The sequence below is a fragment of the Contarinia nasturtii genome, unplaced genomic scaffold (genome assembly GCF_009176525.2).
Source record: "Contarinia nasturtii isolate CC-2019 unplaced genomic scaffold, AAFC_CNas_1.1 Cnas_scaffold_695, whole genome shotgun sequence".
Lineage (NCBI taxonomy): Eukaryota > Metazoa > Arthropoda > Insecta > Diptera > Cecidomyiidae > Contarinia > Contarinia nasturtii.
The window spans coordinates 3443665-3514680 of NW_022198046.1; the positions used below are offsets into that span (position 1 = coordinate 3443665).

The following is a 71016-nucleotide window of genomic DNA, read 5'->3' on the forward strand; positions in this document are numbered from 1 at the left end:
AGAAGAAAAATGAATAGAAACGTAGACACAACGCGACAACGATATCAACAATTTTAAATAGATTTTCAAATCGTGCACCTGAATTTTAATTATAATTTAAATTTGTTCATTTCAAATGCTTGGCTTGTAATCGCGCAAAATAGAAGAAATACCAAAGCCAAACAAATACAACGAGCAACACGGAACGATTCTTAAAATGCAGAAATACACATTTCATTGGCTACTTGCATTGTATCTCTCGATCAAAAACATTTGTTCGTCCGAACGAATTGCATTCAATATGCATTTAGTATCGACACACTGAGTGTGGAGCATATTTGCCGTTGTTGGTACGATTTTCTCCCTTTTAATGAATTAAATTACCGCGCATTATTTGATGTTTTCTTCTTTATCTCTCGCTCTCATTTCATCTGCCTTGTTTTGCATTGTATTCGCTGTAAATCGAATTCATTTCGAATACAAGCCACATATACAAAAGAATGTAAATGAAAGAAATTGAAAAAAGATGAAGAAGTGAAAAAAAACCTACAAACTTGATCGAAATTCCGAACGGAATGGATTGATCAAGACCAAGACCATATGCATTTCTGCATTTCACTGTATGTTTTCTAACAAGGCTTGTGTGTGCTTATGGGTATTTTTTTCGTTTGCGCGCAACAGTGTATTCGCTTGATTCTATTTACATTCCAAATACCGATATAAACGTGTGCCGATATGCATTCATACTCACCAAACAACCGACCAACCGTTTCAATTGCAAACGGTTGTTGTTTTCTTTTCGTCTTTTTTTGCTGTTTGCATTTCTTTTTTCTTTATTTACAACAAGCGGCACAAGCATTTCGCACATCCATATGAAAATTGCATGCAGAAAAAAAGACAAGAACCATATCAGCCATTTGCTTAAAAGACTCGATGTGTACTCTCGTTTTTTTTTTTTTTTTTTGTGGAACAACCAAAGTACTTACATGATCATGCATTCTATTTACATTTGCGGGACCTCGATAGACCGCACTTTTTTCCTCTCTTTTATGCATGTTTACATGTTCGCATTTTTGATGGGTTTTTCGAGATACTTCTGTCAATAGTCTCACATAGCTCGCTTTGTGATTTTTTGATGGTCAAATCACAACGAACAATGGTTTTCTAATCACTTTTTAGTAGAATTATTTCTATCGATTGGTTTTTTTTTCTGGGGGGAAATGAAAAACGATTTTTAATCAAAAGCATTCTCCTTTGTGAGAGAGAGATTGATAAGCTTTAGCCAAATCAATTTCGCGCATGGAAAACATTGAAGAGATCAATTGAAATCCATTTTGAAACTCCACAAAAATACAATTGGGGTTTTTTTGCTAGCCAAATTGTTTGTATTGAATAGCCAAACAGCGTTCCACTTCAAATGGATATTTTTATTAAATTACCTCAATCAATCAGAGCGCGTTCTGTTAAAGACTCAAACCATTGATTTTTCATGGAATTACGTTCATTTGGTAAATGAAAAAGCTACGAAAAACGTATCATTGACTGAAAATATATTATTACATTCTCAGTTGGAATTTTCGCTTTGACGTTTTAGTTTTAATTGATTGAATTTACGAATTGAAGCATGGGTTTTAATTGAAATAAGTGAACATATTTGATTTCGTTTGAAGAATTATGAAAAAAATGTGAAGCAAAATATTAAAATGTGTTTTTTAGTAAACGAAGGTTTTTAAACTTAATAAATGACCATGAGTGAATATCATTATAAAAAATAAACATTCAAGATATCTATTTTTACATTTGCTGCATATTGCATATCATGACAACTATCATAAGCTATCATATGCAATAAAAATGTTTTTTTTTTTTAATTAAAAACCGTTAGGTTGTTGAAACTTGTGGTTTCCCTTATGAAGCTCTGCCTCCCGGCCAAATTGAATTCAAAGTATTCCGAGCACAAAATCAGACATCATTATAGAATTCACTATAAAATTCATGCCTGCTTATTTTTGCATAATTCTACCGTTCATTCTCCATAGCCACTCATTTTGAATGAATTGGTCTGTTTGTTGTTATGTTTTTCCTGCTTTCACATATCCAAACTCCATTTCAATATTATCCATTCTGTGCTGCATTGTCAGCTGGAATAAAATCGTGCGTCAGTAAATGATAAGTGCGTGTGCTCATAAACATATCATAGAATTAATGAAGCAATTAATTTAACCCCAAACGACAAAAAGTTGCATGGGAAAGAGATTGGTTATCGTTGTGAAGAGCTGACGTTGTCATGTTTACGCGCGCCTCACCGTCAAACGCAGCAGTTATTGTTAATATTACCATATCTCCATATAGAGTAATATACAAATTACACTCCTTCAGCGTTCAGAAAATCTGGTTGTTGGCGTTTCAATTGTTGTCGTTGTACAGCACAGCATATATTATCATTTGCATGGTGCATGCGTCAATCGTGAGTCGGTCGTCTCATTCAGTCTGAGTTGATAATTTGTGTGTACAAATTCCGTCATAATGAATGTGAACAACGCACTTGTTTCTTTAGCCTTAGTGTACATTGAGTACTACAGTTGATTCCGTTTAAATTCTTCATATATATATTTTGGGCGTAATTCAGGGCTTATTTAAATTGGAGCAAGTATGATGTACTTTCAATTGCTCGTTATTTCCGAAATAAATATTTATTGTGGGTGCAGTGTATGTGAGAGAGGGATGTTTGATGTGTCTGTGTGGTGTTTATTTTGAAAGCAGTGGATGCCATTTTAATCATTCAAGCTTGATTTTTATGATGATGACTGACATTGACACACCAGCAAAAGAGACCAAAAAGGGTAATATGCACACGTCATTGTGTTCTGCAAGCGCTGACTCAATTTAACATAACATAAGCAGCGAAACAAATATTGATAAAAAACCAAAGTCTGTGGCAAGAATCAGCAAATAGAAAAATTTCAAAACGCGTGTGCCCTTGGAGTTTTGCCACATTTTAATTTTCCATTTTCAAAAGGTAATATAAAGTTTGAAAAGCATAATTTTTGCTAATGATACCGATGATTATATCCGAATTTGTTTTTCTAATCCTTTTTCGCCAACAACAAATTTCTTTAAATAAATTTTATGTGTCTCTTGAGATATTCGAAGAACATAATAATATTTAACTTAAACATTTTCCAAGCGTGTGTTCCGCATTAGAAACAAATTGAAAATATTTCAAAGAAAAACAACATTTGATAATAAGCTCATTTTGAATTCAAAGAAACATACGTTCATTAAAATTATTTATTTGTTTATTTCATGTTCAAATGCCACAGTGGAACAGCTACACAAATGATGTAATCGTCTTAGAAAATGAAAACGTATGCAGAAACGTACGAAGAAAAATGAATGCCAAACATATTGTTCACAGAATAATGATGTCGATATCGACGGATGGAAGATTAACACCATTGTTTTGCCATTAATGTTTCTTACGAAAAATGTTCGCATTGAGAACATTTCAAACGGATTTTAATTTTAGAAAAATTAAGAGGTTTTTTGGTTCAAATTATAACAATGCTAACCATTGCCATAGGAACCAATTTATTTTGTAGCTTTTATGTACGTTGTTTTTAAACAAGAAACTTATCAACAGATCTTCAAAAATAAATTCAAGAAACAGAAATTGAAAGGCTGGTGGTTTTATGCTCTTTTTGTCATTTTCCTCCTATAAAATTAGTATCTTTTATTTAGAAAAAAATGCGAAAAATTCATCAAAATATGACTTACATCTCACATCAGATGCGACCGCAATAATGTTAATAATGTAATTGAAAATCGGATGTAAAGTTTATCGATGAAAAGCAATAATAATTGGTGATCTGAAAACTTTCCATTTTCTTTTCATCGATAAGATCGACTTTCATTTTTCAATTTTTGTTCAGTTCGTGTGAGACAACGGAAATCCGCTTCGTGGAAAAAAGCGAAATCGTTTTTTTTTTTTTTTCATTCATTATCCGTTAAAAGTGTTGTTCGTGCAGCAAATTAACACCGATAATAATCGGGTGTTGGTTTTCCACTCAATGCGCAGTTGTCATTGCATGATAAATGAATGAAAACGGTTAATTTTTTATGTTGATGCCGTTATTATCTTTCACCACATTTGAATCTCTACTTCCTTTTCTTTCTTTTTCCAACCGCTCTCTCACTCTCCCATTCAGTTCACATTTTCAAAGCGATATCCTACATTGAACAGATTATAGAATCAATTTAATGGCTTATTGTTATTCATCGTGTGGCGGTCTTTGGAGTTTGAAAAGTGTCTCATTTGCAATCGCACCGCATGTTAAAAAAAACACAAGCTGAAAAACAAAACTCATAACGATAAAAGCGAGCGAGAAAAAAAATATGAAAAAGGCAATTGAAAGGCGGCAAGTGGTTTGGTGATGGGACCATATATACTATATTGACTGGGAAATCTGATTTGAGTGAGATAAAACCATGTTGGAGTTATAAAAGCCAATCCAATTATCAACGAGAAAACAGCATAGTCGGTCAAAATTCAGTCAGAGTTATTTATAAGATGTTCAGAATAGATATGCAAAAATTCAATTATGGTTCGTGTTTTAAGCGTTTTGTAAATGGTTGAAATGCGACAACAATAGGAATGAGAATATTCCGGCGAGCCATTCGAAAATACAATGAAAAATGTGTGGTGCGTTATTGCACGATTTTTTCATTTGGATGATGGTAAAAATGTCTGTTTGATTGAATCAATGTAGTGCAGCTCACTGGAGCACACACACACACTCTACCCGACAATAATTTCATTTTCGATTTTGATTTACAAAGGGAACAGACAGAATCGATGCGAATGTGCGTGCAGCCCCAATCTTGACTCTCATCCTTCATAATGATGAATAAAACAACAGTTCTTTTTTATCGAATACATTTTCTTCATCATTTTTTGAGCTCTCGACAGCACTGCCGGTTACCTCTCTCTCTCTTGACGGAAAACCATCACCGAAAAAACAGCTGTAAATAAAATAATTCAGTTTTTCTCAATTTCCAAGAAGGAAAAGTGAATTTGGCGTTTTTTTTCTTTTTCGTCTTTCTTTATACGTGTTTATTGTAAATCGAATTGTGCCGAGGTTGAATGCGATAATAATGATTCAAAATCGAGAGAGGGGAACAACGTCACTGTTGTTTTCTTCTCATTCATTGATATTCATGTATACATGAATGCAATTAGATAAAATGAAATCGCAATGATGATATCTGAGTGAAATCGTTGAATTTTGATTCGAAAACATTCTACTTCTTCCGTCAGTTGCAAACGCCAATTTCGAACGATTGAATGTTACGTATGCGCTTCTTTTGTTTGATTGAAGTATACTCAATTTGCATGCTTTGAGATTTATGACCATAAATTGAAATCGAATGGTTACAGGTTTACTTTCATGAAATCGGTGTGATCGATTAACTTTTATATTTTGTGTTCATCTCTCTATTCATCGTTCATTGACCCAATATTGGCTATGTTTCTTTCGGAAGAGGGAAAGTTCTTAGTAAGTAAGCTTAAAACCCGTCTGATAAATTGAAAACAAAAAAGTGCGGAATGCATTTGAAATGGAAAGTTAAACATAATCAATCAATCAACTCGAACTCAGGAGATATAGAGTCGACAAACGAGCGAATGCAAGAAGCGTAAACAAGAGTGTATACATACAAAAAGAGAGAGAGAGATGATACATTGGAGAAAAGGATAGAGCTATTCAAATTCGATGGTTTGCGATTCGCATTCAGTGCTCGGAGACTAGTTGGATGTACGTGACTTAATGCAATTTGTGTGCAAAACCGAATTATCATGTATGCCATTCATCATTGGAGTTTCATCGCTGTGTGTATTTTTTTCTCAATTTTTCTTCGGGCTGTTTTGCAATCCACCCCAAAAAGTGTACCACGTGAATATGTCTGCTTGCATTTAAATTAATCAAATTCTTCAACTGTGTTGCTCTTCATCTTCATCGTCATCATCGTCCTCTCTCGATGGTAAACGACATCATTGCACCATGATCACTGTCATTAGATTAATACATACAAACAAAGGGATCGTCGGAATGAAAATGGGGAGCGCTCATGGAAATCGAACACATTATCACATTTCAATTATATCAAACGTTTCAACACCTTTTGAAAAAAATACTCTAGCCCTCGAAGGGACTTGGCAAAGAATGTTTTCTTTTCGTCAAAAACGAAATGAATTCATTTCTTCAGTGCTAATATAACCACAATTCTTCTTATTGAGGCATAGAGATGTTTTTTTCTACCGTATCGGTCAGTTTCGATTTCAGCAATTGATTATGATTCAATGCGGCACAATGTAAAAGACCTCAAGACAATACGTAATTGAGAACACTTGTTCTGTTCAACCAACTGCCGCCAATACCGAATATACTATGAATCAAAAGGAATACGACCAAAAAAAAAACACAAAACCGAAGGATGGTCAATATTAACATTCAGAACACAATCTTTGACCCGAACCATTAGATAGAATAAAATGTACTTTCTCTTTTTTGGTTTCAGGCACCGGTTTCTCGGTCTTTGTTTGATTGTATCAGCGTAAAATCTTCAAGATATTCGAATCGAACAAAAAAGTGAAAGCACAAGTAACTTGGTTCATATAATAATCTGTATCAGCGATGACCGAAGACACTGCGTTGAATAGCATAACAACTTTATGAAGATATCAAACTAAAAAAGGATCTTATTAATCTTTAGTTAAATCCTCCACTTTTTCTTCATTCTCTTTTCCTCGATTCGGTCAATATTTCTCTGTAGTTTTATTTTCGAAATATGTTATTTTTCCTCTAGTTCGTCATATTGTGAATCGAATGCCTTGTACCCAGAGTAACTTTTCCAGTGTTTATTTTCGTTTCTTTGACGTTGGACCATTTCGAGTAGAATCAGTCGGATGTGAAATAAATAATAAAACTCATCTGTGTGTCGATGGTATATCGATGATTGGTGAAAGTGAAGAAAGAGAAAACAAAAGAAAAAAGGGAATTATAGTCAAACATCGTTTATGCATGCAGCCAGCAATTTCAAGTTTTTGTTTTGTCCTTTTTTTATCCAATAAAAATCACTGTCGGCAAATCGCATAAAAGCCTCGACACAGAGAAACAAAACAATCGCATTTATTGAACGATTTCGTGCCTTCAAAACCAATACCGCGACTGTGCACGCGTAGAATGCCAAACCAAAAAAGAATTGAGGAAATATACAAATATTGAAATAATATTCAAAAGGAAATTCTAAGCCTGATGGTTTTTATTTGCGAACTTTCAAGAATATATCAACTATGACACCATTCCTTGAACTATGCTATGAACCATTCTTGCTTGTATTATTCTATTCATATACAATTTTGAGTTAAAATTAATCAAATTATTTTCGTCGGCAATCTTGTAAGGCCTAATATCAGTAAAAGATACTCTTTTGGTATATGGTCATTTTCGAGGAGAGTAAGTATGTGATGAGACCTAAGAGATTGTTCGTCACACAATTCACAAGTTCTAAGAAAGTGTAATGTTTGATTGGGTCACGAGTGATTCAATTATTACCAGAATCATGAAGTTATTCAAACAAATCACATATGTTTATAGATTTGTAGAGAGATATGCTTAAGACGACAGTTGCTTTGATCCAACAAATCTATTCATTTGATGAAGACACTTGATAATCAGTTTGACATTAAAATTGCAGGAACCATATGCTTTGTTGATAAATTTATTTAGGAAACTTCAAATAGTGTAGTTAGAATGTAACTAACGAGAATAAAATTGAAAATTTCCACAATTCACAGAGTAAAAAGGAGAGTCGAAAATCAATTTAGAAATGCCAACTTCAACAAGAAAAAGAGCACATTCGGCATCGCCATCAAGTGAAGTGCCGCCAAAGCGTAGGGCCAAGTCGACTAAGCGAAAAGCATCCAAATCGGCAAAAGAGACCCAACCAAAAAGGAAAATGACTAGAAAGAAAGCAGCGGCCGGAAGGACAAGAGATGCAAAACGAAAAGTTGGAAAGAAAGCGGCAGCTAATAAATAAGCATTGAAGAATATTTTGTGAAAGGTTCGGTTCAGTTCAAAAGGAAGTTCCACGAAAAAATTAAAATTATCAGAAGATTTGAATAAAAATGCATATTAGTAATATTCCTAAATTGCGGTTTCTTCTTATTTTAATACATTGCACTGCGTGGGAAAATTTTCTTATTATTTTTTGTTAGGATGATCAAATGAAAACAGGTTTTTGTGCGGAAGAGTAAAACATGGAGTGAAATTACTGCTTTGAATAGAGTAACACTCTTATAAAAATATTGAACTAAAAGTGGATTTTCTTACTCTTAAGTTAATTTCTCCACTTTTTCTTCATTCTGTTCGATTCTTTCTTCCTACTTTTATCTTCAAAATAAGTTAAATAACCTCCAGTTCATCATATCATTGGACGCCTTACAGTAAATTCGCAAGTTTTTGTTTTCGTCTCTTTGCCGTTGGATCATCTCGAGCAGAACGAATCGGTTGAGAAATAAATAATAAAATTCATCTGTGTGTCGATGGTATGATTGGTGAAAGTGAAGCAAGAAAAAACAAAAGAAAGAAGCGAATTATAGTCAAAAATCGTTTATGCATGCAGCCAGCATTTTAAAGTTTTTGTTTTGCCTTATGCTTTTTTGTCCTTTTTTTATCCAATAAAAATCACTGTCGGCAAATCGCATAAAAGCCTCAACACAGAAAAATAAAACAATCGCATTTATTGAACGAGTTCGTGCCTTCATATCAGATGCCACGACTGTGCACACTTCAGCACATTATCATTTCTTGAATTGTAGAGAAATATAGATCTTTTCATGCAAGAGAACAAATCAGACACGTCGAAACAAAAAAAATTGAGAAAATATACATACATTTAAATAATATTCAAAAGAAAATTATAAGCCTGATGGTTTTTATTTGATTTTGTTGTTCTTTCGACTTTTTGGGTCAATTTGATTGTATGTATTGGCAGAAGGCTCGAAAAAAGAGATAAAAAATAACAAATCCAAACGAAAAATCACTATGAAACAAGATAAAGACATTCTTTTAGTGAGGATATATTCAGCATTTCAACCAATTTGATCCCTCCATTCACATTCAAATCATGCTGGTTTATTAACGATGAGCTCAAACTGAAGACTGAGAAAAGAAGAGAAAAAATATCAAAGTTCACCGAAAGGCATTGTTTAAATTCATTTTTATTAGCGATTATCGTTACTTTTATGGATTGGCATGGCTATTGACTACATCCGGTTTTCATAGGAAAAATTATAAACTAGGTTGAACTTATTAGGGGAGAACTTATCAAAAAAAACCAACTTGCCTTGAGAAAAATGAATACATTTCGTCTTGTTTCAAGTTTTTTCGTTCACAAATGCGGAAAGCGAGGTAAAAACTTCGCCCGCACATTTCTTCCCTAAAGAATGGTTCCGAAACAATTTTAGGAAAATTTACATTCACTTTTCCCAAGTTTCAACGTCTCAATGTTTCGTAACAATTGATTCTTTACTTCATTTTTCATTTAACTTTGTCAAAGGTGAATGCTTTAACAGGCCTTAATCAATGTTACTTTCGCTGTCCGAACTGTAAATCAAAGTAATTTCTCAACATTAAGCGTTCGTCACTTTTAATTCAGACAAAAAATGTATCCAATAAATTCTTGAGCTACTTTAAAATGGCATTCACTCAATTTCTCTGGCCGATATCGATAGCCCAAAGAGTGAATTCCAAGTATTATTTCGCAAGCATACGCATAGTAAGTAAACGATTGATTATGGTAATAAAAGTTCTAATGATCTCAAAGACTTTTACAAAAAACGACGAATTCTTAACGCATTCTTGCGAATACTTCGGAAACAATATTAATTATCGGTATTTACAATGAAATGTCTTCATTTTTGATGTGATGTGTAATCATTTTAAAATCATTGTCAGAGATTTCTTCGGAAGAATGTTCCGTGCATTCCATCTTAACAAGAGCAAAAATTTAATATACATATAGACAGACCGTCCGATAGATAAAAGACGTTGAATCAGCATTATTATTTACTGACGGAATAATAATCCGTTTCGGTAAGACAAATGCCGCTAATTTAGGCATCAAATATTATCGATGCAAAAGGTTCAGGTCGGGCGTACAAACAAAAGACGAAACGAATAAGATTTGAAGGGTGCAGACATGCAGGCGTTTAAAAAATATGATGCTAATAAAGTAAACAAATTTTTGCTTTAGACACAAACAATGCGAGGGGAGAGAGGAAAGAAGATGGGAGTAATTGGGGAATGGAAAAGACGCAATGCGTTGTGCATTATATTTTTCAATATTTTCACTCCATTTACCTTGTCACAAGTGATTTTATGTAACGATGACGACGACGCATTATGCGTTATGCTAACTTTTTCACTTTTGCTATTTTCATTTCTCTTTGTGCATGTTTCGAACCCTTATTATTTACGATTCATTCAGAATTTTAGTGACGGAAAAACTACGAGCGAAACGGTTTTTTTTGTTTTACTTTTGCCATCGAAAATATGACATCCGGCTTGAATGAAAGGAATTGAACCGATGGCAATTCATAAAAGTGAATAGATTAGCTACATGTTGTTGAAAGTAATCAGCTGATGATTTGGTTTTACGTCTTTCGCATGCATTGCGTAATAAAAGTCTTCCGATGACATTGTACGCTTAAAGTATTTGCCATAAAAACCAACTGTGTAACCCTATGCGATCGCACACATTTTTTGTAATTAAGTAAAAAGCATTTTGATATATTTTTTTTCTGCACACAACCGGCCATTTTTGCAATCATATTACGTCGCATCGACAAGTCCATAAGCTCGGAATCAATCATTGTCATTGGATGCAAAAAAAAACCATATTGCGAACTACTACACTCACTGTCGCTTTCGTTTGATTACACTTGTTCGCGTCAGCCGGCATTCAAGAGACTTGTCGATACGTACAGCAACGAGTGTACTTGCTGTTACATTCAATGTGAATTCATTAAGTAATTTACGATGCTTGTTTATGTCAGATCGTCATAAATCCCTTTATTGACAACCGATCAATAATTTCATTTTCGGTTTCTTTATGTATTTCAAAAATTCAATAACACTTTTCACTTTATCAAATGGGTGTGACATTTGTTCAAACAACTGAATTAACTTGGTTTTACACGAAACAGCACCTCGTTCATCAATACGTTCGCATTTTAAATTTATCGTTGCGGACATTTCGTTGCGGATTTTCTGAAGATCTAAACCATCAAAGATGAAATTTACTTCGAACCCGAAAAGAAAGGAATACACCGTTGCAGTTACTAAAATCAGAGAATGACTCGATAAAAGCGAACGAACGTATATATCCAATTTAGTTAACTCAATGACGAAAGTCAAAGTATTTTTCGGCATTTGGCTCGATACGGTGCGCATTGCAGCATTCGACATGACAACACACATAAAATTCTATTTGAATTGTAAATTAAAATGTATCACCGACGGAAATCTTTCCTCTCTACTTGCAACATTGATGAGATCGTACGCGCAAAGAATTCGATTATCTCATGCATAGATAGCAGTATGTTTGCTGAAGAGGTGTGCAAATGAACTTCGATAATATGCATTTGTATATCGCAATGTTTCACCTCATAACGAACGATGAGAATGAACTTCAGTCGCCCTATCACTTTTCAAAATCCATTCCGAATTTTTGCTCGCCTTTTTTTAAATTCTCGTCTACACACGTTCCGACGAGGAGCGCTTCTAATCAGTAAATTAAATCGGCATTAAATTGCTTATCCGGTGTGTTTTCATTCTCTTATTTGCTATGTCATTGCAATCGAAGACGAAGACGACGACAAAGACGACATTCGAACCTTCGAACCTCGATTGCAAAGTGAAAATTAAGTAGTCGAATTGAATTCTTACCTTCGTTTTAGATAAATTCCGATAACATTCGATTGAATCACACCATTTGTTTACTTGTTCCACACGGCCAAATCAAGAATTAAAAGGCATGCAACTGTTTTCCCTTTTAGCTTTGTGTGTGTCGACACATTCTGATATTAGATTTTTGCAGACAGATTACAGTCGCGTTAAACGTTTTTTATGGGTCTTGTTTCTTTCTTTCAATGACATTTAAGTGCACATGTACGATTTGGTGCGTTCTTCGTTTTTTTACTTTTCCGCACACACCTAGTGTGTAAGGTGCAGTATTGGAATCGGTCTAAAAATTAACACCCATCAAAAACATGTTTTCTGGGTGTTTTAGGAGCCAGGGAACACGAATCTAGCGTTTTTTCGATGTCCGAATGTATGTGCGTGGTACCCTGTACCCTGTACGCAAAAATTTGTTAACACGATAACTTTCAAACAAGAAAAGTAATTCAAAATCTGACTTTACAGGATGATTGGGGGTGCCGAGGAATCTAGGGGGAAACCGCGCTTTTGAATATTGCACATAAAGAAGAGATTTTAACTTTTTTAGCGCATTTGAATAGATATAAGTACAAAATGTCAATTTTTAACAAATATGTGAGATATTGTGAGATATTGTGATCTAATAATTGTTCTGGAAGTGGGCTTTGGTGGATCCTCAGGATTATTAGACCGCTCCCAGTTCTGGAAGTGGGTTTTGGTGGATCCTCAGGATGGACCAGACTATGGTTTGACAATGCCCTGGCCCATCCTGAAGGTCCACTTCCAGAACTGGGAGCATTCTCATGATCCTGAGGATCCACCAAAGCCCACTTCCAGAAATTAGGATATGATTGAATACTTACAGATATTGTCAGATATGGTCGGATATTAAAATTTTTATGAGATTTTAAGAATAAAGTTAAATTTTGGTACATAAATACGCGCGGAATCCCCCTAGCGAGGAATAGAAACCATTAGATTTTGAGCGACTTTGGTTGACAGAGTAAAGTGTCATGTCTGGTGTGATGCCCATGGCCATCCATGGGAAAAATTCATATTTTCTTCCAAAGGTGATATTTAATGTATACTTAAACACTCAAAAATGTGTATCGGGGGGTTTTTGGGTACGAGAAAACCAAATATGACGTTAGTTCTGCGATACAAATAACTTTCGACACACTTTTCATACAAAAATGTCAAAAAAATTGAATTTATGTGTGGAAGCCATGCCTGTATGATATCGTAATAAGCTTAAACTTTGCACAGGTTATTTTTATCACACAAAAATGCCATTCTGAGAGTTTGAAGACATTTCAATGCATATTAGGGGTACCTACCGAACAAAATTTTGAATTTTCACATGATTACGATATCATATAGGCATGGCTGCGATGGGCTGCGATACAAAAATTCACATTTCTAGAAGTATTTGTATGAAAAGTGCTTCGAAAATTATTTGTATCGTAAAACTAATGTCAGATTCAGTTTTCTCGTGAATTCTTTGAGTAAAAGATTTGTAATAAATGCATGTTATGGATCACAGTGCGGAAAAGTTCATCTTACGGATGTAAAACATTTTATTTCTTCGTAAAATAAGTGATTATCGGCGGACATAAATTTTGGAGCCAGACAACAGCGAATGGAGGGATATTCAAAAAGTATTTTATATGGTGGAATGTAAACATTTCTTCAAACTGATGTAAGAGGATAAGGAAGTTTTAAAACGACGCTTTTTTTCTTTTCAGATGACTTTATTTGAGTAAATTTACATTAACGTTTTCCACTACTGAACTATTTCGATTTGTTTAACTACATTGCACTGCGCAAATAAACTTGGTGTTTTTATCACGATGAATGAGAAATGCGTAGAACAATATAGCATTTTATTAATATTGAACAAAAAAGAAAAAAACGGTTAGCTTTCGTGCAAAATGATGTCATCGATTTTGACATCAATAAAATTATTGTTTTGCAATCGAAATGATACATGACGAAAAAATAGTACATTGAATATGCACGATGAACAGAATATTAAATGTAGATGATTCTGGAAACATTAAAATGAATGAGTAAGAAAAATATGTTTTTGATCTCAAGGAATTGAATATTCATTTTATACTCGATATATGCAAATCAAGACGAACAAGAGAATTCTCTTCTGTTATAATACGAATATAATATCATAATTTTTTATATTCTCCAAAATTCGAAGTTCAAATTGACTATGGATTAGATGAAAAATCCTCATTTTTCATACATGACCGTTTCAAAAACCACTATAAATATCGTGGGTTTTAAGACGATTGTTAAGTCTGAACTAAGTTCCAGAGCAAAAATGAAGTTCTTAATCCAAGCCTTTTTCGCAGTCGCGGTGTTCGTTAGTGGTGTAAGTATTCAGATAATGATTTGTTTAATAAAATTCACCAAAATAAATGTTCAATTTTTCTTTTTCGCATCAAGTACCATTGCAATATATGTGGACCGAGCAAAGAGACGTTGCTTGTCCCTGAAGTTACTTCCATTTTCAAGCCAGCAAAAGCCTATACAATCCATACAGATAACTTGGTCTACGTGTTCAATCAATTCAAATCATCGGTTGATGGTGTTAAAAAACAACTTCGGGGACTTCAGCGAGATGATAGTGCCGGCCAAATTTTGAAACTGCTATCGAGTAGCATGATTCAATTCGATATGTGGGTTGAAGATTTGGTTGAACTCGAACGTTCCAATAAAAACTATGTATCGGGAGTTACACAATCCTACAAAAAATTCATGAGCGACAATAAAGACAAAATCAAGCACTTCCAAACGATTCAAATGAGTGAATTGACCAAAAATATTAGAGAAGATGAGAACGCAGCAACCAAACAACGTGATGAAATGGATCTTGCCGGAAATGAATTGCGCGAAGGTAATGTGCTAGTACATAAGGTTCGGTAAACACCAAAATGTGTACTAACTTCGTTTATTTTTTTTTCTTCAGAAATGGCCAAACGCAAGATTCAAGTCGATCAAATTCAAGTCAATCTCCGGAATGGAAAAACTTCTGCACCTGCTTTGAGAGAGATTTTGAATGAAATCAAACCGAAATTCTCATCTTTGGCCGGCGCAATGCTTAGTATTGCACAAAAACTCAAAGAATTGGACACAAACAAAGATAAATTGCGATTTGCTGAAAAAGCTTTAAAATACAACTAAATTTATTCTGTATGATATGTTGAATGAATGACCTTTTCTTCCAAAATGGAAAAATTAAAAGGACAATGTATTCTACTTCGAATTGTTAGCACAGAATAACACTTGCATAACTTTATGTCTAAGAAATGTTCAATAAAATGACAATGAATAAATATTGGAGTGGCAAAAGCTGAATTTAGTATTTTTTTCAATTTCATTTTAAAAACCGATTGGAACGATTGCCCAAAATGGTGTATTAGCATTTGGGTTCCCTCCCCATAAAAATTTTTAAGTAGCTCAAAGGGTAAAAAATACACATTCATTTTTTCTCTTTAACTCCTACTAGGAGTCTCCTAGTAAAGCATAGGGCCTCATAGATAGGGATTCTTATCTTCCAGTTTTTGTTAATCAGTAACATAATACAAAAGTTGAGAAAATAAATTCTTTAGTTTAAAGTTTAAACATTTTATAATATATCAGAGATCGTTTCTCAAAGCATTAAATGTGAGGAGATGTAGAGCTCCTCGTGAATGAGAAACAAAATATTAAATGTTACAAGAAAATATCTAAAATCATAATATTATCAATTTTCATTATATTTTAAACTTTTAATATTTTGCTCCTTAGCGAAAAGGAGCTGTGATTCTCTGCTCTTAAAAATGATAGGCCGGAGGATCCTCTTCATATTTATTGATCTGAGAAACAGTTTCTGGAATATATGTACTCGGACCACGAATTCATTTAAATTTGCAAATGCATTTGCTAGATCATTACACAACATTGCGTTGATAATATTTAAAAGTGAATATTTTTTAAAGGTTACAGCGAATTTCGGCTCGAATCCGCACGTCGACCAATTTTTACGGTCGGGCAAGCCTCCGGATCTCAGGCCGAAAGATATAAAGCCAAAAGAAGAAGTAAAAATTTAAATTAACAATAAAATTTCATTCAATTCTATCTTTATTTTAAAATTCTTTATTCTTATTCAAGAAAATCTGAAGTTGAATAAAATTTTGTTATTTATTATAAATTTATATTTTTACTTTTTTCAACCAAATTCCGAGTCCAAATGATACCGGCTACTTCTTGTCGGGACTCGGTCGAACATCGGTCGGGCGTCAAGATCGGGAGTCCGTTGAAAACTTACCATATCAATAACACCGAGCGTAAAAATGTTTTGGTTCGAAGAATTACGCACATGTTAAGCAAATCCTTTTGAATATGTATGGACTTTGTGAACATCAAGGTTTAAGTTTGAACAAAACAAAAACATGTTTTTGTTTTTGAAGATCAAAAACTTATTTAATTCAATATTCTCTTTATATGTAAATCAACACGCGCGATGAACTTTGTTTACATCAAAATATAATAATGTAATAAAATTATTATACGATGTTATTATAGTCTATAATTGTTTTCAATTGATTATGAAATGTTTTACTTTATTTTCATGCATATTAATCATTTTGAATCGCTATAAGTATCGATTGATCTGTGGCGATAATAAGTCTGAACTTAGTTTCCAAGCAAAATGAAGTTTTTAATCCAAGTTTTTGTCGCAATTGCGTTTTTTATTAGTGGTGTAAGTTTCCAATTAAAAATCTTTTTAATTTGATTAACCAATATCAATATTTGAAATTACTACTTTGTTCTAGTATTATTTCCTAGTATCGATTTTTCTTTTTTGAACTCTTAACATTCGAATCATTGAATTTGTCGATTATTTAGCAACGATTAATAATAACCTCTATTTTTTGCAAATAGTACCACTGCAATCTATGCGGTCCTGATGGAGAAACACTGGTTGTTCCAAATGTCGATACCATTTTCAAGTCTCCTCAAACTTACACAATTCAACCGAATAATTTAGTTGTCGTTTTCAATCAATACAAATCGACATTTGATGGCGTAAAAAAAATATTGAACGCCATAAAACTAGATGACAATGCAAGGCGAATTCTTATGCTATTCAAGGCCAGCACAATTCAATTCGACATTTGGACAGAAGATATTTCCAAACTAGACGAGTCCAATAGAAATTATGTCTCGAAAATTTATCAAACGTATAAAAATTTCATGAGAGATTATAAGGAAAAAATCGAGCTTTTCGACCACAATCAAATGAGTGAATTGGGAAAAAATTTACGTGAAGATGAAATTGCCGCAACGAACCAACTGAATTATATAGACAAAGTCGCAAATAAAATACACGAAGAAATGGCAAAGCGTAAAACTCAAATGGAACAAATCGGAGTTCATATTAAACATGGAAAGCCTTCGGCGCCTGCTCTGCATCAAATTCTAAACGAAATAAAATCAAAATTCTCATTTGTCTCTGGCACTATGCTTGATATTGAACAAAACATCGCACAACTTCAAATTAAACGAAATAATTTGCGAAAAATCGAGAAAAATTTAAAATTAAACATTTCATTATATTACCTGTTGTCTGGCATTATGCGAAGAACTAAAGCTGAACTGGAACATCTCTAAAATTGATATCGAATCGAGGGGGAAATCACTCAAGAACCTACTTTTACAACTAAATTACAATTACATTTTTCCAAAAAAAAAATCTTGATTTGCAATTGCTTTTTTATGAAAAGTAATAATTTGGAGAAAAATTGACGAAATTATTTCCCATTTAAAAGTAATTTCAAACTTAAAACTAATTTTTGAAAAAAGTACTGGAAAAAGTATTTTTTTGGAGCGATTTTCTCCTCGTATCACGCAGATTGCTTTATAAAATGAATTACATTAACATAAAAGAAAAACGCTGGAACATTTCAATTTATTTTCACTTTTGACACAAATGTTCAATAAAAATAAATAAACAGCAAATATGGTAAAATAAAAAGTTTCGAAAACATAAACATGTGAAGTTTAATTTTTTTTTATTTCGAACTGAATATATTGAAAATAGTTACAATATAAATAGTTATTTGATATACTGTGTATTATTTCGGAATTCTACAAACTTTGGCTTTTGCGATATCAATCTTTTTTTTTCTCAACTCCAAACCACTTCTTTAAACACAAGGTTGATAGAAACCATTTCTTAACAACTTCGACGTTTAAAAATGGTGTTTCTAATTCTAGTTGTCATCAATTGTATTTGAGTAACTAAATAAATGTTTGCTAAATATCCCAGTATGCATGAACAGTAAGCTGGGTAATCAAATGTTGAAAACAATGCAAATGTTCATTATATAGTTTGAATTTCTTCTTGACAAATTTTCGTTTGAATGCCATGTCAGCGACCGGTTTCAATATTTTGTTTATATAAACGATGTTCATCTTCGAGGGCCAGATAAATGAAGTTTTCTCTAAACAATTACAATCCAAATTAATTACACCCATAAAGAAATATGTCGATGTCGACTGTTACAGTTCCATCCACAAATTTATATCTACAATTGAATTAATTAATAGTTTTTAACTTGACCAAATAATAATGTATATTTTTCTAACTGATAAATGTTCGAACTGATGTTTTTTGGAAAGTTCATTACTATGTATGTTCGTCCTTAATCAACTCTCAAATACAACTTAACTAAATTAACATACTGTCTCCATTCAGTTTATGGACTTTGGAACCATTAGAAAGATGTGAAAAATTAGCAGATTTGTCTCAAACCCACTCATACAAAGAATAAAAACGAGAAGCAAAACTAGCATATGCTATTAAATTGTATGATAAAGCAGGAAGTTGTTAATACATAATAAGTAAATAAATAGTTGTAGCTAAATAAAATTAATGCTTATTTCACAAAATGAAAATGTATCAAATAGCTATTTCGTCTCATTTCAAATGAAGAGTCAGCTCAATATAACGTCTGTGTTTTATTGGTGCCAATATTGAAAAAAACATGGAAAAAACCATTTCGAATGGAATGTAGAAGTGTTTACCAGGTGTATTAATTTCTTAATATAAGTGACGCTAATGCCAATTTTTTTTTATCGTCGTTACTAATATATAAGTGAGTAATTCCTTGTTAATGTTTCACAGTATATTTGAATTTCTTTGACAAAATGAAGCTTTTGCTCTGTGTTTTTCTTTTACCATTTGCCCTTGTTGTAAGTACAAAATTAAGATTTTTTTTTAATTTTGGATACATAAAATTTTTTTCACACAAAATAGAACAATTTGGCTCATGGATCTGAAAATGATAAAGAAGAAAATAAGTTCGTGGTGCGGTCACTGGTTGACGATATAAAGAAATTTGAAACTGACATAAAAAGTGTGGAGACTATATTGAATAGTCTTAGCGAAGGCGACAAACGAAAATGGCAAGGATTCATTAGTCTCAATTTGCTCCAGGAGAACTTGAAAGAGTTTCAAACAACAAGAACACAAATTGCACAATTGAATCGATCCTATAAAGCCTATTTCGACGCAATTGTTCAAATTTTTATCAAATTCAAAAATGACAACGCAAACGAGATAAAAAAGCGAAACAAAGCCGACGCACTCCAAAAGTTGCTTAATTGGAACATGAAACGTTTTCAAAGAGATATGACTACAAAAGCAATGATGAATGTTAAAGTTCACAAGGAATTGGAAAGCCGAAGAAACTATGCAGCAAAACTAGCGGAAAGCTTGAAGAGCAATTTTAGCATGAAGGCGATTGCAGGGTTGGGTAAAAATGATTTGGTCATTGAAAATGGGCTCGTTCCTCAGATCCGAAACATTTTAATAGGACTGAAAGAAAATGCGAAAAAAGCAGTTCAAGCGCAAAATGATTTTGCCGAACATTTGAAACGAATTTTAAATCAACCATAATGAAATAATTTATGTCAAATGTGAATCGGAATATTCAATAAATATAACGTGAATGAAGGTTTACTTTTTATTTTAATTTCCAAACTTGTATTTAAAATTCGGTATAGAGAAATGGAGTCATCTTTATTGTTTTTGCCAAAAATATTTCTTTTAAAAAAAACATCACGAGAAAGACGTCAATACACCGTTGCAGCATTGCAAATGCCCCAAAAAACCGAATGCTCGGAATCGGAATTGAATATATATTCAATTGCATGAACGTCAATATGATTACTTCCCAGAAAAAAATTTGTTTACTTCCAGTGTTATACGTCATATACTCAAATGCGTTTGGCTAGTATAAATATCAGTTGTTCAGAGACGATCTGTAGTTTGAATAAAGTTTTCACACAAAATGTTGTTCATAATAAAACCCTACTTCGTCGCTGCATATTTGATTGTTGCTGTAAGTATTTCACTTCAATGTACATTTTTCTTTAATGAAAATTTTGTTTCTTATTTTCAATCAAGCTTAATCAATTTTGTTCGAGTTCCGCTCCACTTATTCCTGATGTCAGTAAATTGTTTCATCCTCCTTCTTACTATGCGATACATACTGAAAGTATGGTTAATGACTTTCATTCATTTAAATCAGCAATTATTGGCGTGAATCAATCGCTGGCTAAAGTAATTGAGGACGAATATGCATTTGAAATTTCTTGCTTGCTCAAGAATACTTTAACTGAATTTGAGATTTGGGTAGACAACGTTGTGTTGCTTAACGAATCAAATCAAAATTATACGATTGAAATTGTAAAAGCCGATAAAAAATTTATGAATGATCATAATAAGGTGATAAAAAAATTTAACCGTGATCAAATCATCAAATTGGAAAAAATTCTTCAGGGACATGCACATGTCGCATTCAAACAACGCGAAGATTTGGAACATATTACCAAACTATTGTATGTTGAAATGGTTCATCGTAAAGTTTATGTACATCAAATAGAGGACTTTTTCAAAACCTTTTCGTTTCGATCGTTGTCGAAATCTAGTTCGAAATCGTCGTATTTTACGCAATCATCATCTTATTCTCGATCATCATCTTTTGCATCATCTTCTGCATTATCCAATTCGCGATCTTCGTCTGGTGCTCGAGTTCCATCTACCCCGCCATCTCCAACATCACCACCATCTCCATTGAAACAATTGTTAGAAAATGTAAAGCTAGCATTTTCACATGATACGGAGAGAATGAAAGAAATATCGCGTGATATAAATGAATGTGTTAAAGTGAAAGGTAAAAATTATGCTGAGGAATTGAATGTATTGCTACAGAAACATTGAAATTACAATAAGGACATGAGCTTGATATGGATAATTTTGTATTTTTGAACAATTGTTTTGAACATAGTTCAGTGTGTACTTAATATTATTTTGTCATTGTAATAATTTATTATTGACGTCAATATAGCCATATGTGCGTCAATTCGAAACAAACCCCGAGAATTTCGACAAGTGAATTATTTTACGATGTATGTTTAAATTATGTGAATAAATTATTACATTTTTTTTCATATATTGCAAATTTTATTTTTGTTTATAAAATCATTATATTTTCATAGTCATTGTAATGTTCTGTATCAATCGAATTCAAAATGGAACACTTTAAAGACATTCAACTAGAATGAATTCTTCACACAATTTTGGTAGATTTTATATAAAATCAACCAACAACGAATTAAATTTACCATTTTTGACATCTCTGAGGCATATTTTTCAAAAGTGACTATTTGTTGAATAAGTTTTACCAACTTTTCGAGACCACAAATGACGCCAGCTCATGATTTTGGTGAATGTAATGAAGCAATGAATAAATATTTTTTATTTAAAAAATGTCATTAGACAATTGTCTATTGCAATAGACTAGGAATAACTTCATTTATAATCAGCTAAGAATATTTGCTGGGAACGTCCGATTCCTCACTATGAAGAGCTCCCCACTTTGGTTCGTAACGAGCGATCAATGTCAGTGATGGAATTTTCTTCTTTAAAAAAATCTTAATAAGAGGGATTAAGCCAGATAACTATCGCGCATGCCTGATAATAATAATTCGATAAACATTATCCTTCACCCTTCATAAATCATTTACTAATAGATTAATTAAAATCTAGATTTCAATAAGAAACTATTTTCAATAGTAAAAAAACTGTGTCAACATTTAAAACCCAAGAGTTGAAATTACAAAAAATATTCGAAATAATATTATTTATTTTCTGTATTCATATACGCAATAAGATGTTTTCAATTTCAATTTACTTGCGAGCAACGGGATGGAAATTGAGAAAAAAGGCAGATCTTTTCGGATGACGAATCTATGAAATAATGGAATTATTCATTGAACATCAATATTCAACTTCAAATATGTGAAAAATCCACATTTTAATTCATTTTTTGATTGATATTGTTGTATATAAGTACAGTGTGCATTTCAATATTTCGAGCCTAAGATAAAACTTTTTTGACAAAATGGAGCTTTTGATCAGCATTCTGTTTGCGGCAACAATATTTACGTTTGGTGTAAGTAGAAACCGATAAATGAAACATCATTTTGAAAAACAAAAACTTAACAATAACCAAAATGTGTGTTTCAATTAACAGAACGATTGGGCATTTGCTGTAAGTGATAAAGAGCTGTTGAATATAAAACTGGATCAAGATTATAAAAAATTTGAAACTCAAGTTAATAACGTAATAAAAAATTTGAAAAATCTTAATGCAAACGATAAACGATTCAACAGCGTACTGGTCGCCGTTGATTTGCTTAAGAATAATTTGTTTGAATTTTACGTATTGTGTAAAGAAAAAATGCCACACGCGAGCCAAAATAATGAAGTTTATCAATTATCGGTTCATCAAGCTTATTTACAATTTCAAAAGGACCACGAAAAAGAAATGAAACAAAAACCAAAAAGATCGATGGAAGAAAATCTCAAACTGTACTATAGCTTCTTCAGAAAATATCGTCTTGTTATATCCCAAATTTTGGTGGATTTGCACAATGAGTTAGAAAAACGCACTGATTTTGCATCAAAACTAGCAGTCAGCTTAAAAACAAAAAAGGATCTGGAGGCAATCGCTGAGAAGGCCAGTGATGCACTAATATTGGAACGTGGAACTATGTTTGCAACTCGTCATCAAATCAACAATCTCATCAATATACCGGAACGAATCGCCACAATTCTAGAAGATTTTTTGACACAATTAAAAAACACAGCATCCGAAGGTTATACATTGGCAACAGCATGGAACTTGTAAAGAAAAATATATTTTAAATTGTCAATAAAACATATTTACACATAAACATTACACTATATTGTTAGTCACTTCTTTAACATTGTTTTCGAGATCTTTTATGAATTTTGCGTGCTTTGCTTTTAACTCATAGCAGGTATTAATTACATTGGTGCAATTAATTGTCAGTAAGCACAGCTAATAAGCACAGCTAATTTTCATTATAATTTGAATTCTTGAGTTTATATTTTTGCTTCATATTATTTAGTTATACCCATACAATGTTGCTAGCCTAGCTATTTATATCAGCTATTGCTATAGCGATATAAAAATAGCTGCTATTTAACGTATCTCTTCGCTCGGACGCTGTGTATACTCGACATAACAATGATGTCATTGTTTGAAATGTTTAATATTTTAAATCATTTTCGAACCAAGAAGTTCTATGGCAATGACAATTCGAAATGGACTTTGTTAGAAGACAACGATCTAAAACACAATATTCGTCTCTGCTCCGCTTGGAAAGAGGAAAATGACATTAAATAAATGGACTGGCCGCCACAGTCACCCGATTGCAATCCGATCGAAAATGTTTGTGCTATTATTAAAGCAAGGCTTCGTGGTAAAACACACAGCAATTTGAAGCAGCTCAGTTCATTCATTCAACGCCAGTAGAAAAGTTTTCAACGTAAATATGCAAAAATTTGAGCAAAAGTATGCCAAATAGATGTGCCCGTGACACCAAATAAAACATCAATAAAAAATGTATCTCAACATCGTGTGTTTCATTTAATATTTTCCACATTATAGAAAAAAAACGCACTGTAACTTATACCGTATTGTTAATATATCCAAATATTTAGCCACGTAGCTGACAGTTTCTCGAATTGTAGTGAAATTTATGCGTTGTGGAATAAACAAGTAACGAAAAATTTGAATGGAATTTTCCTTCTTAGATAGACGGTATAAATATCGATCATCTAAACGCGGATAAATTATTTTGAAGAGAGTTTCCAATCAAAATGCAGCTTTTTATCCAAATAATTTTCGCAGTTGCGGTTCTTATCGGAGGTGTAAGTTTTATTTGAGAACTATTTACTTATTTGATATTCAAGAAATAATAATTTTGTTGATTTCAAAAATGTAGTACCAATGTGCGCCCACTGCCACCAAATCACCTAATTTGGAAAGTGTTTTTGAGGGGTTCAAAACATCAATCGAGCATGTTAAAAAATCACTGAATTTATGTGGACGTGGAAAAAAAGCAGAGCTTCTTCCGATTCCGAAAGTTGATAAGATTTTCAAGACTTTCTCAGTCTACGCCATGAATCCTGATAAATTGGTGGATGAATTTAATACATATAAATCATCAATCGACGGTGTGAAAAAGCCACTTGAAGCCCTGAATGATGACAAGCGAGCATCACAAATTTCAGGCTTGATCGACAGTGATTTGCTACAGTTTGACATTTGGACAAATGATATCGTCAAACTTAATAAAGAAAATCAAAACTACGCTTCTCGAATTGCAGCAATCAATAAAAAAATGATTGTGAATAATATGCAAATTATCGAAAGCTTTAACTACACTATGATGACCAAACTAGAAAATATTCTACAAACAGACGAAAAAGCCGCAACTAAACAGCGTGATGATTTGGAGAAGGTGGCTACTTCAATACGATATGAGATGGCCAAACATAAGATTCACGTGGATGAAATTTCCGAAAACTTGAAGAAAGGGGTGGCATTGCAAAACATATTTGACGGTGTTAAATCGGCATTTTCACTTGAAACCGAGAAAATGAAGGAAATAAGCGATCACATTAAATCATGTGATGCAGTTAAAAATCGTTTGATGAAAAAAATCGAAAAATTACTGAAAAGTCGATTTTTTTGTAATTGAAGAGGATTCAAAAATGATATAAACTTATAGCACTTATTTCCTAACATTTGATTGTTATCAAGTGTAAGTGAAAAAAATCAATATTTTGAACATTATTCATATAATTGTATTGAAACATTTTTAAAGAAAAATAAATGACTTCATTTATAAATATGATGATTAAACAATATAAATTAATAATTTTTTTATTTATCTAATAATTTCATGAGTAAAATTATGAAGAGTTCATGTTATTGACTTCGAAAGTAATTTACCCTTGAAAAGGGTGGAAAACAATATTCTCTTTAATAAAACACACACACTGTGTTCAGATAATAAAAGCTTGAGAATTGAAAAATATTCTGAAATGTTTTTGAGCAGATGATACCTCAATGCATAATTAATCTTCTTAAAACGATGACTAAGACGAACATTGTAAAAAAATTATCATGCAAAATATTTTGAAATGACAAAAAGGTTGTATGTGTGTCTACTTTCAAATCCATATGCCACCTAGTATGACACACATTCATTATATGCGATTTTAACTTTGAAGTAAATAGATAATGTAAAATATAAAATAAAATATACATTAAAATTCAAAAATAAATGTTTTTTACATCGTATAATTTATAGATCTTTTCAATATAAAAGTACATTGAATACTTCAAAAAAACCACAACATGAAATTATTCGACAACTGACAAGATGACATTTTCGATCGCTATTATATTTGGATTGGCGATCTTTGCCTTTGGCGTAAGTGAAAGATATTACCAATTGATTGCCCGAGAATGAAAGTATGCTGACAGTCAGCACTTTTTGTATGCCGGTGTTACATTTCAATAAGTTGTGAATAGAAGTCTCGCTTTCATTCTCGGACATTCATTTCTAAACTTATGTAAATTGACTGTTTCTAAGTTCAAAACTTTGGTCAAAATCAATAAACTATAATATACACTTCATTAACAGAATAATAGGGCACTGGGTGGCATTGAGAATGAAACAGGAAGATCTCAAGTTCCCGCCATAAAATTGGGGGAAGATTTGAGTAAGTTTGAAGCTGAAATAAACAAATTCAATATCATTTTGAATAATCTTAAAGAAGGTAACAAACGTAAATGGCAAGGATTTATAAGTTTTAATTTGCTCGAAGATAACTTGAAAGAGTTTCGAGCAACAAAAACAAAAATTTCGCTTTTAAAAAGAACTCATAGAACCTATCAAGATTCGATTAATGGGGTTTATGACAAATTCATAAAAGACCATGCGAAAGAGATAAAACAAAGAAAAAAAGCCGAATTGTTAAAAGGTACTCGAAATTTGTATTCAAAACGCTTTCTGAGGGATTGTTTGGTCATATCCATAATAAATATAAAAACGCACAAGGAATTAGAAGATCGAACTGCTTACGCAACAGAACTGACAGGTATCCTAAAGAATAATGTAGACATGAAAGCCATCATTGCATTGGGCAAAAACATATTGGCCATAGATAGTGGAAATGTGCCAGCAATTCGCAATCATCTGGCCACTTTGAAAGGATTATCACAACAAGTGGCTAAAATGCAAAATGAATTCGAAGGAACCTTACAGGAATTGCTAGATAAAAAGTAACAAGCGAAGAGCCGCAAATAATAACATCTTCAGTAACTGTGTAGATAGTACATCTGTTTTGCCGATGATAAACTTATTTACAAAATTGGATATTCACATTAATTGAAGTAAAAAATGTCAAGTTAACGCACCTAATAAACCTAATTCTCGTTATAATTTGAATTCTTGACTTTATATTTCGGTTTTTTTTCGATATTTTTTTTTCATAAAATCGTTGCCATGTGCGCAAGTAATGTGTGTATGTGGCAGTCTTTCAAATCGATGGATTATCGAGTAAACACGTAGCGGAGAATGTAGATGGAATTTTTAAAGTAGGACTTAGATAGACTATAAATATCGATCATTGTGATCGGAGTAAATTATTCTGAAGAAAGTTTTCGATCGAAATGCTGTTTTTTATCCAAATAATTTTCGCCGTTACGATTCTGACCAAAGGTGTAAGTTTTTGCCTGAAACTAATTCAGTTTTGAACACTGAAAATATTACAGATACTAATGCATTTTTTTTATTTTTTTAAAATTTAGTACCAATGTGCTGGTTGCTTTGGATCTGAAGCCGACGATTTTTTTGATGTTAGCTCCCTTTTCTACCCGATCCCGAGCTATAACATTAAGGCACATAACTTGGAAAGTGTTTTTGTAGGATTTAAAACATCAATCGTAAATGTAATTAAATCTCTCGATGGCGAAAAAACCGAGACTAATGCTGCACATTTATTGATTTTACTCCATTCAAATTTACATGAATTTTCGATTTGGGTGAGCAATATTCTAAATATGCAGAACACAATAACTGAGTTCGTGAATGGCACTATCAGCGAAGATAAAAAGTTTATATCAGACAACCTGAAAATTTTAAAAAAGTTGAAAATGAACAAAATAACAGAATTGGGAAATATTTTTCAAAAGCATGCATCGGCTATGATCAAACACCATAATGATATAAACAAAAATATCGGCTTATTGGCCAGAGAAATGACCCATCGTAAGATAATTGTTAATATGATTACTGATCATATTACAAAAAATGGCATACTTCCGGAATCACTGAAGGCAATTTTTGATACTGTGAAACCAAAACTATTCCAAGCCACTACTAATATGGTCGAAATAAACCAATCGATGTCAGAGTGTATTGCTCTTAAAAATGGAATTAAACCAACTGTAGAGTTGAACAATTTCCTAAAAACGGCCCTTTTAAGTGGAACAAAATCAAGCAAAAATCTTGAAATTGGTTCTACTTCTATGAAAAAAAATGCAATAAAAATGTAATCGTCAATTTTGTACATAAAATGCAAAATTGAAGAAAACTTTATTATTATATCGTGATAAAATAAATGTTTCTTCTATATAATTTCTGTAATTTTCGTCTTATTTAAAATCCACATGTGTTTTTATCCTCAAAAAAAGTTGTTTCTGACTTCGGTAGGCAATTTTTTTGTCGCACATTGAAACCGAAACATTCATCTATGAAGTATATAATAAATTCAGTGAAAATTCACCCAAATAATGTGGCACATTTGGAAGAAAGAAAATTAAACAAAATAAAAAATTAGACAGGAATGAATATCCTTTTTATGATTCAAAATCGGCCCAAGTGCACAAACAAAAATATTTTTGGTTTTCCAAATGATTTAAATGTGCAAATTTAAGTGCATTATCAGAAACAACGAAGAAATCAACCTAGAATCATTCATTTGTAATTTTCCATAAATAATATTATATTATATAAAATATTGCGTATGTATAATATGTATTTTCTTGATGATAAATTTCTTTACAAATTCACATTAAGTAAAACGCAAAAATATCAAATTAACGCAACTAATTAACCAAGCCAATTTTCGTTATAATTTGAATTCCTTTCGATATTATATCATTGAAATATTTAATAAAACCGTATTTTGCCAGATGTTGAACCACGTAATTGGTGTGCGTCACTTTTTAGAATCGATGCGCTGGCGAATGAAAAAATAGTTGAGAGAATATGGATGGAATTTTCAAATACTTAAGCAACATTTTGTTAGACTATATAAATATCGATTACTCTGACACAAATATATTATTCAGAAGTAAGTTTGCAATCGAAATGAAGTTATCTATTCACATAATTTTCGTTGTTGCGGCTATTATCAGGGGCGTAAGTTTTTGGCTAAAAATTTAGTTTTTATTTCCATAAAGGCCCTTTATTGAATTAATAGTTTCGCTCTTTTTTTTTCAAATTTGTAGTATCAATGTTCTGGCTGCTTTGGATCTGATAAATATGATGAGTTTCTCGATGTTACTTGCATCTTCCATCCAGCTCAAAACTATGCCATAAGGAAACATAACTTGGAAAGTATTTATACAGGATTCAAAACATCAATCGAAAATGTAATGAAATCACTCAAAGGCGTAAAAACCGAGTATAATGCAGGAGAGTTATTGGCTTTGCTCCATTCAAATTTTCATGAATTTTCGATTTGGGTGAGAAATATTCGAGATATGGAAAATACAATTGTGACTGAGTTCGTGAATAGCACTATTAACGCGGATAAAAAGTTTATATCAGACAATAAGAAGGTATTGAAAAAGTGTAAAATGGCTTATGTAATAGAATTGAAAGAAATTTTGCTAGAACATGCGGCAGCTTTAATCAAACATCATAGTGATATAAACCAAAATATTGGCTTATTGGCCAGAGAAATGACCTACCGCAAGACAGTCGTAGATTGGATTGCTAATTATATAGCAAAGAATGGCACAACTCCGGAAACTCTGAAAGCAATTCTTGATACTGTAAACCCAAGACTTTTCCAAGCAACCACCAATATGGAAGTTATAAACCAATCGATGTCAGAGTGTATTGCTCATAAAAATACACTTAAACCGACTGAAAAATTGGGCAGTTTTCTACAAAGGGCCCTTTTGAGTATATCCAAACCGGGGAGAAAATGAGAAAAAAAGTGTAATTGTCAACTTAAAATCATTAAAAATTGAATTCTGTGTCTATTCCGTAATTTTTGTGCTTCTTTGCCATCCACAAATGTTTTTTATACAAAAAAAAAAAAAACAAATTTTTTCCAAATACGCAATTTTGTTTTGCCGGAGATCGAAATTGAAACAGCTATTTTATAAATTATAAAATTCATTAATAAATTATTCGTATGGAACATTATAAATTATAATACTTCTTTCTTAAATAATAATGCAAAATTAAACTCAGCTTGGGAGGAGCAAATCAACGTCCATTAGAAACACCTATTTCAAACGCGTTTTAAAATATTGAATTGTAGAACAAATGTAATTGATTTAATATTGATTATTGATATAGTTAATAATAAAATTCATAAAAACTTCTGTAGATGATCATATTGATGAAAACTTATGAATGCTCGATTGCTCTCAGTGAACACATTGTCCTAAGATATTATTTTGTCTTATGCAGTAGCTCGTACTCAGTATGTGCTACGTTTCGGCTTAGAGTAGAGCTGCTCTTCGTTACTATGCACATGAATGTATACACAGAGTCGAAGAGCAAAAATGATACGATAGTTTTTTCAAGAGTAAATTTTTCAAAAGAATAATTTTATACGTCACAAATTCTAAAAGTGAAACGATAGTTTTTCTATCACAGTCAAATTTCTTCTCTAAACTCTTGAATGCAAATAAATTTACTTAAAATAAATAAACACATTCGAGTTTTTTCGTTTCGTGAATTTGAAGAAATGATGACTTTCGCACTATAGAACAAACTTAATGGATATTTTTGGTCTTGCAATCCTATACAGGTGCGTATAGGAGAAAAAATTGCGTTGTGATATCTGGAATCAAATTTGGACATGGCATATAAAATTCAAGCACACATTCCAGTTTTTCATTATATTTACGTCATAAACATATTTAATTATATTTTAAAATGATATACATTATAAATATTATAATATTATAATTAATTTATTCTTTTCAATATTTCTTCATTTTGCATTTATTGTGAGTATATATACGTTGAAATTATCAATATGATTATATTGAATTTACGAGTTCCTTACTAAAATGAAGATTCTTACCAGCATTTTTGTTGCGGCGGTGTTCATTGCCATCGAGGTATGTAAACAATTTTGAATATTCTTTTCGATTGGAAGAAGTCTTATAAACGGTATCTATTTCCTAAAAATATATAAAACAGAGTAACTGGACAGTTACTGCTCAAGTTACTTCTCAAGCGGTTGTCGTGAAAATAGAAGAGGACTTCGCTAAATTTGAAACGACGGTCAAAAATTTCGATACTACAGTAACAGCAACGAAAGATGGTGATAAGCGAAAGTGGGAAGCAGCTCTCAGTTCTCAGTTGCTCCAAGACAATTTGAAGGAGTTTAAATTACCAGTTACCAAAATGTCCTTATTGAAGAAAAACGCAATAAGCTATCAACGATTCATTAATGACATTTATAATGATTTCAAGCAAAAGCACGCAACTGATATAAAAAGAAAAAATCGATCGGAAAAATTAGAACTTGCTGCTGAAACGTACTTGAAGCGCTTTGAAAAAGAAGGCAACCAGATTGCTGATGTCGAGTTTAAAGTTCACAATGAATTGGTATCTCGAATTAAGTATGCAGAAAAACTAACAACAAATTTGAAAGGGACTGACGTCAAAACTTTCAAATCTGTCGCTGAAGAGGGCAAAAAAGTGCTGTCTTTGACAAGTACCAATGTGCTGGAAATTCGCGAACAATTGAAACGCTTCAACTACTTATTGCAACAGGCTAATGCAATTAAAAAATTCTTTGGCGACAATTTAATGCAGTTACTCACTAAAGAGTATTAGCTGCTTTTTATCTATTTAAAAAAATCAAAAACCATGCATGACCAAGTGGATGGCTCTAAGAAGAGACACATTTCGAATGGTTTACATTAATGCCATCTGTTGGCTTGGAGAGATGGGAGAGATTGTGACATTTTTGACGTAATGTATTTTACGTATTCATGTTTTTGGCAAGTCATTTGTCAATTTGGAACGTCCTGTTTCAATATCAATCAAATCACCAACCCATTTGTTAGGTTACATAAAATATTTAAAAACAAACATAAAACAATACACAGCTTTTGGTAAAAAACAAAATAAAGAGATAAAATAAACTTAAAGAATAAATTACTGATAAAAAATATATCAGTCTAATATTTATTTCTCACCATTTTTATAACGCTATTTACAGCGACTTCAAAATGCGAAAAATGACGAAATGTCATAAATCTAAATTGACAAATGACTTGTCAAAAACATGAATACGTAAAATACATTACGTAAATTTGGTTGGAGACGTCGGAGAAAAATAATATTTCATCATTTTCATCATAAAAAAAAAAATATAGTTTTGTTCAAAAATTCAAATAAAATCAAATTTAAAAAATATATTATTATTATAAAGGAAAAATATATTACTTAAAATAAAAATAAATAATAAATATGTGCATTTGTGTTACGTTACATAGAGCAAATTTGTTTACATGCTAGAGATGTAAATTTAGTTGAGGGATGTCAGGTATGATGGCGCTGATTAGCGAGACTCGCATAAAAAAGTCTCCAATCTCATATATGTGTCATCCACGTGGCTGAACCATTCGGTTTTTTGGCACGACCACAAAAGTTGTTTGTTGTATTATATTGTACGCATTATTTTTAATGAAAATATTTTCATTTCGTTTGAAATTTTTTCACCCAGAAAATTTATTCATGGAAATGAAAAAAAAATGTTCGGAGAAACTTTTTGAAGCGAATGTAAAAAATGCGAATACAAAACACCAAATTATGCTACAAAGACCGATGCACAATTGAGCGAAACGAAATCATGGACAGAAAAACACATACAAAAACATACTTTTACAAAACTATAAATTTCAATGGAAAACAGAGAATCCACGGATCAAATTAAATTTATTCGAATTAATTTAAAATACGCTATGAATGGCGGTGTGTTGATCCAATGGTCGGTCGCATTTGAATTTTTGGGCAACATACTATCGTATACTATATTGAAATGTTTTGAATGAAAACAAAGTCAGTTGGTTTTTTTATTCATACAAAGTACTTTTTTGGAATATATACTTTTTTCATTTGGTGATTCATCGATGGCACTGGTTTCATTAATTGCAAATACACGAAGAGATATGGTCAACTATGCGAGCATTATAATAATTATCCACATGTTAAACAATTTAAACATGTCACAGATGTTTTACATTCTTTTTGATACCCATCGCTGTTTGTTCAAACTTTTTTTTATTTCTTTTTTCGTTGTGCGCTGATAAATAGTAGATGATTTTTTGCCCTTTACTCCACTGAACATTCAATGATTCTTGTTTATATTCTCGCTTTTAAAAATAGCATAAATATTCAAGTGCTTTTAATTTTTCACATTTTACAATATAAATAAAATATGGCATTGCTTCCGTCATATAATATATATTTATTGGACAATTTTACGCATTTTTGCACACAAAATATTTATTGCTTGATTTAATATCGCTTTAATTAAATAAGTCATAATTCAATTGCACCGAGGCTACCTATTTCTCTGTGTGGTAAATGTTTGTTTATCCCTTGCAGACTGGCATTTAGCATGAACGGACGTGGAGATTAACGACTTCTGGGTAGAATCAGGTGTATTCAGTTTTAATTGAACTTGTTGTAAAAAATCACTTTTTTACCATTTCCAGTTTATATTGTTCGGAAGAGATAGTGGAAATTTTCCACTGAAAAACATGAGATTGTCAATATATAAGTACTGATAAATTCGGATGGACTTTCTTCTTGATTTTGGACCTACAGCAGAGTTTCCTTTCACGAACAAAAAATATTAACAAAAGGTTACTTTGTTTCATGTTTTTTTTATATTTAAAAAATATATATGTGAATTGTGGCAATTATTAATTTAAAATTATTTATTGCTTGTTATCTACACTAAATGTGGCCTATCGTGTGTATTCTTCTCAGTCGATATTATTTTTTGCACTTCTTACAGCAATTTTCATATTAGCTTCACCCATTTTACATTCATCTACATCTATCAATTTTATTTACTACACACTTTCGCACGGTCATTTCTTCAATCATCATCTTGGTAATTTTTTGCAATTTATGTGTCAGAATAGATGCATATTCTTGGTGTGTTTTAAAGACTTTGTGCAATTTGTTCATCATATCATAATCAAGTTTTTTGATATCTTCGCCACTTTCGTTCAACACATATTTGTCGGCTTGGTAAATTTCAGAAACAAATGTTTCTGATGTCATCCGTCCAAATTTCGAATTGAATCAGATCAGGTTGAAGCAAACTTGATATCAATAGTGACTTTTTATTTTCTTTGAACGATTCAAGTGATTTTTTCACGCCATTTATTGATGACGTGAATTGGGAAAGTGTCTTCACTACGGCGTCTAGATGCATTGAATGAGTTGAAAACGACTCGAAATACTTGTTAATAACAGGAACAATAGAAATACTAGAAACACTATATGTATGGTATTTTTTTATCTTGAAAAAATATTATGCCGTTTATTTGCTTTATTAAATCAAATTTTACACCATAAAAAGATAGTCTTTATTGAACTTAGAAAATTCTTTCTGACCACATGTATATTCTGACAGTAGGCTGACTTCGATGAAATTTTATAAAAAAAGATATTCAAAACATTTCCTGATATTCATAAAGTCATGCACACGTGGATGACACATATATGAGATTGGAGACTTTTTTATGCGAGTCTCGCTAATCAGCGCCATCATACCTGACATCCCTCAACTAAATTTACATCTCTAGCATGTAAACAAATTTGCTCTATGTAACGTAACACAAATGCACATATTTATTATTTATTTTTATTTTAAGTAATATATTTTTCCTTTATAATAATAATATATTTTTTAAATTTGATTTTATTTGAATTTTTGAACAAAACTATATTTTTTTTTTTATGATGAAAATGATGAAATATTATTTTTCTCCGACGTCTCCAACCAAATTTACGTAATGTATTTTACGTATTCATGTTTTTGACAAGTCATTTGTCAATTTAGATTTATGACATTTCGTCATTTTTCGCATTTTGAAGTCGCTGTAAATAGCGTTATAAAAATGGTGAGAAATAAATATTAGACTGATATATTTTTTATCAGTAATTTATTCTTTAAGTTTATTTTATCTCTTTATTTTGTTTTTTACCAAAAGCTGTGTATTGTTTTATGTTTGTTTTTAAATATTTTATGTAACCTAACAAATGGGTTGGTGATTTGATTGATATTGAAACAGGACGTTCCAAATTGACAAATGACTTGCCAAAAACATGAATACGTAAAATACATTACGTCAAAAATGTCACAATCTCTCCCATCTCTCCAAGCCAACAGATGGCATTAATGTAAACCATTCGCAATGTGTCTCTTCTTAGAGCCATCCACTTGGGTTCAGCATACAGAAATTGTATTTTAATCAGGGAAAAAAAGAACTTACACACAAAAAGAAAATGCACGACGTGAAAATAATTATCATTTACATGTCATTCAATGTGTGAATTAATTAAGCAGAAAATGCATTGAAACAAATAAAATTAAAGCTAACAAATGATCGATATACTTTATGCAGTCCATTTTTTCGTCTCTCACTCACTTTATGGACGGAAAAACCTTAGTATTTTATTCGTTTGACAAACCAAATTTGAATATCAATCGATTGAAACAGCACAAACCAATCACATTCTACAAATGTAAAATGTCAGCTGATTTTTTGTTGGCGTGCTCTTAGTTTTTTTTATTCGGTTTTCAGTTGTCTGCAAAATTATCTCTATTATGGAAAATTATTCATGTATGTTTTTCGCTCTGTGGTCGTGTTTTTCCCTCCCATTGAAATGTAGTTGTTTGGTTTGTTGTCTATTAACCGATTTCGTACAAAACGATTCTATTTGAAATAGTAAATTGAGCGAAAGAAACGTGATAACAAGACTAGCGTAACCTCCCGCATGTCACACAGCAAATACATTTACATTCTCTCTACCGCCTCAACAATGTTCCGAAAAACTGCACTCTACATCAGCTGAACAAAAAAAAGTTGCGTGGAAAAATAATGGTGATTTTTGATTTGGGGTGGAAATCTTGTTTACAGAAATGCTTGCGACGACTAAAAACTAGAATGAAATATATTGGAATGGAATCCATGCATAGATAGCTGCGTACAGACAAGGAAAAACACAATGAAAACGCTTGTCTACAAATACCAAACAACATACAGATTTGCAAGTTTGTACCATACTCTTTGGGATTTTGGGAAGAGGGAGAAGAATTTGCTTTTTTTTTTTAAAAAAAAAATCAATCTTGATTGGAATGTCATTTCGGTCATGACGTATAAATCAATATAACAATAACTGTAATGTTTGACTAAAACATTTTGATTTATTTTTACGCTTTGATTTTATCTACATATGTTGTTTAGTTTTGCTATCCATGCATATTCATGAATAAAATAATAAACAATATGGCACTATGTAGCACCGTAGAGTGACCAAAATTCCATTTATTCTTCGTAATTTTCTTACTTAAGAGCTTTGGTTAAAAGTTTCATAAAAGATTTCATTTCATGCCAAGCGCAAAAAATTATTACTGTGCCACTGAAATGACGTAAATTATCTTAATTTCAATACTCGCATAGAGTTAAAAAATCGATAATCGCACCATCTTGTGCAAAAATCGATAATATTTTGCTTTCCCACGTTATGTAAATGAAACATTCCTTCATCAATAACTTAATTAAGGTCATCGAACCGGCTCATTGTTTCCAACATATTTTTTGTCTGAGTCTCTCCTATCTCTCTATCTCTGTATTCCATATCATGTAGTGAATAGTGTCAACATTGAACTCAATATTGAACTAAACTGATAATGATGATGGATTTCATCTGTTTTGCGTGTATTCATAAATGGTTCACATTATTAAAAGGTGTTAAGAGGGTATTAGATAAAACCTGGCCGAAGAAAATCAAATTAGGGAAACGCATGATGGACGAAGCTTTCAACACTGGCACACTTGTGTATTATGTGTTACAACACAAGATTGATCACCGTTCATGATAAATAATTAGTATATTTGGTAGCTTAGCGAATGAAGATAAATACATGTGCTCGAAGACGAGAATTGAAAGCAAACCGTAACGGATGATTTGTTTTGATTAAGATGAAACAATATACGAAATGCGATAATCTGCCTTACAAATTACACGCCATATCGATTCAATCATCAACAAGAATATGCCCATCAACTATTTCAATGACGCAAGTGCACGTCTCTATTTTGCTGGTCAACGATTTTAATTGAATATTTCTTCCAAGCAGTGGACAATTTTGAAATACCTCTTGAAAATTCATGTGAACGGGTTTCATAGTGAATCGTTTTGATTTGATGAACTACTTATAAACAAAAACACAGGAGCCAACAAAAACGTACTAATTGAATTAAACGAACGAGTTTGGTGAAAGAAATGAATAAATAGAAGGTAAAGTGGGGGGAAACCATAAGCATTTCCTCTTGAAATGAATGCTGTCGTGCACACGGCCATTATGATATGACCAAGAACAAATGATAGCCTCGCTAACTCTCCCCATTCATTTCAAATTGCTCTGCATTTCATATTTTTCATTTTCATGATTTATGAGTGAACATTTTTTTCCATCCACAACGAACGACAAACCGAGCACAAATAAAACAATCATGAGCTGCAGTGATTACTCGGAAAATGGTCTGTATTTAGGAAACACTTGAACATTTTTTGTTGCAAACAAATTGAATCAACATGCCATCATTTTCATTAGAGCTCTTCACACCGTTTGCACAGAAAATATATAAAATTCGTCCGGCAATCGTTGAGGTTCTCAATTAAATTATTCATAACAAAATTGTAAGAATTCATCGCTGAAAATTGCTGAAATACCGGCAATTGTAAAATCTCTCAAGTTAAAGAACTGTTTATTGTCAACAATGAGATACGTTTTGAATGCTCTCTGAAGTTCTGAAATTTTATAAAAAAAATGTCTGAGCAATTATAGTATACGTCCGAAAATGGAATTCAATGTGATCCGATAACTGCCGTCCATCGCCCAAGTAATTTCATTTAAAATCCATTGTTGCAAATAGTTTCAATTATTTGATAAAATATCTGAACTGACAACTATGTGTACTTCTTAAGGTTCAGTTTTTCTTTAGACAATGTAATAATTTCGATTTCTTCGAATAATCTGATCCGAACTGGCGAACAAACTATCCAATGTTGTGAAGAACAAATTGTAGCATGAGTTTAGGCTGTGAGTGGTGAGAGAGTTAAATCATTTTGAAACGATCAGTCTCAATTTTCTCGGTTGTCACAAACAGTCCGCAATCTCTTAATTCATTTCTCAAACTGGTTTTGTTCAAACTATAAATTGCCGAGTGTGCCGCTTTAAATTGACGGCCGAAGAAGAAAACAATAACATACAGAATATTCTGCAAAAAGACGAATACAAATTTTTTGTGAGCAAAAACCAAATATACAAACAGACAGCGCAAAGGTAAAACAGCCTACTTACATAAGAAACACATGTAAGTAGGCTGTTTTACTTTTGCGCTGTCTGTTTGTATATTTGGTTTTTGCTCACATAAATTTGTATTCGTCTTTTTGCAGAATATTCTGTATGTTATTGTTTTCTTCTTAGGCCGTCAATTGTATGTGCATGTTCAACAGCAAAGAATGAGAACTAATATTACAAATAGTGGAGCGAAAGTTCTGTCAAAATAATTAATTGCCTAATAAAACTTTCAAGATGCTTTGCGCCCGCATACTCTTGCAAAGCACTTTGTAACATTTGGCAAAAGCCAATACATACATTCCAATTGGTGCTCCTTTTTCGCTTCACTCAGATCAACCGAATTTCTTATCAAAGTAAACATGTTCCCAACAATTTATAATTGAAATTGTTTTAGTTAATGAGGTTGCGAGATTTGCATTTGTCTTTATCGCTTTGGGGGTAATTGGGTTTGTACAAGAATTGGCTTTTTAAACGCATTGTGTGAGATTTTAATGGAGATAGCTGTCAGCGAATAAATTACAAATATTTGACTGCGTTTAACACATTATTCTTCATTTCTTTTCATCATTATTAGCAAATGAAAAGAATTTCATTTTGTAAAAATGCCTAAAACGCAAATTCAATACATTTTTAATGCGTTCGATATTGTTCAAATAAAATTCCAATACAATTGCAAATATTTCATTGTTTAATCATCAAATATTGATGTTCAAGTCTCATGCAAAATGAATGAACATGATTATAATCGTAATTATTTGTTGTCGTTGGACAACTATTAAGAACGAAAAGCCGCAAATTTGCGATAGTATTCATTTAGTGGGTTGCAAAAATTAGCTTTGTTTTATAATTTAGTATTAATAAATAGACAATGAAATGGTTGAGTTGATATTTAATTCAATTTGAATACATTGAACATGCATGAACAATGGTGAATTTTATGTTATTTCCAATGTTATCATTTGGTAATTATTTTGTTGAACATGTGCACGCACATATATTGGACTTGAATAATTGATGGATTCTGGTTGTGTTCCAACCAGTTGCCTAGTGTCAAAAGGCAACAAAAAATGATTTAACACATACACCGTTGCTGTCCAGTAATATCGGCATCATTATTCACTTCCATTATTCGCATTCAACTGTATAATTAATTTTGACCAAAAACTTTATATAAATGCACCTAATAAATTGTTGAACATTTTCAAAGTTTATGATGAAATATTGGCATTCATTCGCAAAACTCGACCCGGCGTGTATGTTATCAGACAATTTTAACTGAAAAACTCAAATTTGTTGCAATTTTAATGGAAAACTATTATATTTTCAGAGCCGGAAGCTATCACCGTGCACCATTCGTTTATTTAATATAATCATAATTCAGGTGTTGCTAGTTTATTGTTGTGAGATTAGTTTCGAGATCCCAATTGGATCGTGAAAACCAACTGAAAGTGTCGGGTGGTTCAATGTTCAGTTCTAATCATACGCGGCGCCATCAAACTTTTTGAGTGGAAACTTGCATCTAGCCGCGTGCACTCGACCGAAATTCAGGTGTTATCACATCCGTACGATAATTTGTCTATTGCATACGTAGTCGATCCCATTTTGAATATGTTCATTGTTAACAATTTGCCATGTAAAACTATCTCTCACACACTCTCTGTCTTTCTTTTTCTGTCTGCCTCCTTTTCTCTCTCTCTCTCTCTCTCTCTCTCACACACACACACACTTTCTCTCACCTTTTCATTCAAACGCTCTCCATCGCTTTTTGCGAGAAACTCGACCATTTTAAATTAGGTTTGTGTAAAAGGTAGAATTTTAGTTGTTTCACTAAATGTTTTCATAAACGGACTATCACAAAGTGCATGAATTACTATATCTGTATATATACTATAGTAAATGCACACACACATTGTATCATAAAGACTGACTACATGCATGCGGTTGATATGCACGAGTGCGAGTTAATCAAATTGTCGTTATTTTCCTCTATTGAATGGAAGGTGATTTTGCAAAAACTACGACAACACGGCTGCCACCAACGAAAATGGATTATCAGCTTATAAAACGATTGAAAACCCTCGGCATACGTGAAACAACGAACAAATTTTGAAGGCTTTAAAGTGAAATCAATTTAATGGATCTTTCGTCCAAGTGCGCGCGCAAAAAAACACATGATTTGCTTGACTCATTAAAATTCATGTGTTGTAAATGGGTGACGGCTGATGCATGTATTTTTTTATGCCAATTTTAATTTCTGTGAAAGAATATGATAATTTGAAAAATGCAAAATTTAACTTGATTGATTCAAATTCATTGCCTTCCCCAATGGGATTGTTGCTTCATTTCATGAGCCTGAAGGTTCTCACTTTTTTACTGATTTAAACAGAAATGAATTAATTTGCGTCACATTAGCAAAAAAGAATTATGCTGAATAAAATGTTCTTGAAAGTCAGTGCTCCATGAATTTTTTAGATAAGCTGTGACTGACAGAAACAAGCACTTTGCACACACACACACATGCCACCAAAATCAATGAATACGATGAATTTTAATGGGTATGCACATCATGAAATATTCGAAACTTCAAAACCAATCTGCTTTCAACGCACTCAAGGGTGTTGAGAGATACACAAAGTGAGAGAAAGAGTCAGACAGAAAGAGAGAGAGAGAATAAAGCTAAATGCAAAACGCTTTATCCAAACATGACACAGTCAGCTTTTGCTGAGAGAGTTGCTACTGCCTTGCAATACATGTATATAAAATAAAATAATTTGATGCGTTCAACTAATTGGATCGAGCACCCGATCCGTCAAACATTTTATAAATATGAACAAGCACCATAGAAAGCAATTAAATCAAAAGCCACCAACTTTTGGCATCAAATCAACTAAGAAATTTGCTGGCATTTATGCGAAATCTTATAGGCATGCAAGCTCATGAGCGCACACATCATCATCGTTAATCGCAAAATGAATAATATTGCTGAAGAGCGCTGATAAGAGCCCATTGAACGTACGCTTAATGTGACCAAACCGAATGGATTGAATGATATCGAAAATTACCAAAATGGATGATCACTTAAAATCACATTCATACGGAATAAAATCGAAACTCATATGCATGCACAGGCACACACAAGTCAGTCGACGAGTATACTCATATTAATTTGCTACTAAAATGTCATAATTATCACACTCAGTTATGAAAATCTATCACGTACACACTTCTAATGCCATCCACTTTCACGTCACACATAACATACGAAAAGTGCTCTCAAGAGTTAGACCAATGGCGCGCACACACACATTGATTTTATCATTTTAAGTGCAGTTGCAATTGACCATGCAGTGAAGCACATCGATCGACACAAGTGATATATCATCGGCAATTGAATGCCCACGATTGGCAATACAACAAGATAAGTGAAGCATTTCAAAATGCATCGAATAAATATTTTCATCTGATGATGACTTAATAGCCTTTACTCGAACTCAAACATGCTCGTTGACCGAATTGTAAAATATATCCATGACTTGCTTGTTGAAGTGGATGCTCAAAGTAGGCGAAATTTTAATAAAACTTGTTCTGAGACTAGAACAAAATGCATTTCATGCTTGACCATATGATTCAAACTGAACTAAAATCCAAATTATCATGCCGAAATCCTTTTTTTGTTATATTTACAAGTTTCACATGAAATGGAATTGGTTTAGTATACTTGTAACGGAAAATGCATAGTAATGGCTTGATTTGATTATGTAAAATGGAAAAATGGGAGTTGGATAAACCCCCCGTTGAAAATAACAATGAAAAACTTTCCTATGTGCATTATCATTTTTGTGTGTTTGTATGTGACTCGAACAACAATTCGACAAAATATTTCGCTTAAATTCGCATAAAAGTCATAACAATGAATAGAGAAACGGCATCGAGTTAAAGTGACATCAGACGTATCTTGAGGCGTTTTTCCGCTTAAACACATCTCAAGCATTTGCACACACAAACGAGAAAACTTAAATAATTTCATTCGCATATGAACAACAGAACTTTCTGCATGTACTCAAAATGTATGTCAAGCACATTTCACAGCAATTTTCTTTCGCTCTCTCTTTCCCTTCTCTCATGTTCTCCGTTACCATCTCTCGTCATTTTCTTTCTATCTCTCTCAATTCCTTTTATTGCCGCAAATAATATGCTTATCTGTGCGCGCCGGAAAAAAAGAACTCTCGAGAATCTCAACTTGTTGATGAAGTAACAGAGAACATTTGATTTTGCCTGAAGTTTGCACTGAACATTTCCGTCTGAAATTATGAATATGTGTGCTTTAGATCGGAAGATGTTGTGTTTATCGAGTGTCTCGGTTTTTATGGCAGAGAAATTAAGAAATCGAATATTAAGCATCGAAAGACACAGTCGTGACGACTCGTGACTCTCAACTCAAGGCATTTTTTGAAAACTTGATAAACATTAAACATAATGAAATTGCGAATATGATAGACATTATCAAATGAAAAATTATGTTTTTTCAACATTTCGTTATTTTGAAATGTGCAATAATGATGCAAAACTTGTGAAAAATCAAATTTTCCATTTGTATGAAATTCTAGGGGGTAGACACGTGGAATAGGATTAGACTTTTAGTGTAAAAATTCGAGAAATTAAAGTGGAATAGACAATTCAGTAGTTGGATTCACATGGATTCACTAATCCCATGTATGGAATAGCGAAAATGGGTTAGATTCAATGTTTTTGTAATCGATAGTACAGAATTTGATCAAAGCATTGAACTTGTTTTGAGATAGTAATTTGTTCTTTTTTGAGATATTCTTTTGTTTAAAAGTCGATTACAAATTTACAAAACAATAGATAGACTTTCTCAAAATTTTATTGATGAAAGAAATAATTTGAATTATCAATAATAAAATGTCATACTCCAGTGTCGATAAATAAGTTTTCAACAAAGTGAATAGCGGCGAAATGTGACATCATATTTGACAATGAAATGACGGATTGGTGGAATAGTAGGATTACTGTTTATATATTGGAATCATGGTTTAATCGTTTGTGTCTCCCCCCTAGATGAAATTTTAAATGTAAAAATCTTGTTCAGCCCAAATGCATTTGTTCCAATGTTTTCTCATGTTTGTTTGACTATGAACATTTCATTCCATTTCCTTCATTTGTTCAGGAACTTTTCAATTACATTAAATTCGTTGTTTCTTTCTGATTAAATATTCACTTTTGTCATTCTAATTTGACTTTATGCAATTTTGGTGTGCAAATATTTGTGCATAACACATCGGTGATGTTCGCATAACTTAAAGCCGCTTATAGTCTATTCGGTCGTAAAGATGGATTTATGGTTTTATTGTTTAAAATATTATATGTATGGTAAGAAGTTGTAACAACACAACATTTCGTTTATTAAACTATTTTAATTAGAATCCCATTGTGCATAATTCCGAACGAAATTTTATGGTAATACGAAGAATAGAATTGTAAACTTTTCTTTATAACTGAATATGACTGGATACATTTCCTTCATTTACTTGACAACATATTCATTTTGTAATTAGATAAACAACAACCAATCTGCACACAAACAGGTAAAGTTTTTTGGGGCATTTATTTGTTGTTGTGTGCGTGTGTGTTTATAACTTTGTTAAGTGAAAATTGATTACTTTTCAAACTCAACTATATTTCAAACAAGACGTTTTGGGCATATTTTTGGAAATGGATTTGTACCATTCCGAAAAAGTGGTTTGTGTTGTTGTTATTCGGTATTGAGGTTAAGGAAAGTCATGCGAAAAAAGGTAAATGTGGAAAATGGTATGTGCTCACTCACTCCAAAACAAACGGCATGAATTTGGGGCTCAATTTCAATTAAAAAATTTGAAAAAGTCAACAGTTATCATTGGCATCTTTATAGTCAATGTCTCCAGATGTCAATCTAAAACTATATTACATTGGGAATTTATTTATTTATTTAGCATTAATTTTGTGTATTGACTCCAGCGTATTTACTCGGTAGAAAAAGTTTTGATAGGTGAGTTACCCCTTTTAAATTAAGTAGAAACAAACATAGAAATTCCATATCTACTATTTACATCTGTTGGCATCAGTATCATTTCAATTTGTCTGTCGGAGATGCGATTCATATGAGATGATTGGATGGCACTGAATCTGCGTAAAAATGATTATTTGTACATTTTAATTTAAAAAATTCATGACAAAAGTCTTTCGTTTTTCAAGCAACATACATTCGTTAATATTTTATAACAACTGGAAGGCATTTGAATCAAATCAAATGATTTGATATATACCTTCATTTCTGATTTGTTTATACATATATCAAAAGGACCAACTGTGGTGTTTTCAAACGTTCTTGAAGAAAGAAAAATTATTTTCCAAACAGAACAGATTGCTGTCATATAAAAGAGTTGGTAATTTATATGCTTTTTTTCATCAAAAGTTTTGTCGCAAAAAAATGTCCATAAAAATTGTGTAGTGTAAATGCGATGAAGACAAATGTTAACCGTTAATTAAACGAAAACATTAAGAGATGGTTTGTGTTGCATTTCAAGTTTCTATGCTTAGTTTGAGTAGCAAAAAAATTGCATATAGAATGTAAGAGCGTGTTCAACCGGTACAAAAACGAAGAAATACGTTTTCAAAAAGAAATACGTTTTCATCTGTAATGTTAACAGCCTCGTGAAAAGAATCCGCTTAAAAGTCAAAACTTATTAACGACCAGGAAGAGGAAAGAAATGTGCCGGTAAAGTTTTTCAAGAATGAAACAAGACGTACACAACATGGAAGAACATGAAACTATTTTGTACTATCAGTGATTGTATATGTGTGTTCGTTGCAATTCGTTTGTTCAGTTAAAAGTTGCGGAGACAGAAAAAAGGTAAACAACCAACTTAACCGTTCTTTTTTCGCTTTCAAACTTAAAAATGATAAACTTTTCGTTGCATTTCGAAATGTTGGCGAAATATTATGATTGTGATACGTGTTTGGTTTGGGTGCATTGTTCATTGGCTGCACATTTTTTCCCCATCTTCACGAGAAAGTGTCAATTTTAACAGACGGTAAAACGAAATTCGATTGTCATAATTGCATTTGCACACCTTTTCAAGTTTTTGGTTAAACAAAGAAACAATTCACACCATGTATTGTATCAAAAAAATAAAGAAAAATATAAACTTTTTGAAACATTTGTATTTAACGAAAGGTTTGCTGTCAGCATTACCGATAAATCATTTCTATTTATTTTGCGATTTATTAATTCTTGCATTGAGAGCGGCAGCAAAAGTTCAACTTTGCCAATAAATTACATGCGACGAACAGCGCATACACATACGTGCCTCTTTTATTCGTAAGATCCTTTGTGAAGTGCGCGTTGCAGAAATCCAATAAAAGAGTGTTACTAAACCGTTCGTCTTCTTTTCAGTTCTTCGGTTGAAAATTGCTCCCTTGCCACGATTTCACCGAATCTTTCGACTCTTTTTTAACATGTACGACTTGGTGGAGATTGTTGGTAGGTATTGCAAACAAACACGTACTCACACTTTGGATGAAGCGAGATTGAAGAAGAAGAAGAATGATGATTGTGTGTGTGCGCCATAAGGTAGCTATTGAATTGATATTATGAAGAAAAATGGCAAGCCATCAATGTGATTGTATGTGTGTGTGTTAGCAATCGTCATCATCGAGTCGATTTGGAGTTTAGTATTCCCCAAAAAAAATCCAAAGCAAAGACTAAATGTGTACACTTTGTCTTTCTGGTCGCTCAGATTTATGCCTGCTACGACATGGCCTGGTGTGAGAAACGACGTCGAAGAAACGAACTGAGCACAAGAGAAAAAATATGATGAAAAAGTTGTTATCACGTTTGGACCAGATGGCACATGATTTTTATATGTATATTACGACAGAGTCGGATAAGCGGAATGAAAGACAAAAAATAATCGGAAAATATAAAGATAATACTGTCATTTCGTTCACAAATCGAAAACGAGAAATAACGGCACCCCATTAAACTAGCCAAATCGGAAAATTTACCGGAATTTAATATTTATGGATTTTGTTTTCTCCGAATGAGTTCAATTTTAAAATGAATAACGGACATTTGCCGTATTTTTTTTGTCCATTCTTTTTTCATGTGCCGCTTTTATGGCTCAAAAGCTGTTAAAGATATTTGTAAAGTTTTGAGCATAGTGATTATACTGAATTAGTAAAAAAAAGTTCAACAAACTCCGCTATCGAATATTTCCATTTGCAATTTCACAAATATACGCCGATTTCGAAATGAGTGATCCCTGCAATTTTCAGAATGGATGAATGTTGCGTACAAAAATTAATTTACTTAAAATCATGACATTTTCTTTTTTCGATTGAAAAGGAAAGTTCAGAAAGGATTTGCGACGCATACAAACAAAAGAAAAAGAATAACAGAAACTAAACAAAAACCATTCCCACTTCCTTTGTCCTTCAGTTGAGAAAAATCCATTTAAAGAATTCATTTCACAACAGACGCGGACCTCTTCTCACTCGCACCGAAGGTAGTTAGTTACAATTCACTTTTATGTTTTGAATCCATCAGACAGGGTCTGCGTGCGCTCATTTAATACACATCAGCAAATTGATTTGATGTCGAAATGAGTGAAAACTCATTGAAAGTTCAAAGAATTGAAAAATAAATGGACAGCAACAATGCGGCAAACAACAGCAGTCGCCGCACCACTTTCACCGACACTGTCTAACATCGTAGCCGTCGCCTGTCACCAAGATTAAAGTAAGAAGACTTTACAAGGGAATGAACAGAAAAAAAATTGAATAAGTACTTCAACTGAAGTTTCACCAGTGATGAAGAAGTCAGTTGGACGGTGTTTGTTGAATAATATCAATTTGTTAAACGAGATTCTTGAAAATTGTACGCGTTATATTGTGTTCGGCTCATGCACGCGCACAAATATATTGTTGAATTACATTTGATTGTGGCAATGCATGCACCAATATGATTAACATGTTTTGAGGGGATGAATAATGCTTTTGAATTCATTTGACTTTGATTAATTCGATTGAGTATTCTTCTTTTATTCGATTTTTGCGTTTTTACTCTAGCTCGGATGCCTTTCACTTTAACAATATTTTGGTGTAATTAGCAAATTGAAAGAGGGACTTTACCACATTTCCTCTTTTTTAACAAACACACACAGATCATATTCTTTCTCTTTGATCATCAAACCAAATCAATAGAATCACTGAGTTTATATCGAAAACACTTGAAGGCTGAAGATTGAAGTGTCAGATGGGTTTTAAGAGATTTGATTCTTGATTTCAATGAATTGTTGATAAGAATGATGCTTCCATTTCGGCAAAATACTTCAAAGTTTACTTCAATTCACTAACGAATCAACATTGTTTTGCAAAACATCTATTTGAGTTTTTTGGAGAAAAAAAAATCGAAACTTTTCGCTAGTCACGAGTTGGAGTTTTGTTCCAAAAAATTATCTCCCGGGCAATCTATTTAAAAATGTAACAGTTTTGATGGAAAACTGTGCTGTTGCTTCTTTTCCAAATGCAAACAAAAGCTTTTAATAGAAATCCATCCGTGGAATCAGTTTCAACAGTTTCTTTTTTCGATATAAAACATACACAAAACAAGGTAAAAGACATACACAGGATTGAACACCTACACTCAGGTAAAATATTTACCGTAAATAGAAAAGTTCGATGATACGCAATCAATTGAAACGAACGGCCAATGCTTTAGAAATGACACAAACAAACTACGTTACAAACTAACTAAGTTTAACTAATTCATCAGGTTCGATAAAGTTTTAATTTTGACTTGAAATTCTACTTTGGTATATCCACCTTGTTATCGTGATAATGTTAGCACATAATTTATTGATAGAATTCAGTAATCTTGTAATATGGGAAGAGACAGACAGAGAGGGAGAGAGAAGGAGAAAGAGAGAAAGAAAAAGAGAGAGAGAGAGAAAAAGAGAGAGTTGTATGAATGGAGATTTGAATTCAATAAAATTTTATCCATTCATTTCATCGAAATGTTTTCGTTTCCTTAAGCATTCACTTTAATTAAATAATTCTCAAATGAATGTGAACTATGTCTGATTTGGTGAAATGGAAGATTGAAATTTTGTATCAACATTTGACCAAATATGAACCTCATTAGTGTATTAAGTCATTGGAATGGAGTTGTTTCTAAAAAAAAACAGTTTGTTGAGAAAATCGCATTTCTTAAAGGATTTCTACCATCAAATACCAAAAACTATAGCTCAAAATACGGAATTTTCTCTTTGAATCTGAATTTTCACCGGAAATCCCTAATAAATTTCATTGGCTTATCTTATCAATTTCATCAATATATTAGCAAAAACGGATGTAATAAAATTTTACACTAATTCACGATCATTTTGTAAAAAGGAACATAGTTGCGGCATACAGACTGATTGCAGTCAAAGATAACGATGCAAATGAAAGAGAACTACAAATTTGCAATTAAAACATATGCTTGAAATTAGCACCAATTAAAAACGAAGGGAAAAATTGTAGTGCTTGGTGTTAAAATGAATTCATTTCTGTCTGTAGTTTTCGTTATTTTTCGTTGCTGTCGTTTTAATTAAAATACACACATGCAAGTCTATCTCTCTGTGTTTTTTTTTTATTCATTCATTTTCGTCAACAGTCAACATTCGAGAGAATCAACATCAAAGTTATCTCTTGAGGAACGATCTGACTCATATGAAGCGGCTTTCATGAGTCTGTATATAAAAAACATACGAAATTAAATGGTTTCGAATGCGATGAAGAGATAATTCTCCGTGAATTTCATTTCATTTCGCCCATAAGCATTTCAATCGTAAAAACATTCGACGAAAACTGGTCTTCATTGAAGAGAGTGTGCAATTTGCAAAATGTGTAACGATAGGTTCATTTTACATAATGAATCGATGTGTGAGTTTGTGTATTGTTGAATGAGCCACACATGCACAATGAAATGGATGCGAAGCGACCAAACAAATGATAACATCATTTTTCACATTGGTGTGATGCCGTTAGTGATGAAAACATCAGAGAATAGATAAAACGAGAAAATTAAACGGCAAAATGGTTTTCAAGCTGCAGAGGGATAACCATTCGAATTAGATCGACAAAGAAATGTGAGAAGAAATGCCAAACGTAAAATCTGCCAGACTTGCATCTGTACTAATACCGAAAATTCCGCTTTTTCCATCGCTGATGATGATATTGGCTCAAAAGTTTTTCAGCTCGTGTCATTGTTCAATATCTATCTCTTTAGGGGGGCAAAAAAAACCCTAAAAACGGACACATTTACGGATTCATCGGAATTCAAACAACAAGAGCCATACAGAGAAAATATTATTTAATTAATTATAAATGTTAATTCTTGTTTTTAATGTGATAATACAGATTGTCTTAATTAAAGTTCGTGCAATCGTGCAAAGTTTTTCCCCATAATATATTTAAATGGTGTATGTTACTTGTTGTATCTAACAAAGGTCTTTCTGTCGTCGCCAAAATTATGGGTTACATTCAATGCTTTCTCTTTGTCAGTGTTTGTATAGTTTCGTTTCCGTTAATATTCTAACTGAATTGATATGCAACAGCAACCAATGTTGCCTTTTGTGTATGGCATGCGAGATGTATGACATGCCAAATTACAAAGGAGCATCATTAAACGAAGACAAGAAGCCCCAAAAACTCATTCTTCCTTTCTGAGCATAAGTTGAATGGTTTCAAAAAAACGACCGATTAAATCCATTGTGAAAATTTTGTTGAGCTAATTTTTATACTTAAATGATACGCCAGTGTATCAACAAGCAGATATCAACAGTACTGTTGCTCTGTATTTAGTTTTTTTTTATACTTTGAACCATATTTTAATATTTCCCCTATTTCGTTTGCTTCACACACTCCCGGTATACACAACAAACAACAGTTTCATAACAATCCCGTTTCAACCATTGCCATTTTATGGCAAATTTTATTTGATATTTTCACTTTTTCCTAAAATTTGTTTTGTGAGAGTCATAATAAAATGGTGAAATTTGCATAATAATCTCTTATGGTAAAGAAAGAGAGTGGTGGATGAATGCGCCCGGCAAATTTGTTGGTATTCGATGAACAGAAAATGTCTAAGTTTTTAATCTGGTTTGAGCTTGAGCATGAGGCAATCTCATTGCTTTCACTTGATTTACACATGACAACAATTCTTCGTGCGGCAATTCTGCCACCACCAAAAACTTTTCATATCATTTTCGTCGTATCACAATTAAGTTTTTGAAGATTTTTCCCGTGCACTTTGCCTGTGAAAAGTTATCAACATAAAATACCCAAGCGCTTAATACTTTCAGTAAATTCCGAAATGATTAAAAGACTCTTTGGATTGCCAAGAATATACAAAGCCAGCGAGAGACTATTCTTTAGAGAGAGAGAAAAGTATGCAAATACACAGATAAAGGAGGTGAGAGAGTGAAAATATATCCAACGTAAAACACAGAGAGAAAAATCACAAGTAAAAACTTTGCAAAGCAAAAGACGTGAGAATTTGTCAAAACATTTTGTGCGGAATAATTTTCATGAAGCACAATTATCCAGGCGTCATTGCACTTGATATATACTACGCAATTCGTGGAATCGTTCACGTACCATATACACACAGAGAGACACCATGCTATTAAAGAAAATAAGGGAGTTGCATTGTTTAACTTTCCCAAGAGCATTCAATGCGAGAGACTCACGTGCCATTCTACGATTTCCTTAATTCCATATTAATAATCACAATTCGACCAAAAATAACGACAAATGAAAAATATGCCGAATTATTCACCACTTTTAATCAGACTGCATGTATACACCACAATCTAATCTTCTTAGCTGTGTACCGGCCACTAAATCCAATGAAAGGACAAAGACAAACAATTCAGTAACAATGCATTGAATGTACAGATTGATATTATGTGAAATTCGATACTCCCAGTCTTGGTCGCCATTGCATTCATCCACTGATTGATTAGTCATTAAAAATGAATCGACCGGCATTACCTCGAATGGATGTTAATTCCATAAGATTAAACGGCGGCATCTTAATTCTATTAGATTTTTGTTATGTTGTCGATTGGTAAGTTTGCGAAATAATGATTTGGGATGCGATGAGAACTTTGACCAAAGTTCGAATTGTACCAAAAACACACAATAAATTGTAATGTTAACATGATATTCACATAACTAGATATTTATCCTGGTAACAAAACATGTCGCAAAATATAAGAGCATTTAATAAAAGGGATAACAATGAATAATAAGTCGGTGCATATGCAAGGAAAAAAAGGCCGTGGTGATGTGATGAACCTAGTATTCACATGGTTTTTTTTCCTGGGAATGCATTTCAACATGTACATAATTCGTAAATTAAATTGCGAATGCAACTCAAGAGTAGAAGTAAATCCGATTAAATGGTAGTAAAGTGCTATTACATTATGCTTATTTTGGCGAAAATCGGAGCAATTTTTTTTTTGCTAAATTTTATTCTTGTTAAAAGAGAGCAAAATTGCAATGGAAAACAACTATGCACGTGAAGCATAATACCCACTTAATAAGTACTACTTATTAGATATGCCCAAGTGGTTATACATAGCATAGATGTGTGTTGATTTATGTCATGATTGCCAATTTTGACTAAATTACCGTACTTTACAAATAATATTTTCACATTTGAATGGTTAAGAATAATAATGAAACTTAATTTTGGTTCAAACTGGAGTGTCCCGCAGAATTATTTCAAATGAAAGTGTCCCGAATATTTGTTTCAAACTAAAATGTCCCTACAAAAAAGATTCATGTAAATTTTCCTAAGTGCCATTTTCATTTGCAATAAATTTGAGGGACACTTCGATTGTAAACTTTTTCTTGAGGCCTATTCATAAGAAAATTTTTCGGGGGACACTTTGAGAAAAAGTTTTTTCGACATTTCAATCATAATTATATGTACTATATGTTTGAGAATTTAGAAAAAATCTGTTCAATAGGTATCACATAGCAAGTTTATATGAAACTCTCGGAGACTCGGTATAGAGCACTCAAACAGTGAAAAAAGTCCAGATCGTGATTTAGATGATATGGAATGTGATTTTTTTCATTCTGATTTCACCAGGTGATACAGAAAATTGAGTAGTATTTGTAAATCGAAGAAAAAAAATTTAATTATTTTTTTCATTTTTCGCGATTTTTTATACCATCTATATGGGAGGCTTGTATGAAAAACACGGAAGACCGCTGAAATGGCTCATGCAAAATATGTACGAACGTACTACAGTGTCATTCCAGCGGTCTTCCGTGTTTTTCATACAAGCCTCCCATGTAGATGGTGAAAAAGTCGCGAAAAATGAAAAAAATAATTAAATTTTTTTTCTTCAATTCTCAAATACTACTCAATTTTCTGTATCACCTGGTGAAATCAGAATGAAAAAAATCGCATTCCATATCATCTAAATAACGATCTGGATTTTTTTCACTGTTTGAGTGCTCTATACCGAGTCTCCGAGAGTTTCATATAAACTTGCTATGTGAACAGATTTTTACCTATTGAACAGATTTTTTCTAAATTCTCATACATATAGTACATATTATTATGATTGAAATGTCGAAAAAACTTTTTCTCAAAGTGTCCCCCGAAAAAATTTCTTATGAATAGGACTCAAGAAAAAGTTTACAATCGAAGTGTCCCTCAAATTTATTGCAAATGAAAATGGCACTTAGGAAAATTTACATGAATCTTTTTTGTAGGGACATTTTAGTTTGAAACAAATATTCGGGACACTTTCATTTGAAATAATTCTGCGGGACACTCCAGTTTGAACCAAAATTAAGTTTCATTATTATTCTTAACCATTCATTTAATCTTTGCAAATTGCAGAAGTGGAACCTAAATACATTAACAATGCTGCGATGGATAATTTGTAATGTTCTTGCTGATTTTTCTCTTTCTTCATTCTAGTTTGTTCTAATTTTGAACAAATGTTCATCTCAATAGGGATGAAATGTTTGCAATGATGCATCATCTGTAATAAAGTATCGCGATGGAAACGAATATGTAATAAAATGATTCAAATAAATATTTAAGAGAGAGAGAGAGCAAGAGAGAGAGAGAGAGGAAGGAATTGCGTCTCAACATCATTGTCATAACAACTTATGTCATTAGTGTTGTTATATCACTAATCATTAAAATGAAAATACATTTCGCTAATAGGATTCGCCATTCATTTGGTTGTTCTGTTTAATCGCTTTGCCTGCAAAATACAACCAGCTGCTTGCATTTATTCTCCGAAAAATAGCGTGCATTGTCAAGCATTTAATTAAACATTCCGCGAATATTTGCAATTTATGAAATCAAAATCAACCTGTTATTAAATGAATTCCAGAAATCAAAATCATCACCACGAATATGACAATGAATGGCAAATAATTTTAGCGTGAAATTGACATTCTGAATGCCACATTCAATTGGTTTAAATCTATTAAATTTGGAAATAGTTGGCAAATCAAATTCACTACACTTTCAGCGTCTTAAGAAAATTACTTACCAATTTGGAATGCATTGAATTTATTTATTGCTTTTAATGAAGCTGTTGAATCATTTTGTGTGTACGCGGATGGCGGCGATAGCACAAGTAGAGCCAAATTGCTCTACCAAATGTGCAAAGGTATCACAAAATACTGAGTATCCAAATAACTGTTATATAATTATAGCATTGGATAGTTTTTGGAACATCTCGGTGGTTATATCTCTTCTTATCAACTTTCGAAACATCAAGTTATAACTGTAACTGAAAATGGAAATTTGCTTAAATTATAGTATGTTTTCATTACCTACAGTTATAATTTGAAAATCTATCGTGTAAGAGCGAAATTTTACCGTTGGATAAATCGAAAAAATTCGAGTATGGTCATTCCAAACTAATGGGATTACAAACTTTGTAATGATAAATTCAACCGGTGAAATCATTTACTCGTTCAAACCACGAAAATTGCAATGAAATCATCGTTCCCACTAGGGACTTAAAATCGGTACATTTTATCATTTATACATATCAAGTCCATTTTCATCGAATGCAATTGAAGCTTGTTTTGTGAAAAAGACAAAAATAATCGCTGTCCATTTTCAGTTCGAGAATATCGCATTGCATAGAAATGGACAATGAAAAGAAAATTATGCTTTGCTTAAATCCCTTGTCAAGATATCATATGCTTCGTTTTTATTGCCATTATAGTACCATCATTTTGTTGAAATCCATCGACGAAAAGACATAAAATGAAGCGCATACACAGTGTTCGAGTCAGCAGTGCTCAACGGAGTTTTTGCAATGACACAAAAATACAAACAACAACCATGAAGAAAATAGTCGTGAGGCAAACAGCCAAGAAAGAGTCTCGATTTCAAGTAAAGACTCAGACTTGATGTGAACGACGAGATATAAAGACAGTAGTCGTCGTTGCTTTCGAAGCGGGTAAGCATGAAATACACATCGTGATTTCAATTGAATTGCGACAGCAATCTAATCGATTTTTGTGTTATAGGGGTCGAATCCAATTGACTTGCAATTATTTTATCACGGTAATCTCCAGCATGAAACCTCAACCCGATGAGTTAACTCGTCTTATTATTGCTGCTACTGCAGCATTTACTATCGTCGTCGCTATCGTGCGCACACCAATCAAATAAATATAAACATGTATAAAACATAAATAACGAAGAAATGCAATAACAAGATTAAATAATAAACGAAACGGATTTAAAAAAAAAACGAAGTAAAATTACCCTTTTGAGTAGCGATGAGCTTGATTCCAATTTGCCATATTTTTTTTTGTTATATGCACTCACTCATATTTATATAATAGATGAGTTTGATTGCAAGACGGTTTTTTTTTTAAAAGTAAGGAGTTGGTTTTTAAATGACAACATTTCAAACAATCGATTCGCCTCGAAAGTGTATTTATGCGCACAATTGTATGTAATTTGAAAAGGCAGCCGTTGAGTCGGTATCATAAAAGAGTAAAGAGTCTCGTTCAGAGAAACCGCAAACGATATAATTTCGATGCACTTGAGAGTTCTTCTTCTCTTGGTGTATCAGCCACATCAAATCAATGTGTGTAACAGTAAAAGAAAAACCAAAACATATGGCGAATCGATCTAATGGCATCGAAGGGAGAATGAGAGATATTTTCGCTGTGGTTCTCTTAAATTGATACAATACACACCCAACAGATTTGGCACACAAATAGATGGTTTGAATCATTATGAAATGTTTTCGCAAAAGGATGAATCTTTTCTTGTGTTTTGTAACTAAAATACTTTTTCCCCCAGACAATAATTTTCCGTTATTGCTCATCTTTACGTCGTTTTCCCGGCAAATTTATTCGTTCTGCTTCGGCACCAAGATAACGCATTACACCAAAAAAACTTTTCGCAAACCCCGAACAGTCGTGTACTTTACAAATGCAAAAAGTTGAAGCGAATGAAAGAGCAAACAACCGAACGATAGACAACATTTTCGAATTGGTTTTGCTGACTGTGTGCTCCCATCGGACATGCTAAGTGAATGACATTTTGTTGTTGATAAACACAAACAAAGGAAGTCTCTTCTTATTCACATTTTTGCCAATGCATTTAAAATATGTTGGTGGGTGGAGAGAGAGAGCAAGGGAAAGTAAAATGGAATTTTGCGGGTGTTTGATTTAATCAACCACTTAACGTAGTGACATTTAATTTTCTTTATTTATTGAAATCAAGACAACGACGAATGTCGGTGGTCGGGGTGGTTTTTTCGGTTTTAGTTTTGCCCATTGGCAAATGCCAACGACTGATAAGTTAGAGATGCCTTCTTGGTGGCTCAATTAAGTGAATTTCTTCGGTTGGTCTTACGAGCGTTCAAAAGGTCAAAAATACATTGAATTGGCCAGAGTGTATCATGGTGTATGGTCATCTCAAAATTATCGACATTCGAGTCAATTATTATTTTGGGTTAAATGTCGAATGTATTTTTCAGACCCTCACACTTTCGTTCACAATGAAATGTTATATGCGGTTTCATTTTCACGAATAACGGCTAATTGGTCACGTAATAGATGGAAAATTTGCATTCCTTGCGGCGTAACTGATTTTCATTCAACTCATCGTCGCTTTATTAGTGAAATCTTTCGTCCGGCTCGCTTTTCACATCGATGTGTTCATATTACAAATATATAGAATACAAATTTGTACTCCATCGAAACAATCGGATTTTTTTTATCTGAAAGGCCAGTGTGAAGAAAGTCAAGACCCATAGAAAGAGAAGCGGGGATGGAATGTATGTGTATGGAATAATCGTAACATGCGAATTTGTTATGCGGATAATACACAACAGATCTGTCGGATGACATCAGTGTCACATGTTAAAAGCCCACTGAATTTTCATGTCGAATTTATTTAATTGTTTAGCTCTGTACAATGTCTGTTTTCATATTCACGTACGAAATATTCGGAGCAACCATGCAAAACGGTCGCCATTTACGTATGAATTGGACAACAACATTGGAATAGAAAGCAATGAATAAGATGAAGAAAACAACAGCAACAATGTGAGAGAGTTGAAAAGAGAACGAATCAAATTGCGAGAAAGCGTTTATCACTGTAATGAGGTGAACATCTTTGGTCTAGTAGAAATCACTTTTATGCTTTAATAAATTTCAATTGAGAACCATGAATTAGACACAATATGTTATGCGTGCCGTTGAGCATCTTTGTTAAACGCATGTTCATGTTCCATTCATGTCAATATGTGCCTGCGTATTTGTTTCGATAAATTACGAAGCATAAATAACGGAATCGGTATTCATATTGCGTCTCTTTCTCTTTTCTATTCGTCCTTGTGTGGTCAGTGCTTGCCATTCTTCCTCTCTCCATGTATGTGTGTGTCTCTATGTGGATAGAAAAACAAATAGACTTTTCGTATGTAAGTAAATGCACCTTGTCATCTGACTTTAATTCTACCGGCAGATTTGCATAAATGCTCAACGACTGGAATAATTGACTTATGATATAAACACAATGTGAACCGATTCACTGGGTAACAATCAAACTGTCTTGATTGGTGGCAAGACAATGGCATAGCAGACGATAGATTTAAATAATCAAGACATTTGCTAGCATAACCTTTTCGCTTCAAACTGCATTTGCAATGCATAAAATCTGTAAATTGCAGATGTGACCAAAAACCCTAAAATTCATTGTCGTTTTTCTTGTAGCACCCGAAAAAAAAAATGAATAATCGATGGGAATTTTCGACCGAATCGAAATGGGATCTTTTTTTTCCCGAAATTGGATAGATAGTTGGTGTGAGAGTAAAAATTTCAGGGTAAATGAGTGCACTCAATGGAATTATCCGAACAGTACACATTGACACCACAGTCAATTGGTCAAATGTTGAGTTAATCCGCTTAAATTCTGAACCATACACTCTATCTATCTCTCGTTTTATTGGCTGTTAAGATTAAATGCAGTACACATCTCCTCTCTCTTTCGATCAATTTTTTTTTTCATCTTTTCTACAACATGTAGTCCGATTAGTTTGTGAATTCAAGCAATAGCCGAAACATATACAATAAATCATTTTCACCAGCTGCATCCTGGAACTTTCCAAAGACAACACAATATAAAATTGTGTGAGAGCATTTAATGCGGCATTGAAAATATACACATTTTAAGTGCAGCACTTTTTCTTAATCGGTTTGTTTTAGGCACTTTATATGCCTGATGCAAGCTATATAGAGTTATTCGCCGTAGATTTACCGACAAAAAAAAATATCAATATATATCTGAATTTCGGTATGAGAGATGGTTTTTGTTCGCTTATCGCATGAAAACAGAAATTCAAACGGTTTTATCAAATGATACCCCATTATGCAAAAATGTGAAAAGGGTTAAACACATTTTTGTCTCATTCCATTTCGAATTGAAATTGAATCCGATTCTGATGGCTGTACTTCGAAAGATTTTCAATGAAATTAATCTCTTAATGATGGTGATGATATTTTTGTTGAAAATAATTACCTTTTGCCTTTGGCTCTTGAACTCTCTCTCTCTCTTACTTTTTCTCTCCCGCTCTTTCTCTGAAACCGGATTTTGTAGTATATTAAACCTTTTTCGACAAAATCAAATTCAAAGTGAAAATAGTGAAGCTGCATTGTATTCCAGCTGTATCATAAATCAAATGCGAATAAAAGTAAACTTTTGTTACAACTCACTCACTCTCTCACTCTCACTCTCTCTCACTCTCTCTCTATCTCTTTCGCTCGACTTTTGCACAATGTATAAGTGGCTGGTTGGCTGCCTCGATTGATGGTTGACTGTTGAACATTGTATTCCTCATCGTCGTCGATTACAATACGCCAAGATTAACAAGGTTTCGTATAATGGAATTAACATGAAATAAATTGTTGTTGTGTTGTTTTGATAACATGCTCTTGTCAAACGCTGAAGTGGATCTCACCTCATCTTTTAGCCAGGCACTTTGGCAAAAATCCGGCAACATCACTGTGTCACACGATACACAAAACTATACATGCAGTACGCTACAAAGTGGGGTGTGCAACTCTTATTTACTATTTATTATCATAAAGACTATTTACTCCATTCATAAATGAAATGCGTGCATGAACTCTCTTCTCTCCGATGATATGAACTGAAATAGCAACTATTAATTAGTTTTCATACAATGGACAATTGAATCAAACAATGCATCGCCTCTTACTACGGCTCAATTTCACAAACAAACTGCTCTTTCCGATATGGCACAGCTGACGAAAGGGAGATAGAGTGAATAAATCTTGATTTCTGAATATTTCATTGAAATTGGAATTTTCATGAGTTCAATGTGTTTTGTCTTTATTGTTATATCCCTTCTTTTGATGAGAATGAGATGTACACACGGATGAGATTGAATGCTGCAAAAAATACTCTTTGGCTAAAGTTTCAATTGCGTTTTACTACTATTACATTGTATACGACGATATGAATCGTTTTCAATGACTAAATTGTTTTGTTATCAAATCGACAACATGTGTAATTTGAACACGATCTTCAACTTGAAGGCAACTTCAAAACGAACTAAAGCTGATCGTCAACAAAATTTCGAATCTATACATTGTTTTCTATGCAGATTGATGTCTCAGTTATTAACTTGTGATGTGCTATAGTTGAATTTAAAGTTTGACATATTGCATCTATCGATAAACTGGGTGCTCTTCAATTTTTTATCGAACGATGAAACACAGTTTGTGGAACGAAATTTTGAAGAATTCTATAAATTTCCGAATCAAATTTCAATGTAAATCAAACGTTTCTGAACGTAAATCAAGGCAAATATTTTTTAAATATTCAAAATTTGGAGGTGATTTTAATATTGTGGGTACAATTGTTACTATGAATGCAAGAAACTTCTAAAATCAACATCATTTAATTAAAATATATCGATTAACAATGTTGCCATTTGCCTAGCTCATCCAAATACAAATACCAAAAAATATTTCCATTTATTTATTTGCATAAAATGTGATGTTTGAAAACCTTTAATGAAATGTTTTAATGCAGTAGTATTAAATTTTCCGAGTGGATGGTTTGATGAATCATTTCAATATTCGTAAATAGTTGTGTCGGGTTTTCTTTGCGAACGAAAGAAAAAGAATTGTTTCCGTATCGTAATAAGCCATTATTTGCCTAGTGTGAGGATAAGAATAACTCCTTAAGTGACAAAGTAAAAGTTTCGGTTTTAAGAGTGTACACGCTCACTTCATTCGTTCGGAATGAGTAAGTGCTGATACATATAAGACGAATGGTAGTGTCTATCGACTAGACTGCTTGAAATAGTAGATCGAAAGACGAGCGTCTCGAGTTCAAAAACGGCGACCATAACAAAGCGATAAATCTTTAACGAGCTAAAAAGGGTAGATTCAGTGTACGAATAGGCCGACATGCTAAACGGTTTTTCCACTTAAAAACAACAACCGATGACGATGACATTGTTTTGCAAATATGCTTTTGCATACATTTCCATGGAATGTGTCAAACAGCATTGCGACACATGAAACCGACTCGTTTTATAACCATAGTTTTACAGTTCAAATTAAGAAGTTTTGCCTTCACTAACACATAAGTCTTTCACGTTTTTACATCTTTTTGTCCCGCTTGAAAGATTGAAGTCCCAAATGAAGGATTTTTCTTTAAGTGCACACACCTTCACTCATAAAATTGATACAACTTACTTAGACACTTGTCAACACTTTAAACGCGTTATGCTACAAAATGTATAAATTATTATCCAAAAATGTCGACACATAAATACACACGGAAATTACTTTGCATGATGAAAGTGTGTGTGAATGCCAAATTTTGTTGAGCTCATATGCGTAACGGTTTAGAACGAAACTCGCACATTCGTTTGGTATGTCGCCCATATAAATTTAAAATGTTTTTTTGTCCACATTGGGGAAATCCTTTTTCAATTTGACTGTGTCTGTACCGTACTTGTGCCAAAAATGTTATTATTATTAAAAGTCAAATCGAAATGTGTGCAGAGTGCACATTTTCACTCCACCATTTCCGGCTGTTTACAAATCACAAATCACGCCTTGTTCGCTTTGCTTTCATTTCAAGTAGCACGGAGTGTCAATGAAGATAAGCGATAACTGAATTTTGCGAACAATTTGACGGCCAAAATTAAAAAGTCAATTGGATTTAACAGCTCTTTGGCATATGTTTGGGTGTATCGAAGCGAAGGCGTTATTGTCGAAATTGAGATATTTTGTAATTCAGTTTTAATCTCGTGAAACTTGAAAATAACATTTTGGCACTGTTCAATTTTCAATTTTCATGCAACGCTTTTTTCGCAACAAACTTTTGGTAATCTGCCTTTCAATAAACCGACGGATAGTCGATTTGAAAAAAAAAATTGAGCATTCAATCTGCACTTCCGTGTATTGCTTCGAAGAAAGAGAGAAAAAATTGTGGACTATCACAAACAAGGGAAACGAGCGTACGCCAACAGAGGAAACAATAAAATCTGATATGAATACGAATGGCATCACAAATAGACGGCAACTTTGTTTTGTTTTTGTAGAATGAAGAGAGAAACATGTATTATAATTCACCAAACCATCCAATCCATTCCTCTTGGTGTACACAACACATTCTTGGCACTCGAAAACGACAAATGGACAATAAAAAAAATCGTCGAAAAACAAGAGAATGAAAAAAATCAAATAAACTGAACAACATTTTAACGGAGAAAACTGTGAAAATACGAAAGAGATGAGAAAAAATGGTAAATGCAAAAGTTCGTTCATCGCCATTGTTTCGACAGAGGAAAAATATTAAGAAATTGTAATTTTAAAGCTTTCACTTTGAACGACATTTTGTTTATTGCAAAACTTTTTAATTTAATTTTTCGATGGCTTCCCTTTTTCTCGCCTTGCTAACTGAATTGAATGCGCAATTCACATCACATTTTTATGCATATGTTTGACGATAATGAAATTTATTAGTAAGCGAAACGAAAAAAAGCCATTGAAAAGAGGGTGAAATATGCAAAATAAGCGAAAATTTTGGAGAGGGCAAACCCAATAGAGTCCATCCGATGGACAGAAACAAAGTTTTGCACTTTTATTTACCTTGAAGAAAAAAAAAATCATTATGAAAAATGATTGTCTTGTTTTAGTGAATAACACGTCTCGTGCGTAGACACTTTGTTGAAATATAAGAGTTCGGATGCAAACAATTGAAATTGGAAAATACAGCTGGCAATTTCTTAGACACAATTCAAATTCAAGTGAAAAAGAATAAAGATGCTATGTTAAATGTGAAAATCTCACGCGTAGTACCAAAAATTTACCAGACACTTCTCAGTCCCTTACTTCACATTTCATTCTCAAAATGTAGCTTTCTTTCTGGTCATGAACTTGAAATTCCCAGCGGTATTGAAATAAAAAAGCATTAACCGTTTAATTTTGTTCATTATGCATTAAAGTTGGTTGGGGTTCGTTGTTGTTGCCACGCACCGCTTTCAAAATGATCGTTTTTTCTTCGGAAAATGGACACTTTGTGTCTATTATTATTTCTGTTCAGTGCACATTGATAAAGTTTTTGGTTGATTTTTGCAGTTTGAGACGAGTCAAATGGCATTAATTGCGTCTTGGTATTTCTCATGTTCTATGAACCGGCAAGGGTATGTAGGTGTGCATCGGTCATACCAAAACACATGTTTTTCCACTCGAATAAAAAGAATACATTCGCTTCGATTTCAACGACGGGCACAAAGAAAAAGAAATAGTTTAAATTGAAGCGTTTTCTATTTGCATATTTGAATCGTTTAGTGATTCCCTTGGAACCACTTCACCTCATCCGACCCCCAACAACAAAAAATTACGCGATATTTGCGCGATTTTGTCTCTTTCCCAAATTGACTCTTTAGCTGCCGTCGATATATATGTTTCCGGTTGTGACAACAAACAGAAAATACCACATCTATAGACCGCACCACGAATACGATTTATATGTTAATCAGCTTCAGTTGAACATTTTCGATAAAAGAACATTTTATTTTTCGCCAAAACTTTATCAAAAAAAGCGAAGAAAAAAATAAACAAACTTAAAACCGTCTTTGGTGCGATGGTTTAAAGCGACGATAGCTAATGGTCTAACTTCTAAAACCGTTTAATTCAAAACTCGTTTTTATCGTTTATATTTCTTGTTGGTAAAAGTTTTCGGTATTCGGTGCGCGTATGCAAAATACGCGCTTTTCGTTTCTTGTGCCCAGAATAAAGAGAAGAAAAAATTGTGAAAATATATACATTTTTTTTCTATTTTAAAGTGGCTAGAGATAAAGGAAACAAGGTAAAGCATATATGCGCGGCGTTTGTTAACATGGCAATCAACAACATAAGCACAAAGTGAACGTGAAGAGAGCGAAAGAGAGGAATCGTGCCAATTCGACATAAATGCTGGCGAAATATTATAATTTTTTATAATTTAAGCCCGTGTCAACATGAGACGCACCTGATTTTATTCGGATTGAATTGAGGTTTTCTGGGTGTTGTATCGATGTTTTCTTTTTACAGCTCTCAAAGCTTTCAACTTTTTCGCAACTGGGGATCATCGCGTGAAGACATACGCTTGACACTTTTTGCATCGCGAAGTAATAATAAGAAAATGAAACAAATACAGATTTCACGACAAGAATATCACATTTAATGTGTTGTCAAACAGGATTCGAATTGATGAAAAAGAATACCGACAACGGGATACACCACACCAATGAAAGGGTGAGAGAAATCGGAAGAAGAAACGAATTTGGAATGTGGAAATCCGATCGACTTTGTTTCTGTATGTATATCGATGACAAGTCGGCTCATGGCATTTTTTTTCTCGCTCTTGTTTCACACCGATTTTTATTATGGTTTATGTTCCCACTTACCAATCCAAATAATGTAAGATGAGACACGATCAGCATTCCAAAGCAGCAGCAGCATCCGCGTGTATGCTAAATATATACAATTCGATTTGATTGGTTTCGCGTGATGTTTTCTCTGTCATCTCTTCGATTGAAAGTGGTTGTTTTTTAGGCTGTCGATCGGTGAAGTGAAAAATTGATGTGCAAAGCCAAATTTCGGCTTTGCTAACGTGTGTTAGTTGGGTGAAGCCGAATCGAGATAACTGAAATACATCTGCCATTCATGCATTGTGAACGAGAGAGAAAAAACAGAAACGCCAAGAAGCTAAGCGTTAGCGTTGAACGTGTTATGAATACGTAATCGTTTTAAATGACAGAAAAAAGCTGTTTTCAGCGTAAACGTCAATCGTATTCGTCCGCCTCGAAATCGACAGAAGCGAAAATGACAAACCAAAATGCCACATCACACTTTTGCCATTTTTATTCTTCACTATTTCCATCAGAAGAGAGCGAAGCAAATATACGAGAGATTTTTTCTCTCGTTTTCATTCAGCTGCCACTCTTGTTTGCCTTCGGGTAAAACAATCCTCACGCTATCAATATCAACAAATAAATCAATAAACATGCAGCCAGTTTGCATGTTTGCTTTGTTGTACTTCACTTTCTTTCTATCTCTCTTTCATTCATTCGCCCCTTTTCGTACAAATAACTTTTTTTCTGACGTTTTGGGAAACATAGCTTTCAAAATCCCTGTTTTGCGACAAATCAAACCAGTGAAATTGTCATGTTTTCGCTAATTCTAATCGCTTGCATTACACATTTTCAAAAAACGACAATTCCCATGTTCCAATCAACCAGCCGCAAAAAAATACTTTCGATCGGGGAAAAACGGTTTGAAACACTTTTGAATTTGCATTGAGTGTGTCATTTGTTTTCATTATTTTGAAATTTATTCATGGAATTTGTCGTTACCAAGAGAGGGAGAGCCATGAAATACACACCAATTTGAATGAAGAAAAGAAATATTCCGAACCGGAATGACTTCTTCTTGGTTAATTGTTTGATTTTTTTTCCTTTTGTGACCAAAAAAAGAGAAAAGTTATTATTGAATTGATGAAATTCTTGGAAAAGACGATTTTTCGGTAAAAACTGGGAATTGAAAAAAAAAGTAACGGTAGGAAAAAAATTGTAATTCAATTCACGTACGTCATTACGGCGCTTATGCTCGAACACTTTTTTGTTCATTATTCTAATTAACTGCTGGTTAATTTAGATATTCTACATTGAATTTTCATTAAAACACTTGAAGTGCCCAATTCTAAAGAAGAAAAAATGCCCTAAAAATTGAAAAATATCTTCTACTGTTTTTTTTCGGTTTCTTTCTTCTTTCCACAAAGGCAAAGGCTTTGAGAAGTAAGTTCTAAACAATCGAATTACATAAATACGCAATTAAAACGTGACATTTTTATTTTCATATAAAGAACCGAAAACCGACAATCGAATGCAAAACAATGGACATGAATTTAATGGTTTTTCTTTCAAAATAGGAATTCAACATTTTTGAATTTTAAGCCCAGTCTCATTGCTTATTCATTGCACATTTTTTCTTCACCGTTTATTTACGTAGAGAAAAAGTTGAAACTCTTATGGGACCCAAGTATAATCTGCATTTTAAAATCATCTTGCCACCGTTTTAGCGTGAGATTTAACAATGCAAAATGAAATAAGTGTTTTTTTTTTGCAACCAGAAAAAATGTACAGACTTTTAAAAAATAGAGTGTTTGTTCCATTTTGGTCAGTAGAAGGAAAAAATGCAAATCTTATGTAAACAGCGTGTTTGACACGGATCCAAATTAGTTATGCATAATAACTTAAATGTCATTGTTTTCGTGCTCGTAAGCATGAAGAATGGAAGCAAAACGATGAGAGCTACTGATTTACAATGAGCATGACGTCACGTTTTTGTCTTAAGAATGCATTACTTTTAATGTTTAAAACCACTGAACAAATCTTTATTTCGCTCAAAATTTGCATAAGACAATTAAATCAAGAGTCCGCAACGAAATCATCCTTACACTTTTACTTCGTCAAGGGCGCAAAAAGAGGCCGTTTTGTTTCGCAGATAAGTCGAAATGCGTTTTTAAATCAGTTCCATTGAGAAATGAATCTTGCCTAAGCCAATTTTACTAATGCATCTCGTCAGGAATTCAAAGTTAGATTTTCGCTTTATTTGCCGTGTCACATAGTAGGCATCGCATCTTAAATAGGTTTAATGTGTAATATTTTGCTCGTATAAAATGCCGTTTGCAATAATGTTTGCTTAAACATTTACCTTCATGATTTTTGAAAAGGCTTTTCTCTCCCTTTATTCCTGCCGTTTTCCCGAAGTGGTTTATACAATAATAATATTTGTCGTCTCCATCATCAATGTAAAATCACTTTTCACACCTTTCACTTTGATTTAGCCAATGATTTTTTTTTTGCTTTTTCCTCCACACTGTGTCGTTGCCATTTGAAAAGGCAAGATTTTTACGATAAGATTTAAAAAAGACGAAATGAAGGTGCAACAACGCCACTTTATTAACGCATAACAAATACCATTCTTAAGACGGAACAATGGAGTTTTCCTCTCCATCTTTTGCTGCTCGGCAAAGTACACGCAAACCTGAAACAAGATGCAAATGTATCCACTTAAGTGCTTGCATAAAGAGGGAGAGAGAGAGAGAGAAAGTAAAGCAAAAGAAAAGCAAAAAAAACCATTTGAGTGTCGCGTGGAAGGTGTTGATGTGGATCGTTGCTTCATAACAACAACGAGATTTTTTCACGTATTCGTCTTTTTTCACTGCCTCTTTTGAATCATAAGGATGACATATTGAATGGATGCAAATAACCTTTTTTCAATGGGAGAATGAGCGAAGCAAAAAAGTGTGTAAGACATTTATGTGCATAGTTGATGTTTGAAATTAAGAAAACGACATTCGGTTCAAGCGGCACTGGAAAAAGGGTGGCTTTTGCTCAACTGCTGGCTGCTACAACACCATAATGATGATGATCTGGTGCAAAATGATGGATCAGGGACTTTAACCGTACTAAAAATCCAATACCGCCAATACAAAGTCGAGCACAAGAAAAGACGCACATACATTACCGCAATTTAGCAACGGCATGACATGTGCCTAAGAAATCGTAATGCGTTACGTGACAGAGGGTGAAAAAGACGTCAAATACACATATACAATCATTTGCTTGACAGAAACAATATTATATACGTTTTGAATATGGTTTTTTTTTTCAAGAATTTTTAAGGCGCTTAACACAGAGATAGCCTAGTAAATATAAACCTCTGTCTTTTTGCTTGCCTTTCAACTTTTCGCTTGCCTTTCAACTTTTCGCTGGAGCAATGGCGTTTGACTTTTTCTATTTCAAGGAAGAAGTGTCATCAATTTTAAAAAGCAAACCAATTTTAAACATAAAAAAAAACAAAACAAATGAGTTTTCATGAGAAAAAGGATTTTGTTTTTATTAAAGCAATTAATGAAGATACATAAAAGAATATAATAAAATTAATGTGATTAACTGCTATAACAATTACTTATATGCGCCTCTTTTTCTGCTGCTTTTGGAAATGTATTCTTAAAAAATTCTTCAAATTCGGTACTCAATTGATGACTTATCAATTTAACACGTATCGAATGTAATTGTGGATTAAATAACACTAAATTTTGTACATTTTCTTCCGTAATGAAATGATTGCAGAAATAAACTTCCAAGTGTTCCATCTCTGGGAAGCTTCTTTCAATGGATCATCAAAAATAGCGTCATCAGTCTGAATCCACTTCAATTTTAAGCATTTCATATTCGGAAATTTTCTGTTCAATTCCCAAAAATCCAAATGGCAATGCCCAGTGACAATGACCCCATGCACACTTTTCAATCCAATTTTGTGCATCGTCTTTACAATCTTTTAAAACAATTTTACCTACAGAAGATTCGTAATCCGAACAATATTCCCCCAAATAAAATTCGGTTCTTTTTCGTTGATAAAACGTCAAGTATCGATAGTTGATGTAGATTTTAGAACAAAGTCGTCCAAAATATTGCAAACATTTCGCACCAATTGGAAAACTAAGAGGATATAACATGTCACTTTTTGTAGGAAATCGAAATGCATGAAATCTTCACCATTTAAACTAAATTAGGTTTTACAGAAAAAACTACGCGAAAATACATTATGAGCAACAGAATTTAATATTTGATTGGATTCTGCCACACTTAAAAGGTCAAACAAACTCAAGTATTTTAATATATGTTCGATACAATCTCTGTTTTTATCAGTTATCTTAGTATTCATTATTGTCACAAAATAATTTATTCGATTTAGTCCCGAATTTTTTTTTTAACAAGTTACTTGCAGTTCTTTTAACAAGTATACTAAATACCCCCTGTTAACTCATAACAACTAACTTCTAGCTAGTTTGAATAGCTATGACACTTAACCCGAGTATCACAATTGAAAATGGCTATGAACACATAATGTAAAGCAATGGCTTTACTAATTAATAATTACGTCATCATACCAAATAAATGCGTTAATTTTATGTCATTTCATGTTAATTTCTATTAATTGCGGCGGTATAATAAAAAATAATATTTTTATTTTTATTTTTTTGTTTAAAATTGTATTTTCTCTTTGAAATAAAGTTTCAAAAAAAAAAACCACCGGTTAGTGAATAGGAAAATTCATGATAAAAATCGAACAAAAAATCTCATTCAACACATAAAAATGGTTTATTTCAGATTGAATTTCAAATTCACATGGAAAATAGAAAATCCATTTGATAAAATGTGCATGCATACCGTGCATGGAATGAAAAATAAAAATAATCTCCCTGGCACGTTCGCGATTGAGCAATGGATCATCTGGTGCAAGTTTAAATAAAGGAAAAATATCCATTTAAAGAAAGAATTGATTGAAGTTGTTTATCCCGCCATCGATTGGTCACACCGATCCAATGCAATGCGTGCTTGTGTTAAATATAATTTATGGCAATCGTCTCGGTAAACCACGATCTCTTCAAAAGCCAATTCAATGAAATTATCCAAATAAAATGCAATCGGGTATCGATGAGAAAGGTGGCTTGGTCGTACTTGTTGTGCTCGTATTTTCACCTCAATAATTCACGTGTCATGTGTATATGTGTGGTAAGTTGCAAACCTGGTCAAAAGATGAATGGTTACGAATGGCAGCCAATAAATCTCCTTTTTGGTGGATTATTTTTTAAACCCCTTTTTCTCTCGCCGTGTGTTGATATATTTTTAACTCCGTTCTTGATTCACCACCGATATAACAACAGAAAAATAAGTGCCACAAAAGTGACTTGAAAGTATTGCGCCACGTGATTTCAAAACAAAAACAGCAAGTGCGAGAAAAAGTCATACCTAGTGAATGCGTACAGTATAAAAATTCAAAGCATTGTGTGTATTCAAGTAGATTTATTGTTGATGTGGATGGATTTTGTAGCGTAGAAAAGGCTTCGAGCTAGGGAACAGAATTCAAATTCTTTGCGAACACTTTTTTTTCTCTTTTGTTCACTTTCAGACGGCAATTTTCAATTTTGTGCATTGAAATGACGGATATATAGCGGTCTATTGCTACCATTTTAATGCAAAAGCAAAAAGATTGATATCATGTGGGCGATGCAAATAAAAGCGTAAAAAATCAAATTGAGATATGCTGTAAAAATACTTAAAATTAATGATCCACCCATGGCAATGTAACCGTTTTAAGTATGTATTTTTAAACATTGTTGAATATTTTCGCTTGTTTACTGTCGCTGCAATTGAATCATTTCAAACGAAAAAGTCGCTTAACGTCAACATTTTACATGGCGGCCATAAAATGAAACGATAAAACTTTAGAACTGTGAATTGTAGATGTCAATTTATTGGAATTTCAAACAACAAACACATCGAATTTATTTGATGTAATGAACATTATTATTGATTTACGAGGCGATTTTGCTGTGCTTACCGCTTTTTACGAACTTCACTTCAACCTTTTTCTTTCTCTTTGTCGCTCTCTCTCTCTCTGGTTGCTTTCTTATTTATTTCGGCGGAAACAATGATGTTCACTTTATTTGGTTTCCGTTTTTATTGGAATTGTCAATGGGATTCACCAGAATTGTCAGATTATATGCGGCGTAAAGTACGTATACGTGTTTTCCATTATCACCTGAAATATGATGCAATCCAATTGAATCTGATCACTTTGACACATTAAATTGGCAAGAAACGTTCCTGAAACAATGAGACCACTTTTTTAACAACGCAAAAAAAACATACAATAAAAATGCGATGGAAATTGTGTGTTTCATATTGATTCAAAGTGTGACTGGCACTTCGGATCAAGTTGAATGTAGAAGCATCAAGTAGCTCATTCGAACAGAAAAGATTAACTTGCGTGTCACTCATCGTAACACAGGCGGGACAAACCGTAATCGCTTGACTAACAAGATAGTTTTTGGGGTGAGTAAAACAAAGTCTTTAAGAGACCATCTTTCTTGGATTATTTACATGAAAAACAAGCATTTGATGTGAATTTAATATATTGAAAATCTTCTAAATGAACCATCTATTTTTCTGCTGTGCAGCAGTTTGGTAAATTATAGCATTCATTCAAAAAACGATTTTCCATCGTATTCTTTCAAGCACACTTTTCATGGTAGTTTTAGTTCAAATGGCACATTCCTTTGTGTAGCTTTAATTTTGAAAAGGAGTCGACGTATGACACATACACACACCAATAATACCGAAAAAAGTGCCAACACATATATAAAAAAATGTAAATTCGTGAGCACCAAATGCGAATGAGTGGATGTCATCATGTGAATTTATACTCGTCGATTGTTTTTTTTTGTATCTTTTCGTAAAAAGAATTTTCTGGGAAGAGCAACAAAAAATGAGCGAAAATAGCAGGAATTTACCAGCTTCTCTGGCTGGGTTATGAAACGTTCTAGCCGTTTTTCATTGAATGCTTTCGAAAATCGTATAACCGAAAAAAAAATATGTGAAATATTACTCAAACATATATTTATCGCATGCGTTATTAAAGCCGTATTTTCTGCGAATCATATCACCATCATCATCATCTGTGGCGCTCAACTCACCGGTATTAGATTGCTAT

General features: G+C 32.8%; 10 protein-coding genes across 12 annotated transcripts; all 10 read left to right on the plus strand.

The window, feature by feature from the left end:
* Positions 1 to 14229: 14229 nt before the first annotated feature.
* Positions 14230 to 15350, plus strand: LOC116340937. The gene is made up of 3 exons (XM_031767698.1): positions 14230 to 14364; positions 14439 to 14889; positions 14962 to 15350. The coding sequence occupies exons 1-3, from the start codon at positions 14236 to 14238 to the stop codon at positions 15174 to 15176; spliced, it is 795 nt and encodes a 264-aa protein (XP_031623558.1). The 5' UTR covers positions 14230 to 14235; the 3' UTR covers positions 15177 to 15350.
* A 1296-nt stretch (positions 15351 to 16646) lies between these two features.
* LOC116341069 lies at positions 16647 to 17986 on the plus strand. Its single transcript, XM_031767925.1, has 2 exons — positions 16647 to 16737; positions 16920 to 17986. Exons 1-2 carry the CDS (start codon positions 16687 to 16689, stop codon positions 17646 to 17648), a joined length of 780 nt encoding a protein of 259 aa, XP_031623785.1. The 5' UTR covers positions 16647 to 16686; the 3' UTR covers positions 17649 to 17986.
* A 1143-nt stretch (positions 17987 to 19129) lies between these two features.
* Positions 19130 to 20014, plus strand: LOC116340985. Its single transcript, XM_031767789.1, has 2 exons — positions 19130 to 19232; positions 19297 to 20014. The coding sequence occupies exons 1-2, from the start codon at positions 19188 to 19190 to the stop codon at positions 19936 to 19938; spliced, it is 687 nt and encodes a 228-aa protein (XP_031623649.1). The 5' UTR covers positions 19130 to 19187; the 3' UTR covers positions 19939 to 20014.
* A 254-nt stretch (positions 20015 to 20268) lies between these two features.
* Positions 20269 to 21505, plus strand: LOC116340984. Its single transcript, XM_031767788.1, has 2 exons — positions 20269 to 20383; positions 20449 to 21505. The coding sequence occupies exons 1-2, from the start codon at positions 20333 to 20335 to the stop codon at positions 21262 to 21264; spliced, it is 867 nt and encodes a 288-aa protein (XP_031623648.1). The 5' UTR covers positions 20269 to 20332; the 3' UTR covers positions 21265 to 21505.
* An 858-nt stretch (positions 21506 to 22363) lies between these two features.
* LOC116341196 lies at positions 22364 to 23292 on the plus strand. The gene is made up of 2 exons (XM_031768120.1): positions 22364 to 22498; positions 22580 to 23292. The coding sequence occupies exons 1-2, from the start codon at positions 22448 to 22450 to the stop codon at positions 23234 to 23236; spliced, it is 708 nt and encodes a 235-aa protein (XP_031623980.1). The 5' UTR covers positions 22364 to 22447; the 3' UTR covers positions 23237 to 23292.
* An 860-nt stretch (positions 23293 to 24152) lies between these two features.
* LOC116341192 lies at positions 24153 to 25269 on the plus strand. The gene is made up of 2 exons (XM_031768114.1): positions 24153 to 24285; positions 24360 to 25269. Exons 1-2 carry the CDS (start codon positions 24235 to 24237, stop codon positions 25116 to 25118), a joined length of 810 nt encoding a protein of 269 aa, XP_031623974.1. The 5' UTR covers positions 24153 to 24234; the 3' UTR covers positions 25119 to 25269.
* Positions 25270 to 25596: 327 nt separating this feature from the next.
* On the plus strand, positions 25597 to 26876 carry LOC116341325. Of its 3 annotated transcripts, none has more exons than XM_031768304.1 (3): positions 25597 to 25652; positions 25734 to 25856; positions 26070 to 26876. In XM_031768304.1, the coding sequence occupies exons 2-3, from the start codon at positions 25806 to 25808 to the stop codon at positions 26712 to 26714; spliced, it is 696 nt and encodes a 231-aa protein (XP_031624164.1). In that variant the 5' UTR covers positions 25597 to 25652; positions 25734 to 25805; the 3' UTR covers positions 26715 to 26876. The 3 variants fall into 3 exon arrangements, with proteins under 3 accessions (XP_031624164.1, XP_031624163.1, XP_031624165.1); XM_031768303.1 differs by having other exon boundaries at positions 25610 to 25665; XM_031768305.1 differs by lacking the exon at positions 25597 to 25652 and having other exon boundaries at positions 25698 to 25856.
* A 163-nt stretch (positions 26877 to 27039) lies between these two features.
* Positions 27040 to 28078, plus strand: LOC116341324. Its single transcript, XM_031768302.1, has 2 exons — positions 27040 to 27151; positions 27239 to 28078. Exons 1-2 carry the CDS (start codon positions 27101 to 27103, stop codon positions 27983 to 27985), a joined length of 798 nt encoding a protein of 265 aa, XP_031624162.1. The 5' UTR covers positions 27040 to 27100; the 3' UTR covers positions 27986 to 28078.
* Positions 28079 to 28708: 630 nt separating this feature from the next.
* Positions 28709 to 29712, plus strand: LOC116341323. The gene is made up of 2 exons (XM_031768301.1): positions 28709 to 28853; positions 28943 to 29712. The coding sequence occupies exons 1-2, from the start codon at positions 28803 to 28805 to the stop codon at positions 29648 to 29650; spliced, it is 759 nt and encodes a 252-aa protein (XP_031624161.1). The 5' UTR covers positions 28709 to 28802; the 3' UTR covers positions 29651 to 29712.
* Positions 29713 to 30717: 1005 nt separating this feature from the next.
* On the plus strand, positions 30718 to 31746 carry LOC116341213. The gene is made up of 2 exons (XM_031768143.1): positions 30718 to 30799; positions 30882 to 31746. Exons 1-2 carry the CDS (start codon positions 30749 to 30751, stop codon positions 31521 to 31523), a joined length of 693 nt encoding a protein of 230 aa, XP_031624003.1. The 5' UTR covers positions 30718 to 30748; the 3' UTR covers positions 31524 to 31746.
* Positions 31747 to 71016: the final 39270 nt, after the last annotated feature.

What these genes read in the sequence shown, in the direction of transcription:
- LOC116340937 (XM_031767698.1), top strand. Translation starts at nt 14,236, where the DNA reads ATGACCGTTTCAAAAACCACTATAAATATCGTGGGTTTTAAGACGATT. An exon ending in TCGCGGTGTTCGTTAGTGGT is followed by an intron (nt 14,365 to 14,438) that starts GTAAGTATTCAG and finishes TTTCGCATCAAG; the next exon opens with TACCATTGCAATATATGTGG. An exon ending in CGGAAATGAATTGCGCGAAG is followed by an intron (nt 14,890 to 14,961) that starts GTAATGTGCTAG and finishes TTTTTTCTTCAG; the next exon opens with AAATGGCCAAACGCAAGATT.
- LOC116341069 (XM_031767925.1), top strand. Translation starts at nt 16,687, where the DNA reads ATGAAGTTTTTAATCCAAGTTTTTGTCGCAATTGCGTTTTTTATTAGT. An exon ending in TTGCGTTTTTTATTAGTGGT is followed by an intron (nt 16,738 to 16,919) that starts GTAAGTTTCCAA and finishes TTTTGCAAATAG; the next exon opens with TACCACTGCAATCTATGCGG.
- LOC116340985 (XM_031767789.1), top strand. Translation starts at nt 19,188, where the DNA reads ATGAAGCTTTTGCTCTGTGTTTTTCTTTTACCATTTGCCCTTGTT. An exon ending in TTTTACCATTTGCCCTTGTT is followed by an intron (nt 19,233 to 19,296) that starts GTAAGTACAAAA and finishes CACACAAAATAG; the next exon opens with AACAATTTGGCTCATGGATC.
- LOC116340984 (XM_031767788.1), top strand. Translation starts at nt 20,333, where the DNA reads ATGTTGTTCATAATAAAACCCTACTTCGTCGCTGCATATTTGATTGTT. An exon ending in CTGCATATTTGATTGTTGCT is followed by an intron (nt 20,384 to 20,448) that starts GTAAGTATTTCA and finishes TTTTCAATCAAG; the next exon opens with CTTAATCAATTTTGTTCGAG.
- LOC116341196 (XM_031768120.1), top strand. Translation starts at nt 22,448, where the DNA reads ATGGAGCTTTTGATCAGCATTCTGTTTGCGGCAACAATATTTACGTTT. An exon ending in CAACAATATTTACGTTTGGT is followed by an intron (nt 22,499 to 22,579) that starts GTAAGTAGAAAC and finishes TTCAATTAACAG; the next exon opens with AACGATTGGGCATTTGCTGT.
- LOC116341192 (XM_031768114.1), top strand. Translation starts at nt 24,235, where the DNA reads ATGCAGCTTTTTATCCAAATAATTTTCGCAGTTGCGGTTCTTATCGGA. An exon ending in TTGCGGTTCTTATCGGAGGT is followed by an intron (nt 24,286 to 24,359) that starts GTAAGTTTTATT and finishes TCAAAAATGTAG; the next exon opens with TACCAATGTGCGCCCACTGC.
- LOC116341325 (XM_031768304.1), top strand. Translation starts at nt 25,806, where the DNA reads ATGACATTTTCGATCGCTATTATATTTGGATTGGCGATCTTTGCCTTT. An exon ending in TGGCGATCTTTGCCTTTGGC is followed by an intron (nt 25,857 to 26,069) that starts GTAAGTGAAAGA and finishes CTTCATTAACAG; the next exon opens with AATAATAGGGCACTGGGTGG.
- LOC116341324 (XM_031768302.1), top strand. Translation starts at nt 27,101, where the DNA reads ATGCTGTTTTTTATCCAAATAATTTTCGCCGTTACGATTCTGACCAAA. An exon ending in TTACGATTCTGACCAAAGGT is followed by an intron (nt 27,152 to 27,238) that starts GTAAGTTTTTGC and finishes TTTAAAATTTAG; the next exon opens with TACCAATGTGCTGGTTGCTT.
- LOC116341323 (XM_031768301.1), top strand. Translation starts at nt 28,803, where the DNA reads ATGAAGTTATCTATTCACATAATTTTCGTTGTTGCGGCTATTATCAGG. An exon ending in TTGCGGCTATTATCAGGGGC is followed by an intron (nt 28,854 to 28,942) that starts GTAAGTTTTTGG and finishes TCAAATTTGTAG; the next exon opens with TATCAATGTTCTGGCTGCTT.
- LOC116341213 (XM_031768143.1), top strand. Translation starts at nt 30,749, where the DNA reads ATGAAGATTCTTACCAGCATTTTTGTTGCGGCGGTGTTCATTGCCATC. An exon ending in CGGTGTTCATTGCCATCGAG is followed by an intron (nt 30,800 to 30,881) that starts GTATGTAAACAA and finishes TATATAAAACAG; the next exon opens with AGTAACTGGACAGTTACTGC.